Here is a 72,089-nt window from a genome sequence, read left to right as displayed (position 1 = left end):
AGGTTGTTACATTATTGTATTTAGAGACCTGCCACTTAAAGCAATATTGTGAATGCAAAATACTTGAAATTGAATTAAGCATTGTAAGCTGTGCCATAAAATTGGGTGTTGGGATGCAGCGATAATTGCCAGATTTCAGCATTGGTATATACCATTTTCTAAAACTTCAGAAGTGTTATGACTGTAGTTAAAATATAAAAAGCTGCACCAAGATGAAATTGACTCATCAAAAGAAATATACAGCAAAGAGACTACAGAATAGGCCTGGAAAATTCGCAAGCCTGGTTCTCTCTGCCTAAATCATTGTTACACGCTAATTAGCACTGTGCTCTCATTTGAGGCTTGAAATTTGTTCCTTTGAAGATTCCCTTAAAATTGTATTCAAAGGAGAGGCTCTTCCTTTTAATAAAACTGTATTAATTCTCCATTCACTTGGGAAACATCGCTTTCCAGCATTATATAGCTGAAAATCGGGAGCTGACTTCTAATAAAGGCGCTAATTATTAACATTCCAGCATCGGCCAAAGGCTGCATTCTCCAAGACCGAAATAAAATAACAGTGCACAACTATCTACTTCATCCCAATAAGTACTTGAAAAATTCAATCATGTTCATTAAATACATAAATGTGAATATTAAAAATAAAGATTTCCCCCCTGTGATTTATAATATACTGTCTGCAAAGCAAAGCTAAAAGGAGCCTTCATTATATGTCATGAAAAGGAATTCTTTGGCTGTTAATTATAATGTAAATTTATCATTATACCAGGGGAAAAGAATGACTTCATTTTTAAAACCATCAGGCATGGCTGGTCACTCAAAATATAGGTGCATTAATATCTAATAATTCACACAGTACAATATGGACAGGGATAATATAAAGTGATGAGATACCTTAAAGTGATTTAAAAGGAAATTCTAGTAATGGTCTGTTAAAATGGAAGCTTGACAGACGAAAAGAGGGTATTTTATATGTCTTCGAGAAGATAAATTAGTTCAGAGGAAAGCTTACAGAGATTCCCCTCCACACAAGTGGCAAAATACCTTATTTCCTACGGGGATTTTCTGCACGGGTCTCACAGTGGAGTGGGTGTGATCTAGGGTTGCTGCCTAAATGCAAAGTCATCAGCGCCATGTTAGAAAAGAAAAGGCCTTGAACCCGGAATTAAAATAATGAACTGGCTTAACCTGAATCCTCCGTGCGTCCTTGGGAATGAACTTGCCCTCCCTGGGGTGCGCCAGAGCTGGAGAAGCTGCCGCTCAAATGCCCAGAACGTCTACAGCTAAATCAAGGCCGCCTCTGCCTTGGAGGCGCAGCTCCTGGGTGAGAGGCCATTTCGTCTTGTTTCCAATTAAGCTGGAAATGTGTGACCCTCCTCAGAAGTGCCTTCCTTGTCTGGTTGCAGAGAAGGCATCGGTGCAGGAGATTGGGGAGAAGACGGAGCAAGAGCCAAGGCCCTCTGGATGCCGTCCTGTCCTAAGCAGGGAGGCGGCAGGCAGAGTCACAGCTCCCCTCTGAGCATGTGGCCCCACTGACCCTCGAGACAGAGACCAGGAGCCCATGGGGCCTTTCCACACCTGCCCTCTAAGTGTCCTCCTCCAGCCGCCTCCTGCAAACTCTCGTTTTCACATGCATTGGGTTGTTGGTATATGCTTTCAATATAGCATATAATTTAGGGGTTCCTTAAACCTGATATTTCTTTTAAAACTGGTTTATATGCAACTGTTGCGTTTCATTTTGAATCTCTATCACGCTTTATTGCTGTAGCTTCTCCTGTCACGCTTCTGCTGCTCGTATTTTCAATATAGTCACATGGCAAGCTTAGTCAATAAAATAATTATTTAGCAGTTATCAAATGTGTTATCCCAAGTTTACAATAAGAGGTGGGGGACTTTTATTTTCGTAATACCTTCTGTCCTAAAAATCAACACCTTGCAAGTAAGCACAGTGCTTGTAATTCATAGTAGGCTTATAACTGGTATTATGTAATCAATAATCAATGTGGAGCTTTTCAACTACTCATATGCTTTCTATTTTCTCCTTTTAATTGTAATCATAGGAACACTATTTACCATGTGGGAATGCTGAAGTTTTGAATATGACTTTTTTTCTACAATCTTCAAGATAATCACATGACAACTCCACATAAATCGGCTTTCTTAGCTCTGGAGAGATACGCGTGGGTTTCTTTATTTTGTTGATATACAGCCCGTAAGCTGTTATAAAGCTCTCTGTTTAGATGGGTCTGACTTAGTATCTTAGCTCAATGGAATGAAGGGTGTGTTATTTTTGTGAAGTTCTTAAGTTTCTCTGAAGTTCTTCTGATCTAAAACAACTCTATTCTCCTTGTTAAAACTGAAGGACAAAGGGTCGCAAAGATTGAACTCAATTGGAAAAAAAATTAAACTGACTTTAGTTTCTGCTAATATAATGTGGCATGGAGCTGGCAGCTAATTCCCATTTGTTTACAAACACCAGACAATATGGAGCTTCGCAAACCTCAGGAGGACTCTTCTTAGAGAAGAAAACATGTTGCAAGAAAGTAAGTCTCATCTTTTTCCATTTCTGTGCTCAAGCTGTGGCAGCCTACCTCATTTTATCTCATTCAACTTCTCCATGTTAAAAATTTGAAAGTAAATATTTATTGGACAAAACAGGTAATCTATAGAATTAGGAAATCAATATAGAAAACATAGCATTGATTTGCAATGATTAAAATTTGGAAATTACATGATTCATACTTATTTCCTACTTACAGTCATTTTGAAGCCCTAAGAAGAGTTCTTGGAAAAATAAAAGATGTGAAAAATAAATTCTCAACTTTATATTTATTAAAATAGCTATTAAAATATTCCCTGGGAGGATACGTTTTTATTACCAAAACTGTGGGGGTGTAGTCACCCCTGTGTTGCGATTCCAGCTGTAGAAAACACTCTCAGAGCTGAGCTCCGGCCAGGCCAGCGTGTCAACACCGCGTGGAAACGAGCGTGACTGAGCTCACACGCGTCGTGAGGCTTCACCACCCTCTTTGTATTTCACAGTCACGTCGTGATCCCTGCATTTGTGCAGCACTTTTCATTCGTAGATGGTTTTCGAGCTAAATTTACTAGAAACACTAGTGTACCCTATTTTTGATCATTGCTCCCACTTCTTGGGTGAGGAAAGTGCGTGTCCATCGTCAGTGGCTTGCTCCCCTCCACAGGGCGTGCTGGAAAGGGGGGACCCCAGACGTGGCCCCGCGGCTTCTTTCCACTGAAGTTGTTTCCTGTTGACCCACAGCCGGAGCCGTCATCGTCCAGCCTTGACCCAGCACGCGTGGCCGTCTGTGTGTGAGAGGCAGCGCACACCCACCACCGCCTGGCCCACGTGTTTCCCGTGACGGGTCATCTCCTGAGCTGCTTGGCCCCGGGCCCTGGTTCCTGAAAGGAACCCTTTGATGCTCAATAGGTCGGCAACTGCAGGACATAGGGCCAGAGGAGGAAAACGACTATGTCTTCTTAGAGTACAAATTTAATTATGGCACCACTGTTGCCCCAATAATTGATAAAATCCTGATGTTTTTTGATGAACAGGAAGCACATTTTCCTCTGAGTCCCTTTCTTAATGTTGGGAGAACAGGAGTTCAGAGGTCCAGGCAAAGGGCTCAGTCCCTTGCTCTGACCACAGGCGGGAGCCCGGCAAATGGTCCTAAGGAAAGACCAGCCCTTCAGGCCCTATCATCCAGCTGCCGGGGCCACAGCACACAGAAACCCTTTCCCAGCGAGTCCTGAACAACCTCTACCGCTCCTTTCAGTTCTGGAAGTGCAGCTTTGTGCCGTGATGCCAAGTGAGCAATTTGAGTTGACCTTCAGAGACTCTCCCCGCCCTCTGGCAGGGGCGTTCTGCCAAGTCACTAAGCCTGGAGGCACACCCGCTGCTCCTCTTTGTGACTGGGGTTGGAATACTCAACCCAGAAAGCCTCCGTGTGACTCCAGGGCCCCAGGCCAGACTCAGCTTCTTTACGGGACACTTTCCTTTAGGATCCTTGATCTATTTCATACCAGAGGATGGGCCCGTTACAGACACCTCTACCCTTTCCTAAGACTCTGGTAGAATGGATTGCCAAAGCAAATAAGCACATGAACTGCGATTTTATTCAATCAGCATCAGTAGAAGCTCCAGAATGTGTCTCCACCCCTCCTCTCTCCACCCACCAGCCCAGACCCAGACCTGTGCAGGTGACAGAGTGCATGGCTGTCCCCAAGCCACTACTATGACATGCACCGGAAACATCTGCTGACCTTACACTTGAAAAATGACGCTCCACGCTGTGTTTCTTGCCATAAAAGCAAAACTAAACCACAGCCACAAAAAGCCTTGCTCGAGCAAAGGCACAGCGGGTTCTACCACTGTCTTGTTAAGAATCCAGCATCCCCTGCTCCCGGCTCACTCCATCCAACCATTCTTGAAGGAGGTCAAGATGCCAGGTGTTAGAACAAACTCAATCCCCCCTTCAAAATACCCAATAATGTAATACCCTATTCATTTTATTATCAATTTTTTTCACACTTAAAGGAGTTTGCTAGAGGTACCCTTCTAAGTTCTCTCACAATCACAGGACTATCTGGTGGCGATCTCTGCATCCACGTGATCATCTCCTTTCCCATCCACGGGGCCTACACATTTATCCTGGCGTGTTCCAGAATGAAGTGCAGACACTTTCTCTGAAAGATGTAAGAAGGCATGTTACCAGCCTTTAATATATGCTCACCTTTCTTATGATGTAAATTGCATATAAAATGAAATGTACACACCTTAATGCACATTCACTGAGCTTTGCCCAGCCCCTACATAACACAAACCCTTAGGGACATACAGGAGTATAATCAACACCCCCCACTCCCCGCCAAACATTGTTCCTGCCTTGTTTTTGTCAGTCATTGCCACACTCCCAAGTAAGTGTCATTATTCTTGTTTTCCTCTATCTATTCAATTGGACTGATCTACAAGCAAATAAATATAGAGTGATCATGCAAATGCACATTTTTGTGTAAATGTTTTAAATTTAGTGTAATATTTTGAAATTCTTCCACATTGTTGAATGTATGGGCCGCCTATTTGCCTTTTGCTGCCGGAACAGTGAAACTGTATCATTGCATGAACAAATGTGATTTATTATTTCTCCTTTGATGAATTTTGTTATTATGGAAGATCACTATGAACATTCTTGCACAATTTTTTGCTATGTTTGCTTTTATTTCTATGGGATAGAATTATTGCACTGGCCATAGGTATACATGTATGCTTATTAAAAATTTACCGAATTATTTCCAAAGTAGTTTAGAGTTTTGAAAGCCCACCAAGATTGTAAGGAAGATCTGGTTGCTCTACACCTTGCCAATCCTTGGCGTTGTAAGTCTATTTAATTTTAGCCTGTTGGCGTGAGTGTGTTGCACTTGATCATTGCAATTTAATTTGCATTCTCTGATGAGTAATGACATTGTGCCGAGGACACTTTTTCACATGTTCCTTGGCCATGCATGTGTCTTCCTCAGTGAAGTATCTGTTCTAGGCTTTTGTCCATTTTTATTATTGGACCATTTGTCTTTTTTATTATCGAGTTTAAGATGTCTTTATAGTGTCCTGTGATACTTAGATACCAATACGTTGTTAAAAATAGGTTTTGCAAATACTTTCACTCAGGCTGTGGCTTCCTCATTTCCTTAATGTTTTCATTCTGTAAGTTTTTCATTTGCATTGAAATTTAATTTCTCATTTTTTCCTAGAGCTATTTATAGCTGTGATTTGCCTAAGAAATATTTACAATCTCCTTCAAATCAAGAACACAATAGTTTTCCTTAATAAGTCCTACGGTTTCATGCACAGATCCACGTTCTACACTAATTGAGATTTCTTTGCAGAATGAGAGGCATAGAATTATTGTTTTTACTCTTATTTATACCAGCGATTCCAGTGCCATTTGTGGGAAGGTTTTTCTTGCACTATCAGCTTGCTTTGGAACCTTAGACGAAATTTAAAAGACTGTGTAAATATGGATTATTTCTAGGTTTTCTATTCTGTCTTATCAAAGTATAGATCGTAGTCCTATGCCAAAATCACAATCACCTGATTATTGCAGCTTAAAAGTCAGGCTTGAGAACAGCCACTCTAAATCTTCCAGGTGAATTTTTCTAGATTGTTTTGACTACTCTAGGTCCTTTGCTATTCTACACACATTCTAGAATCAGGTTGTCAATTATGACAAATACTTTGTGAGATTTTGATCCGATAGTGTGTTGAATCTATAGATTGATTTGAAAAGAATGAAGACGCTGGTATGGATCTTGCAATCCATGGCAATGACTCCTTTCTCCAATTACTGAGGCCTTCAGTAAGTGTAGACAGTAGCACATATTTTGTTAAACTATTCTTGAGTTCTTTGGTTTTGAATACTCATACATACAGCGTTTTGAATATTTTTGGGGTAGTATATACAAATCTAATTGGCTTCTATATGTTAAATATTTATCTTGAGACCCTACTGAATTCAGGGGTTAGTTCCAGTAATTATACAGTAGATTCCTGATGATTTTCTTTGTAAACAAAACGTTATACTCCTTTGCTCTCAAACCCCAGCTGTAAAGCCTATGCAAACCCCTACCCCTGCAACTCAGGGCGCCCAGGGGGGATTCCCAAAAGCTCTCTTTACTTATTTATTTTGCCGATTGAAATAGCCAGTCTATGTCCGTCCTCATTGCTTGACGCTAGAGTCCTCCTCTCAGTCTCGAACCAGAGGGTCCCAGGAGCCCCTGCGGGGTGAAGCAGGGCCCTTGCTTCGTCCTGCTGATCCCCAGCCCGTGAGGCAGTGGACAGTGGTGGGTTTGCTTCAGGCTTGTCCCCTTGCACTGCTGGGGGCCAGGCCTAAGGGGACAGCACTGGGGGCCTCTGGACCCCTCCTTTGGTGCAATAACGAATCTTTCATTATTTATACTGGTAATGTGTGTTCTTGTTCTCTCTTAATCAATCCTGCTAGAAGTTCCTTAATTTTGTTGATCTTTATAGACAAACGCGTTTTCTCTGTCGAATGACTCGGCTAGTTATCTATTTTCTATTTTATTGATGTCTTCACTTATCTTCGTGATTTCCTTGGGATTCATTTTGCTGTTGCTCTTGGGACAATGTCGCACAAATACCTAAATAGGCGGTGAGTGGTGTTTGTGGCATCATTCCTACCCTCCTGCGTTTTCACTTAACCGTTCCATCATTCACTCATTAAGTTTGTGGAGTATTTCGTGGACGCCTGATTCTTTCTGTGTAGAATAACTGAATTACATCCTGACCATTGTGAATGTATTGTTGCTCCAAAAATTGTTGATGATTTTATTTCTAGGCTCCAGTGGACATTTACATTTGTCAGATTCAAAATGCAAACTCTGTCTCTTAGGCAGCGAGCAAACCCCAGCTTCTTTCTTCTTTTTCTAACTGGAGTCGGCCTCTTGCCGTGCTCGGAGACAGAATTTGGACTCTTCACTGCTTCTCCTGTCAGATTCACCTTTCATTTTCCAGCAGCTGTGGTTGCCCCAGATCTAGCTTCTGTTTTTTTCAGTCTGCACAGACTGCGCTTCCTATCGCTGTTTTCACCACCACTTTTGTGCCACCGAGAACTTCCTTAAAGCTGAGAGCCCGTGAATGAGAATAAAGCTCCTCCAAGCCCTTTCCTTCTTCCAGCGTTTGACCAGCTCCTGCGTCGGCTCGTGTTTGTTCACTCACCAGCCCCTGAGGTGTGTTTCCTCGTCGTTCCCCCCTCGGCAGGCCCGGCCAGAGCTGACTCCGCCACCCAGCAGCGACCCTCCCCGTGGGCTACCTCCTAGCCAGACGTGTGCACCTCTCTGTGTGGGGACTCTGGTTGCTTCCAGAAGCTGGGTTCTGTGTAGATCAAGGGCAAGTATAAGTGGGAGCGTATTTTCAGCGAGAGCTTCCACAGTCCACCATTCCAAGCATCAAAAGAAAAACCGACTGTATTGTTGGGCTCCTTAGGTCACGTCACTGGTGTTCTCTGTCCAGGCCTCCCCTGTCCTAGCAGTAGTTGCTCAGAGTCCTCCAAAAGCAGGAGTTGGCCAGCGATGGCCCTCCGCTAAGTCTGGTCCTTCCTACTTTTATAAATGCAGGTTCGTTTGTCCACAGCTACGCTCAGTCATTTGTGTATTTTTTTCATTCTGCCAATGAACACAGAAGTCAGAGAACCTGTGAAATCTACAATCTTTACTCTTCATAGGGAGCCAAAAATATTTACTCTTTCTACAAACTCTGTAGAAAATCTTTGCTAAACTCAGTAGAAAACACCCAGAATATAGTAGACACTTCCCAAAACTTTCTTTTCGTTGCTAACCGCATGAGTCAAGAGCATGTTCAGACTGTTGCAGCTTGTTCTGGTGCCAGAAAACTGAAGAGGTTCAGAAACCCTGGAGGACTTTATTTAACCTTATTTCCTCCCCACCCCCTACCCAGACATTGGATTGTGACTCAGAAGACTTCTATTTTGCCATCATTATTAGCCTATTTTACTGTAATGATTTCCACTTTTTACACAATAGGATTAATTGCATCTTCGGCTGCGGTAATGGTATGTGTACGGTGGCGTGGTCAAAATGTAATTTTAAGGAAATGGCAATTTATATTTTATGATATGGAACTTGCTAGCATTTGCTTTCAGTTTCATGTTTCCTATTTGCTGGCGTTTCATTATTTTATATTTAAAAGCACATTCCCTATGGATGAGGGAGTCTAGCCTTTATAGTTATAATGAATCACTACATGATGTCTAGTATTTGATTTCTCAGAGCAAAATTTTCTTTAGTCAGGTTCTAGAAGAAGTTTCTTATTTTTTGCCCAGGGGACTGTGTTGTTGAGTTGCAGAATTAGTGTATGCAGAAAAATAAAAGGGGGGCCTCCTTGGTGCCACAAGGGGTTGAGACGCAGCACTATGAAGCTATCTACAGCCACTGCAGCATGAGTTCGATCCCTGGCCGGGAAGGTGACCTACATGTCGCAGCAGACCTCTCCTGACTTGCCTGCTGCTCCCCTCAGCAGTGTATTTCAGTCAATCCGCCTTTCTGCTCCCCAATCTGTCTCTGATGAATCCTCTCACCCCCACACCTCTGGCTTGTACCCCTCTTGTTTGCATAAATAAATAAATAAATAAATAAATCTTTAGAAAAAAAAGAAGTGCAATTTTTAGGTAAATCAATAAAAAGAAAAATTAGAAATCATATATTTCCTAGATGAAATCCTGAGGAAAAGACTTGAGTGCTGGCTTTGGAGACATAAACGCTGTGACATGAGTTTCACATCTGAAATGAAACGTAGGTAGTTTTTCTTTGGACTTTTATTGAGTCTGTCTGTCTTCATTTGGGCTGGACACAAGGGATGAAATGAAGAAAGACTGCCTGTTTCCCTAATGTTCCTATTATTCATATTTTAACCCACTTTTAACCTCTAATCTTAAGATTCATGTGACTATTAGCATTTGTAAAGTTACCCTGAAATATATCTATTTCTTCCATCCAATTTCCTTTCTGAAAAATTTTAAATTACCTTTAACAGGGTCAGCTAAAAAAAAAAAAAATCACAGGATACAAAAAGCCCTTTTAATCTTCCTGTGTCCACATTTGGCCTCAATCCTTGTTCGCCTTTGGACACATAGATCCAGAATAAAATTTTATTTCATCACAGCAGAGAAACACATTCTGTGGCTTTCATGTTTAACAACTCAACAACCTTTTGCTCAAGATTAAATACTTCATTGTGTCTCGAGGTAGTTGCATATTTATTACTCCTGAGGCAGCGGTATTTGAAATAAATGGAATTGAATGACTCTGTGAAATAGTTTCTGAAATCCATATATTGTCAGTGGCTCTATCTCAAAGGGAAAGAAAACACTCCCGATCGCCTCTCTGGGAAGCTGTCCACTCCAGATGCACCAAGGCCATAAAGTGAAGACATTTTAATTCTGCTCCTTGGGACTTAGATCCTTTGTAGCCGTGGGTCTGAGTTTTTGGAGTCACCGAAAGAGTTCTTGGATTATTCAAGCTCATGTATTACAATTTACAACATCTGCTAATGATTCCTCCTTGTTTCATGGCTATTGAACCAAGTGAGTTTGGTCATCCAGCGCATATGTCTACGTGCATCAGATATATGCGATATACAATCGATCATATACATTATATGCTAAGCTAATGTGCACAAGCGTGATGTACAATCATGTAACACACATAGTCTTATGCATAATATATTAGTTTACGTGTTTATATATGTGCAACTTCGTGTCTGCATGTGACTTTCCATACTTCTTCCAAGCCTCACTGCTGTGGAACAGCCTCTCCGTCCACTGCTCAGAGATGTCTCAGGCCAAGTCCACCTGAGTCTTTTCTCCTACTGTCCCTCTACCTAGAATCCTTTGTCAAAATATATCCGCATAACCCCCCCATATCCCCCCACCAAAGTCTGTGCTCAGAACACCCCTATCCAAAGCTCACCCCTGTGCCCTGGTGACCATGGATGGGGTAGCACATCTGAAGACACGACAGCATACACTTCTGCATCGCAGACGGTGCTTACAAAGAGCGACAGCAACACACAAAGCTCCCCACGACTCCCGTGTCTTCCCCCATTGCCCCCTGTTACGTTTTCATGGTCCTGTCGACCCTGCAGGTGGTCTGCACCAGCTTGTTCCGTCGTGTGTCCTCACTGGAGTGTTACTCCGTGGCAGTGCGACTAAACATCCTAAAACATTTAATTAAGTCGTTTACTAAATTCAAAGTTTTCAAAAGTGCTGATAATTAGGAAAAAAGTAATATTCTTTATTGTAAAATAGGTATCTTTTGAATATAGCTGTTAAAGGAATTCTTCAAAAAGGAGATATCCCCTTCTGATCGTGTCGGAAGTCCCGGATCTTACAGCCCCTTGTGACCCCAACGTAACAAGCTAATATAAACATATTACTGAGATCACAACAAACATAATATAAAATGATGGCTTTAGAAAAATGTCAGAAAGTGTGAGGTAGATTTAAAAGAATAGAGTAAATGAATAAAGTAAAAGTGGATGCTTCATTGCTTAAAATGATAAATTACAGTTATACATTTTCTTGCTATAGAGGCTAATTTCTTGTGAATGGGATCATTCAGTTACTATTTTGTCTTGTTATTTAAGACTTTAAGGTAAACTGTTATCTACCATAATAACGTCTTAATTCATCAGTTGTTTTGTGTATAGAGATATTTTCTCAAAGTTTTTATGCCTCCTACATCATCAGTACTGTTATAATTAAATCTTTTTAAAGCAACATTAACAACTACAACAAAACTAATGCTTTTCATAACCATTTCTTTATTAAAAATTAGCCAGTTTTATTTCAGCAAATGGCAGTGTTATGGGAACACTGAGTCACTGAGTCTTAGAATTTGGACTGAAAGATGAATTCTGAAGCATGGCTTCTGATTCCATTTCCCTCTTCTTTTTCATTTCCACCTAAATAATTCCCACAGTCCAGGTAGATTGTGTTTGCAAATGATTATCTTTGTTACACGCTGAACTTCATATCTTTCAGCAGCTTTGCTTCCCTATTGTCCTATGTGTATTTCTTAAACAAACCACATGGTTCCTTTGCTTTGTTCTCATCAGGAAATTCATCTCTGCAAACCTCATGATTGCTCCTGAATTTATTTATCTGCATTGGAATTGATTTCATATTAACATTTCTACCCTTTGTGTTTCAAGTTAGCATGTGAAGACCTTGATATTATATATGAATATCTTTTGAGTTATTTTGCCCTAAAAAGTCATTGCATGTCTGTTCCTTTATGGAATTCTTGTGCATTGATATGAATATTGTTCTTCTTATGTGTGATTTTATAGATTTTTTTTCCTTTGGTCTTTTCTTGCCTTTCCCTATAATTTCCATGAAATGCTCTGGATTGTTTTCAGAAAATTAGAACATTGGCAAAATTGTTAAATTATTTTCCAAAGATTTTGAGATTACCCATTTTCAAACACTATGATCTTTGACGATACACTAGATGGGATCACTAGTTAGGTCAGTGATGATTGTAACATGATCATTAATATAATAACAAAATCTCATCATCTGTGTGTGAGCACATACAAGTTTAAGTGCTTATTTCTCTGACCATGTTGTATTATATATTCAAAACTTAGATTCTGGTCTCTGTAAATGTTGCAGGGTAGGGGCACCCTCAGATCCCCAAACCCAGGAAACACCCTATTACATAAATGAATGAATTTTTCCAGCAATTTGATCTATACCACTTATTTTAAATTCTACCGCCTATCATACATTCCACCCAGTATTGTCTGACTTCTTCAGTTCAAAATCCATCTGGCAGATATCACATAATGATATATCTTGAGTTGTTCAGAAAATAATTTTTGACATAGATAAAATCTTGCATACATGTTTGGTCAAGCACATGCATGGAGAAATCCTGGCTGGGAACCCTGGCTTTTAAGTCCATTACGCTTGTATTTGAATCTAATCTGCAATTTAAACAATGTGCTTTGTTAGCTCTGAAATCCCATCTGAGATTCCACTATTCCTCAATAAAACCTTAATTTGTACAGTACCTCCACATTGGAGTGTAGTGAGATATATATATATATATATTAAATGAATAATACTGTTAAAGTTTGAGCTTTGTGAATATTAATAGAGGCTAACATAATGTCAGCCATTAGCATGATGGTGATAGCTGTGACTCTGGGCTCCTGACAAGTGCTCCTCTCTGGGAAATGCATGTGAGCTGTTGACACAGTTTTATCATCTGGCATCACGATCCACGCTGTAATATACACAATTCAAATCTCTGGTACCGACCACTTCGTCAGAAGTTCCTTTCTTATAATTACTTCTTAAATCTAAGGTAAACTTTTCCTGGAACTTTGTCTGGAACTTTGTCTTCAAGCTTTTGACTCAGAACTGCAAAATACTAAAGATTTCTGTTTTCACAGAAGAAGGGAAGAAAAGTGAGAGAAGGGGGTGGGGAGAGGGAAGAGGAACAGAAGAGAGGAGGGGATGGAAGAAGTAAGAACACGTGAAGATGAGGCTTAACTCCCCAGCTGTGAGATGTGGATTTATCTCATTTCACGACTTCTCTTCCTATCCAAGTCAGTGTCATTTACCAACCACTTAAATATCTGCCTCCTTTTATGTCAAAACCGAGATTATTTGTCACCTATCAACTACTAATTCTGCAAGCAATTTTTAGATTTGAATTTATTGTTCGTATAAGCTCGTCCTACACATCCAAATGAAGATTATTTCCTAAGGATTCTAGTCTGCATTTTCTGCTTGAGTCTCTGACCCTCCGACTCCGCACTGAATATACGGCCTTATCTAAATGTGTTCCTCTTAATAGCCAAGAGCAGAGAGGGTGTTTCTAAACGTTTTCATCACTTCAGAGGAGTTAAATCGTCATCCAGAGAAAAACACAGCGAATGAAAATGGACATCTCAGCACAGCACGTCCTGAATCTCCATTACCGTCCTAAGAGTATAGTGAAGTTTATTTCATGGCGGGGGTTCAGCTCGCGCCAAGACTTGCACCGTAATTGCTCGTCAAGTTTACCAGATCTCCAATCTATACTTATCTTCTTTATTCTAATCCATTAGGGCTGTCTTTTATGATTTGTTCCCATTTTACTTAAGCCTATTTTTTTTAAACTGAGTCCCATTGGTTTACATCCTTATTAGTGTCTTGGAAATATAGGATTTCCACGACGGAAGCACCAAAGTCACTGTGCTCCCTCCCCACCCGGCCCGTGGGCCCTGGCCAGCCCCCATCTGTCTTTGGCCCTTGTTTGATTTCTCTATATTCCGCATATACTTTACACCGACCAGGATCGTTCTTTCTCTTGACTTGATTTTTACCTTATTTGTGTCTTTTTAATTTGTTACACCAGGTAATGTGGGCATTTTATGAATCTCACAGCTTCTAAACTTCTTTCAGGGAAGTAGCATCTGTCTCTCAAGATGACAGGGATGCTGATGGAGAAACCCATGGCTGCCCCGGCACCGGGCACTAGCTCCTGTGGGGACCGTCGCCCCTTCCCAGGAGTGTGGGGTGCAGCAGACCGCACGGTGTTTGACCAAGTTACAATTGCTCATAACATGCAGCTGTCAATCAGGTATTAATTTGGGGTCACTCTGTAGGGATCTAAGATTCAGGGGATGGTCCAAATGTGCTTCTAGGAAGCTTCCTAGGGGCTCAGTAAATAATGGTCTGCACTGGGTAACATAGAAAGGTCCGGATCTGCACGGCAGACAGATATAAATGAGCTAAAACTCCCAAATGTGTCCTTCTGAAAAAGTCCAGCCACTGGACCAGCCAGTCAGAGGCAGCTCTTAGTGACCCTCCCTGTGCATCCCTCACCCAGGTCGCCTCCTGTCTTCCTTTCCACAGGTGCTGATCCAAGGGAAATCCTTAATAAAATCCCTGCACAGGTACCAACCTCAGCCTGCTTGCCCAGGAACCCGCCCCCCCACCATGGGACAAGGTCTGTGTCCCATCAGCCGGCGCCTCCAACCCAATTCCGGACCGTATTCCCCATCTGCAGACCAAGGTGTACACACGGTTTCCTTCATTTTCCTTTAACTGTCCAGGGATTCAGAGGGAAGCAAGAACCAAGGAAAATGCCAAAGCAGAAACTTCATTCAGTTATTTCAAGTCAAAAATCTTTCATATTTTCATGTCTTATTCATTCCAAGTCAAACACACTCAAATTCTACATTTCTTCCTTCCCTCTCTATTTTAAGGTAAATTGAGTCGAACTTCTGAGGTCACAGGAGACTGGGCTGGTTTTGTTGTTCTCCTAGGTGTCTCTTAGCCGATGTGAGTCTGGGGGTTCACCCTCCCGCAGGAGCAGCTGACTCATCTCCAGGGTGGGGATGAGGGAGGCAGGGCTGGGACTGGAGGCCTGCAGCCCTGGTCACTGCATCTCCTGTGGCCTCTTGCTCAAGGCCTTGCTGGTATCAGGCCACAGTGATCTCCCCCTCAGGAGACCCACCCCAGATGCTACTTCTCTCCCTCAACTAGCTTGTTGGTCCTTTTCAGGCACAGGAGATGTCCCACTGCTCCGCCAGGTCTATGCCAGGCCCGGGCCTCAGGTTGACCTCACCCCCGGCCCTGCCAGCCTGCTGTCCTCTGGCCCCGAATGCACCCTCCAGAGGCCCCCTTCCAGCGGGGAGCACCGTCCTGACGGAGAGTAGCTGGCCAGACCCCTCCACAGTGAGGCGACGCGGTGCCAGGCGCGGTGTCAGGCGCCGAGGCTTTATCAAGTCTGGAAAGGGAAAATGAACTCCAGTTGCTGGGCATTCCTCTCCACTGTGGTTGACGGCATAAATATCACTTTGGCATTCAAAACCAGATTGAGTTTTCTTTCGATTTTTTGTTTCTGCACAGAGCTTCATAAAATCCAATTTGGAGCGCCAGGAGCGATGTTTCTTGGCCCTGCGGGCAGCCGGCGGCCGGGGCTGTGGGGTCGGCGGCGCAGAGGGTGCTGTGCCCCTCAGGTCACCCCTTCCTCCTGGGGGCCAGGGTGTCCTCCGCGACCTGCAGGGGCGGCTTACTACTCCCACGCCCTCAGGGTTCCTGAAGGACCCCACGGGGCGGGCAACACAGGATAAGTCTCTGTCCTGAGCCTGGGGCGCAGGTGGCCATGGCCGCTGGGGGCAGCTGCAGACCCCGCTGCTCCTGCCAGCTTCACTGCTTTGCATGGACATGCTAGCTTCTCCCCTGCAGCTAAGCTACCCCTTGGGGATCCCTCCTCCCCACCCCTTTTATAAATAATTGGTTCTTAAAATAAGGCCGGCCCTGCGTATTCTTTAAGACTGCCATGTTCTTCCAAATTGCCGGGGAAAGTTCTTGTTCTGCCTGAAGGTGAAAAGCCACCAGTGGCAGGAACTGGGGACGGGGGTGTCTGCGACTAGAGAGCGCCCCAACTCCCCCGATGCGCCTCAGGCTGCTCCTGATGCCCTCGTAGAAAGTGGAGCTCGGCGTGCAGGTAGCCACGTCTGCCAGGGCTGCGGCCTCTGGTGTGGTCCTTCTCCAGGCAGACCCCAATCTGTGAAAATACCATCTTGGCCTCAGCACCATCTTGCATTTCTTGCTCTCAGCACCGGCTACCTGGGCCCCAAGATGGTCCCCAGCCCTGGATGGATGCTCAGCTCACCCTTCTTGTACAGATGACCTCCTGGCAGCAGCCCGTGTCCTCTCCTGGGATAGCACGGGTGCAAGCCTTACTCCCTGCATCACTGACACTGACTTGTCCTGGGCTCCCCCAAACCAGTGCTTTTCTCGCTCACCCTTTCTCCCAAGAAGCCCAGCTGCCTTCCCAGGCCCGGGTCTCCCCTGCCTCTGTAGATTTCCACCCGGCCCTCACCTGTGACTGGCAGTGGTTCTCTCTGCCAACTGCTCCTTCTGGGGTTGGCATATTGTGTGACTTGTGGGTGACACTCATTGCCCACAGTCCTTTTAGAAGGAAAGTTAAGCTGTATTTGCCGATTTCACGATGCGTCTGTCTGTGTCGAGGAGGCCAGGCAAACAGACAGGATGTCATCACGGCAAAACCCTGGGGGTCCAACACCCAGCAGAGGGCGTGAGACCAAATGCTGATGTTTGAAGAACAGAGTGATCACTAGAGGTCAGAAGAGACAAAACAAAATCTGGAAGGAATCAAGACTTGTGCTGGCTCCCGCAAACGGAATGATGGGAGCTGGAAAGAAGGAAGGTGTTATTTCTGGATGATACCCATGTAGCATTGCAAAGCCCCGAGTTTTAAAATAATGAAATTGCATCATCTCTGAGAGCTGTAGCTGTAGATAAGCAAAATCATCCCTGCCAGTCCCAGCCCAGCGTGAGCTCCCCACCCTCCCGGTCACCCATCAACATTCCAAGCATCACTTTTCAGAGCTAAATTAGAATATATTATAAACACAAACTTCATTACGATTGATTTCATCCTCTTTGTGTCTCCTGTCGTCACAATGGAGTACATCATCTATTGATCTCTTACCCACATGCTTCTACCTTACTATTACTAAATGAATTTTGACTTATAAAGAATGACCCATGCAGTCAGATGTCAGCTCCTACTCAATAGAGCGCTAATTCCTGTTGCTAAAATGGTCTCCTCCTGAGCCCAGAAATGGAAAGCATAGGCTACTTATTGTAGGACTTCAATAAAATATTGATACACTAATACGTTCTCCACTTAAAGTGTATGGAGTCGAAGGTTCGTGAAGAACGGTCGTCTATTCAGAGTGTCATCGTGAGCGGATACTCGGGGTGCTGGGCTCTGGGTGGAAGGAAAGATGGGGAGAGGTCCCGACAATAGCAGGCACCCCGTGGGTCTGCTCAAACCAGGTTTGTGCGAGATTATGGCCTGAGAATGCTCTCGGTGAAGCGGGGATGTGAAGTAAATTCTGTCACAGTTCATTTGTAACAGAGGGGTCCCCAGGAAAAGGGGAGGTTCCAAGTTCCCTGCCCCACCCAAAGGAAAGTGGAGCTGAGCAGGGAGAAGAAGCTGGAGAGGGAGTTACAGGGCAGGGAGAGGGGCACCCCAGACCCCGCAAACCTGCCTGCTCGAAATGGGTTCTGCCATCCGCCACATCAACACAAAACACATGAGACTTTAATGAATCTAGTTTCTAGATCAAGCACACAAAGTGACCCGTCCCTTCGTGGGTAAAAGTCCATCCAAATGGGACTGGCCCAGAGCAAGGCCCCAAAGCCTGCCCCAGGGTTAAAGCACCTTCCAGTGGGACCCACAGAAAAGGGTCAGAAACAACCAGACAAGTCTGGAGGGAAAAGAGAAAAATCAAAAGCAAGACAAAAACTGCCACTGTCCCCTCCCCACGGGTCTCACCCACATCTGTGTCACCCCGTCCACAACCACAAGGCAAGCACAGTTTCTTCACGTGTCTCTGGGCTCCACGTGCCACCCCCAGGTCTCCCTCTGACTCCATCCTGCTTCCTTCCTTCCTCAGTCTCCTCTGCAGCTTCTCCCCCCTGCTCTGCTCCACCTTCCTTTTGGGTGGGGCAGGAAACCTGGAATCTTCCCCTTTCCTGGGGACCCCCCTGTTACAATCCCTCCTTTTAATTTTTATTCCACCATATCTGTGGTGGCTCAGATCTCAGGGTGTAGTCTCAGGAGACAGACTTTTTTCAGGGTCACAATGTCTGTAAGAGAAGCAACAATTAGTCAGCAGCCTTGTCCATGAATGTCCAGTATGACAGTTTTTCATTATTGGAAAATAGTCCATTATCTAAGCCAAAAGAAAAAAAAAAATCTTAAAATTGGTTCAACTTACATAAAAACAAATTCTCTCAACCTCGAACCCAAATTGTTTCAACAGCATAGCAAAAGTTTGCAAACTATATCCACTTTTAAATCATATTACCTATTTTTGCATAAAATCACAGGGCAGAATAACTAAACAGCAATTTTAGCTGGCTTTGTTGTAATACTCCATACAGGATCAGAGCGAACTCTTGACATCCAGCCCATGTAGGCTTCGAGAACAAAGTTGGTCTCAGACTCCACCTGGGCTTTCCTCTTCTCGAGGGTACCAGGACTATTTCATTTGCCCGTTTGTCCAGTCCTGCCCATGGAGGCAGCTTCCTCACCTTCTTTGCAGGTCTCTGGAACCCTACGAACAAAGCAACAGGTTCTTCTCTTCTTGGTTCAGCTCTGTTGCAACTTCGTGGAAGAACTCCACTCAAAGCCACACCGTGAAACTCATGTCCAATTTTTTAGTTTAAGCAGACAAAATCCCTACGGAAGTTATGCAAAAACAGACTCTGAGATAAGTAGTAAAAAAAATGACTACCGCTATTTTTATGTTGTGTTGGTATCAAGGGGAGAGAAAATGTGAACACAAGTTAGCTCTGCTGGAAAAAAAATGCAACCTTGCTGCAGATCCTGGTCACTCAAAACAAGAAAACTTTGTGGATTCAGAACAAAATGGAAAAAAAAAATTACCAACGTATGTCAAAGAAAACTTAGTAAAAATCAGGTGTATCTCCAGGTCTATTCAGTCCTTTGTAGGAAAAAAATTTTGATTTTTAAGACCCATCAAAAGTTCTATCAATAGGAATCTGTTGAGGCCTCCCCCCCCCTATTTTTTTCAGAAACAATTTCTGTAGATATCAAACAATTGAAGTATACAATATTACAAGGCGACAACAGCCATTGACAATTTACATACATGTCAGGTCAAGGTGTTACCGGTTTTCCCCAGTGACAACGCTTCCCTTCTAGTGTTACTCTACTAAGTAAACCAAATAGGACAAATTCCTCTAATGCCTTTCCCAAGAGGAAAAAGAGAAACTTTGTGGAGTGTCTCAGGAGCTCTACTGAGGTTCCACAAAATTTCCTTAGATCAACCAAATGACAGGCTACCAAATTTTTTACTTGAATTTAGATTTCTGGGAAGCTTTGCCAAAACCATCAGAAAACAAGAGTAACAATATTAAATCTCTATGAAGGCACCGGCTTAGTTCAGTGGTAACATGTTGACAATCAAACCGTAACCTTTAGTTTATTCTCATAACTGGAAATTTTTTTCCCCTTATGTCCGTAGGCACCATGTGTACCAATTTTTGAACCACTAGAGGCCAAGACAAGGACACAAGGAAAGGAATACAGACATACAATATATAGACACAAAGAGCTCTTTCGTTACCATTTATCACACGTGGGATATGTCATACAACTGCAGTTTCACTCCATAGGCTCAGACAAAAATCTCAAATTCCAAAAAAAAATGTGGAGTGTTGCTGGCAGAAATCAGTTTCCGGTTATCATCCTGTTAGGGGGAAAGGATGTCCTAAAGCTAATTCCATGCAGGCTTTGTGGACTCCACCCCCACCCCAGGCCAAAGCCATCAGGACATTGGGAAAGACAAATCCCATCACCACCAAAGGGAAGGTGGCTGGGACCTGAGGGTGGGGTTAAGCAGCCAGGTTGGGTACAAAACCAGACACGTGGGCTTTGGGGGATTCCCCATTTTTTTGGCTCTCTGCTTGCTTGCTACTCTCCGCCAGCTCTTAGAGTGCCTTAGGGTTTCCAGGTTGGTGGATCTGGTAGTGTTGTTACAGGGCAGGGAGAGGGGCAACCCAAGCCCCGCAAACCTGCCTACTCTAAATGGGTTCTGCCATCCGCCGCATCAACACAAAACATATGAGACTTTAATGGGAAGGAACTTTAATACAATTAGGAAACAACACAGGAAAGACAAAGAATCTAGTTTCTAAATCAAGCACCCAAAGTCACCCGTCCCCTCGTGGGTCAAAGTCCACTCAGGCAGGACTGGCCCAGAGCAAGACCCCAGAGCCTGCCACAAGTCCAAAGCATCCTCCAGTGGGACCCACAGAAAAGGGTCAGAAACAACCAGACAAGCCTGGAAGGAAAAGAGCAAAATCAAGATAAAAGCTGCCATGGTCACCTCCCCACGGGTCTCACCCACATCTGTGTCACCCCGTCCACGACCAAAAGACAAGCGCAGTTTCTTCACGTGTCTTTAGGCTCCATGCACCTCCTCCAGGGCTCCTTCTGGCTCCATCCTGCTTCCTTCCTTCCTCAGTCTCCTCCGCAGCTTCTTTTCTCCCTGCCCAGCTCCGCCCTCCCTTGGGTGGGGCAGGGAACCTGGAACCTCCCCCTTTCCTGGGGACAACCCTGTAAGGGTAGGATGCATTAAAGGCTTTATTTCCCTATTTTCTCCCTGAGTTGTACATTTCCTCATTTCCCTTTCCCTTGTAAATAAACCTCTTATTAACCTTTTGTGTGTGCCTGCAGTGGAGTATTCATAAGTCCCTTTCAAACATGGAGGTGAGGACCCACAGCCAGGCAACCCGTTTTTATATCAGGGCTGCTCCGTAACAATCCTACAAATCTAAGCCTTTGGAAATAGGAAAAAAAAAGTTTTATTAATCACAAGAGTTACATGACTGTGTTTATCACTTTAGGGTTTTTAGTGTTCCAGCCTTTTTATAAGAAGCCAATCCTGGGGTATCATGTACAGCAGCTGAAAGAGCAAAATCAACAGTTATCTTTTAAGCAAAAGGAGTCATCTCTTGTTAGCCACCTAGCAGGCAATCCTTGGGTTTCCTATAACAGAACCTGAAAAAGCAAAATCAAAGTATCAGCAATTAACTTTGAATTAAAAGGAGTCATCTCCTTACTTCTGTTAGTTCCTCTGGAACAGAAGCTGAAAGAGCAGATTCAACATCAAAGCACAGAGTACACCTCCCCCACACTAGGGAGGGACAGCAACAACACAGGTATGAAAACCTGGTAGGTAGTTACAGGATGCACCATAAAGAGAGCTTTCCGCTACAGACTTTCCTCAATAGGAAGCAGACAGGCAATTGCTTGTCTTACACCAGCAATTAAATCCAGAATTCAAATGGCAAACATGCCCCCCCCAAATTGTGTAGACAAAATTCACAGCAGCAAATCCTTTCAGACTCAGATAAAATCTTTTTAATTTTTTTGATCCAGACTTTGCAAAAATTCAAGTTATCTCCAAGAATCCATCAAGGCTACCAGCAATTACCAGTTACTGCTTTAGGCTACTCTGTTGTTGACATCCAGGCATACATTTGCTAATTTAAACACCACTGCTCCACAGTTGGCTTGCAAAACCCCTCAGGCAGAGGTCAGGAAATAGTAGAAGTCAAAGCAACACATCACTGAAGAATCATTATTGCCTTTAGAAATGCTAATGAGACAGCAGAGATCACAAAAAGAAAAAAGGTCCAAAGTCCTAGCAACAAGAACCTCTGAGTTTCACAAGAGCCTGCCAAGTGGCCTCAGATGCCATCTTTGATCTGGCCACATGGTCCAACATACTACCTAATCCTTTTAGTAAAAACTGTTGCACAGAACAATTTCGACAAAATGAAATCTCTTAGCAAGTCACTATAAACAAATTACACACAGACATACCAAATAGTCACAAAGCCCAAGTCAGTTTTTCAACAGCAAATTTACATATGAAACAAACACACTAGAGAAACCAAAAATCACATTTGTGCTTATGGTAGCCAGTGCCATAGGGAAGCTCAATTTCCCCATGGGGCTGACTAACCATGGATGGCTCTGTCCTAAATCACGCTGGGCACCAAATCTGTTACAGGACAGGGAGAGGGGCAGCCCAGACCCCGCAAACCTGCCTGCTCTAATTGGGTTCTGACATCCATCACATCAACACAAAACATAGGAGACTTTAATGGGAAGGAACTTTAATACAATTAGGAAACAATACAGGAAAGGCAAAGAATCTGGTTTCTAGATCAAGCACCCAAAGTGACCCATCCCCTCGTGGGTAAAAGTCCATACAAATGGGATTGGCCCAGAGCAAAGCCCCAAAGCCTGCCACAAGTCTAAAGCACCTTCCAGTGCGACCCACAGAAAAGGGTCAGAAACAACCAGACAAGTCTGAAGGGAAAAGAGAAAAATCAAAAGCAAGACAAAAACCGCCATGGTCACACCCCGCCCCCCCCAACGGGTCTCATCCACATCTGTGTCACCCCGTCCACGACCACAAGGCAAGCGCAGTTTCTTCACATGCCTCTCAGCTCCAAGTGCCTCCCCCAGGTCTCCTTCTGGCTCCATCCTGCTTCCTCCCTTCCTTAGTCTCCTCCGCAGCTTCTTCTCCCTGCACAGCTCCACCCTCCTTTTGGGTGGGGCAGGAAACTTGGAACCTCCCCCTTTCCTGGGGACCCCCCTGTTACAAGGGGACTGGAGGAGGAGGGAGCAGGATAGAGAGCAAGGAGGCACATGGAAGAGGCTGCCCTTGCTTCCTGGCCTTGGACCAGTTGAAGCAGACGTGGGTGAGAGACCCGAGGGGAGGTGACAGTGGCAGCTTTTATCTTGATTTTGATTTTGCTCTTTTCCTCCCAGACTTCCTTGGCTGTTTCTGATCCCCTTCCTATGGTCCCACTGGAAGGTGCTTTAGACTGTGGCAGCTTTCAGGCCTTGCTCTGGGCCAATCCCGTTTGGGTGGACTTTTACCCATGAAGGGACGGGTAACTTGGGGTGCTTGATTTAGAAACTATAATCTTTGTCTTTCCTGTATCGTTCACTGATTGTATTAAAGTTCCTTTTCATTGAAGGTCTTATATGTTCTGTCTTGAATGCTGCAGATGGCAGAACCGATTTAGAGCAGGCAGGTTTGGGGGTTCTGGGGTGCCCTTCTCCCTGCCCTGTAACAGATTAACTGACCAGATGGAGATGTGGAGATGTTTTAACGTGATTCTCATTTTATGCTATCGCTTTATTATTTCTTTCAGTCATTGCTTGCTTTATATTTTCAGGAATACAGCATGAGAATTATAAATCCGCTTGAGAGAGCGATTGCTAGTGAACTGACTTAGCCAACGGTAGGTGAGAATTCTATCGTGATTGCCAGCAGAGTCCCTTCACCCAAAAATCTAAGTGTCTTAACTGAACATTGTAAATTTTTATGCAAAATAATTTATTGAAATGCCCGCACTATTTGAAAGGCAAAACACATATTATATTTTTTGTGTTTTTTTAAATTATTAAGACATAAAGGGGTATCTGGTACCTTGGTAAATTTGCCTCCTTAGTGTTCTGCTGCAACAATCTGAAAGATTTATTTTCCGGGTTGTTCTTGGGGCTTCTTTCTGGAGGTGGTGCAGTTCTTTCGAGAAGATGCGAGGACTCTCTAGTGCTCGGCCTCCAGACTGGATGTCTGTCTCCGGGGTCCTAGTCTCTGCGGATGCCCTGGGTCAAAACACAGTCTTTCTCCCTCAGCATCTTTATCAATCGTCTGCTGCAGACAGCTTCGCTTCCCTGCAAAATATTCTGCAGAACGTTGGCTTCCCGTTTTACTATTTAATGGTGAGTCTGTCTCTCTTAGCCTCCGACTCTAACCCCAGTATTCTGAGCCGCTGTGATTGACGGGATTCTTCCTGCCGGCTGCATTCTTCCATCTCAACTTGGCTTTTGCTTTCTTTATGGGAGTGAAAGCAGTATTTTTAAACCTTTGGGCAGCAAGCAACTATTTCTTAGTGTAAGAGCTGAAAATAATGGTCGGTTTCTTACCTGGCCCCACAGCGGGTCTTTTCTAATCACTTAAATAACCCGTCTTCAATAATGATGTCTCTCAACCTGCTTCATCCCTCAGGACCAGCTCTGTGTCAGCCACCTCTCACCTGTACCATTTTCCTTGATCTTTATCTGATATGTTAGAAAAAGCAGGAAAAAAAAATACTTGCACACATGTAGGACACACACACACACACACACACACAATGGGTTTCTTTTTACTTGGTCGCTTTGGTCCTTATAAATTACCTTCAGGCTAAGGTGCTCTGCAACTATTGCCTTAGATGTAGACAGATACAGAGAATTTAGTCAAATTATACACTTTTAAGTATCTAAGTAGCCTTGAAAAGCAGGGTTTTGATTTGCAAGGACAAATCTTTTGGAGAGAGAACAGGTTTTGGAATTCACAAAGGCCACTTTTGCATATCAAAAGTGGTGCCCCAAAGGAATCAAGGCTTAGGGCTTCTGCCACTTAATTTATTTCTTTTTTTTCTTTCTTTCTTCTTCATCTTTTTTTTTTTTTTTTTTTCCAAAAAACAATATCATCTTTCTTTACCAAGCAAGGCTAGAAAGAAAGCCTGGGAGAGCAACGGTTTAATTGTTAATATAAAGGCATATCAGCAGAAATGGGCCGGGTCTCTGGAATACCCCTCCTTTGGCAGCAGAAAACATTAAAACAGGGCCTGGTTTGAATCAAGGATGGTGAAAGTCCCGTGTTTCACTTGCCACCGACACCTGAAACAATGATGAACCTTGTAGAGCAGTGTCAGGCCACACCTGAAGGCAGAGGTGGCTGACGGGCCAGCGAGGAGGGGCACACGGGGTCTCTGTCCGGTGCCTCCCAGGAGAGATGGTCCTTCAAGGAGAAGGTGGCCTTCTAGCACCAACACTGGGAAACTTTGCAGAGTGAAAGGGAGCATGATTGATTATTCAACCAGCAAGGCCTATTTAGTCACCTTAACAGAGGAATCTAAAAGCCTGAAGACCCCTATGAAATCACAGATTTCACAATATCATTGACTGATATTAAGTTTATACTTAACAGTCAAAACCGTTGGGCAGCAAGCAACTATTACGGGAAGCCTTGAGTCAGAACGTGGCCGAAATAGCCCCATCGAGAATTTCACTTGTCAAAAAACAGACTTATTTTTAGCTGTGTTTTGACTTAGAGGGACTTAGATGAGCTACATCCCATAAAGTAAACAGGACGGGTAGTACAGCTTCCCTTCTTCAATGGAGGAATTGAGGCTCAAAGACATTTACTCATCAGCCCAATTCTCAAATACTTTAAGGTAAGGTGCTGGGTGCTGGATCCTCATCGTCTGACTCTTTGTGCCTATTTACCCTCTCCCTCCCCCTCTTGCCTCTTCCTGCACCTGCTCCTTTTCCTCTTCCTCCCCCCATTTTTGCTAAGGCACAATTATCCCTTAACCTCTACTTCCATAAATGTATCTTCTTTTCCTGTGGTTGAGGGAGTCAGGTTTGAAGAGCAAGATGGGATTCCAGATTGGTCTGTCAGGCTGGTGCATAATGATTTTTTGCTGTTTATTTTTCTCGAGCTTAGATGTAGCTGGTAAGGGCTCCAGTTTCTGATTTTCTGTTGTTTCCTCTTGACTCTTACTGCTACTTATTAAAACCTACTTCCATTATAGCATAGCTCCCACTGGGGCTCACTTTTATATCACATGATGAAAACGTTGCTTGTATAGAGTAGACATAGTTTGTTGAGCCCATTCATGCGCCAAGAAGCAAGGGCCCTCATCGAGCATGGCCCTGGATCAAAGGGAAAGCTGACTCACTAATTTTAAGTTCGGTTTCACTGGAGTGTCCCTAAATTACCCTGCGTGCAAAGACCCGTCTTCAACAACTCAACAAGGGTTATTCTCAGACTCCATCACCACCAAAACATGCTTCCCAATCACTTGACCAGCTTGTCAAAAGTGCAGATCATCAGACTCATTATTAAAAATTCTGCTTCAGCGGATTGGGAGTAGAGCCTCTCCCCATCTACTTCATAATCATTTCATAAATGCCCTAAGGAATATGGTAAAGGCATCATTTCAATGTAAGCTTTGACTCAGCTTCCCCAATGTAAAACACACTTTGTGTCCTTGCCAACATTTCCTCTGCTATTAAGTACTGATTTTGATAAATTACGCACCTGTAGATATAGGTCACACCTATTTTGTGCTCTAATTGTAAACTATGAGCATGATGGGTTTGGGGTGGGGGACTGTAAGCTCGGGTGACTCTGTTGCAGATGTATTCCAGAGGCTGGCTGAGTAATCTGCTCGCACAAGCACTGGGCCTGGTGCCCCCAAGGGGCCTGTTTGCAGACTAAGTGGGATTATGCTTTGGAAGAAAACACGTTAAAGCTTGAAGTCTTGTCCTGTTGGTAGGCCGCCGACGAGAAATAATTGCCAGCATGTTCCTGAAATGTACTTGCTAGTGGGAAAAAAAAAAAAAAGCAAAGGGTAAAACAATGTGGGTTTTGTATAAGAAGGAAAGGACATTATAGCAATTTGCTCACTCTCAATGGGAAAAAAAATCCTTTCAGTGGTTATTTTGATGACTGAAAAAATGTTTAGTGAAAAAATAAAAGAAAAAAATGTGATTTTTATCGCACCTACAGCAACATTTACCTTGGGGCCATGGGAAATGCATGTTGACTGTATATCAAGGAAAGTAGAAATACATTAATCACAAAGTGTGTAGTTGCAAACTGTTCTGGAGGACATATACTAATGAGCTCTGAACTCTAGCTGTGGCTTGCCTTACACGTTTTAATAGCATATGGCAATGCCTCCTTCTTGGATTTAATCTATTAGGTATATAGTTTCCAAGAACATGGAACTCATTCATTAAAAACACAAACTTATGGCACAGTGAGCCTTAACCTGAATGGGTTGTTATCTGTCCTGATCCATTTATATCCATTAGCAACTTTTCACATAGATAAACCTTTTTCTTATTTTTATTCTAGTGTCCTAAAAGCACACTAATTCTCCCTGCAAAAACTCACTCTTCATTTTATTCTTGGAGAATTTTAGTGAAAATCAGGAATATGCATTGTCTGGAAAAATCACACTGGTAGAAGAAGTCTCTGAGCTTTTCTGGGGGGCAAGTTCAGACGAAGACAGTCACTACCCCATTAGGTAAGCAAGTATTTAAAAAAAATGGAATGTTCTGGGTTATAACTCTCAACCCAATAGAGATGGTCATTTGCCATCCATGGAAAAAACTCTCCAGACAGTGCTGGGTGCAGCTGAACCAGGTGAGGCCGTATTAGAGGCTGATGCATCAGGGCACCAGTCAGAGAATGACTATGCCTGACCCCACAGGGGAGTTAGGAGAAGATATTTAAAGGGCAGGTCCACCAGGCGGGCAGAGGCAGGCAGCATCATGGCTTGCTCTGCGTTGGGCCACACCTGGGCACGTGAAGAAGAGTTACATCCCCACTGGGCCTGTGGGCTCTAGGCCTCCTCCCAGAGAGTGATCCCTTCATCGGGATGTAAGGCTTGTTGCCTGTCCGGGTGCTGCATGGTCAGCGTGGTGGCTGAGTGGCTTGGACAGGGCCCACCAGTGCATACTTTAGTCCCACTGCTCTAGCAGGACTTGGGGCCACTCACCCGATCAGCTCACGAGTCCTTTCACCCCGGCTGTCTGCATTGCACATTCACATGCAGTTCCAAGAAGCCCTGTGGAGAGTGTCCATGTGCCCTCCCTTAACTGGGCCAACCCGTGTTTCCCCAGCCCTGCTCATAGTGCAGCCTGCGTCTCCCTCCTCATCGCACCCAAGGCGGGCATTTCGGAGCCCAGTGCCACCTGTGCTTTGTCTTTTTATATTGCTGCCGTTCTCATCAAAACATATGTAAAGACTATTCATTGATGGACACACACTGCTGAAGGAGTTATACCAGACAGACGCGTGCAACGCCAAGAATTACCACAAGCCAAAGTTGTGCAGTTGCCCCTGAGGACTCCCGTTTCTGTGCAAATGGTCCTACCCGAATTCCATGCTTGAATTAAATTCTTTGGGTTTTGAACTTTGCATGCAGCAGTGTGTGTGTGTGTGTGTGTGTGTGTGTGTCTTCTTTCACACCATGTGATTTTTGTGAAACTCATGTTGTTTCAACAGTTGTAGGGATTTAATTTTTTTGCTGAATCATTTTTATTTTTTATTGTCTCACATAGGACCATTGACTTGTTCCTTCTATCAATGGAAGGACATTTGAGCTTATCCTTATGGGGTTTGCTTGTTTTGTTTTCTCACTTCACTTTCTGTTGTTTATGTGTTTTTATTGAGGTGTCAGTGACATATATTATCACCCTAGCTTCGGGGGTACCCGTGCAGGTATGCACTGAGGTGGCCATCACAGCGCCTCAAGTCAACAGACAGAGTTGCAGTATTTTTTTTTTTTTCCCATGTTGAGAACCTTCAAGACCTGCTCTCTGGACAACTTCCAATTATGTACCACAGATTGGCTGTGGTTGGCCGGCTCCATTCCATTCTGATGATGCTTTTTAATTGGAAGTTTACCCACTTCTTTTTTGCCCACCTTCATTATCTTCATTGTTTATAGTCTATTTTACCACCAATTTATTATGTTTTGATGAGAATGACATCTTTATCAGTTTTATTAATTGAGTAGCACCAAAAACCTAGAATAGAGCCCAGACCGTGGTAAATAATAAATACTTGTTAACTAGAAATAAGTGAAACAATAATAGGAGATGATTCCATTGATTTACCTTGAAGTCCTTTTTTGGGAAAACAATGCAAATTCTTATATTTTGGAGTTTTTCTAAGTTTTTATTCCCATGGCTCTGGTACTTATATGACATTTACAGGTGACTGTCTGATAAAATAATGATTTTGGAATTTGCATGGACTATGCTACCAGTGTGTATAAGTAATCTGGAGAAGTAGAGGTCAAATAGCTTTTGATGACAAATATATCACACAAAATTGAAAGATACGAGTTTAATCACAATGATCAGAAGTATCTGACATTCAACTTATAAAAATAAGATTGAACTATCAAATGTCAATAACACATACTATCATATAATATTTTAAATTTACAAATATCTAGGAAATACCCTAATTCAGCACTCTAGATAAAAACAGGGAAATTCTTTTTCCTTTTCATAAGAATAGAAATCACAGGTATCAAATATTTAAATTATAAATTTAGTGTTTCTCTTATTGAATTATAAGGATTTGACAACATCCAAGAGAGGTGAATTATCAAGTTATGAATGGTTTGTATGACATGCATTTAATTAACTGAATTAATAATGAAGAGTGGCATTACAAGAGCTATTCAATTCATTTACTATATAATAATATACCAGTTAACACTTAAGAAAAGTGGCCAGTCATTATCAATGTATCATTGTGCATCGTACTAACATTAATCAGATCAAATTAATGTAGTGTTACTTTTATCTTAAGCAGGTATTAACGAATGCTTCATCTTTATAAAATATTGCCATTACATATTATCAAAATATCAGATATTAACTTAATGTTTAGCATAAAAAGGTTCATTTGATGCTCATGTTAATGAGAACTTTGTTTTTATTCCCTTTTATTGCAGGTATAATTAAGGACTGGTATTACAAAGGCTTTTTCACATTATTTAAATATATAACAGGACCACCTTCAAAGGTGTACAGGTGAGGAATAATAATACATTTAAAGCGATGGAAATTCCTTTTCACACTCCACTTTTAGCCAGTAGATCAGTTCATTTCTATTAAGAGACAGAAATATGACTTCATATTAATGATGGAATCAAAACAGATGGAGCAATCTAATGGTTCAGGCAGGAAATTGGAGCAGGAATTATAGCTTCTTACCCTCATATCAACCACTGATTCACTAAATGACCTTGGGCAAATTACTTAAGCTGCCAGGTCAAATTTTCTAAGTGTGTGTCTTCTTTTTTTATGCCCAGAGCTCATATTAACAGGAAAGGAAGCTCTAGAGATATAGAAAAAGGAAATGATATAATATACAGTGGAGGAAAAAGCCTTCGGCATGAGAGAGATTAAGTGGCTTACCTAAAGTTCCAGTGAGTGTGGGGCAATCGGGGATTCAGATTCAAATATGACTCATTGGTCTTCAATTTCTAAAACTTCAGTATCAGCATAATAATAGCTACTCTGAATATTCATTATGATCCTTTGAATTTAAGGCTTGCCTGGCAAATATAGACATTTAGTGAATACAATTGTCTTCGTCTTTCGTCTGATAGAGTACTATCAATTTTTATTCTTTTTTTAAAAAATAAGATTTATTTATTTATACGAGAACTGGGGTACAGTCAGAGGCGTGGGAGGATGAGAGAGTTCACCAGAGACAGAGTGGGGAACAGAACAGGCTGACGGACCAAAGGCCTTCTGAGGAGAGCCCACAATTTTTATTCTTGAAACAACAACTAGATGTATGTGCTCATTTAATCTCAACCCCAACCTCATCTTCCTAGTGTTTATTACTCCTCACCCAGGCACTCATTTATCCGGAAGTGTTTGCAGAGACTCCGTTGTTTCCTCACTCACTCCCAGCTTCATGCTTGTGAGTTTTATTGAAGTAACACTGTAGTATCACGTTTTATAGGTTTCAGCTGTGCATCATTACAAATCAGCATCTGTATATACCATATTAAGCACATCACTACGATTCCAATTCTACTCTTAGATATAGATGGTATTTAAGAGCACTGGGGGCCTCCCTGATTGTCTAGGGGTTATGTCTCAGCGCTGTCACAGCTGTGGCCTGAGTTCCATTCCTGGCCAGGGAGCCACATGGCGCAGCAGACCTCTCCTGTCTCCCTGCTGCTCCCCTCCACAGTGTATTTCAGTCAGTCTGCCTGTTCTGCTCCCCACTCTGTCTCTGGCTAATTCTCTCACCCCCTACACCTCTGACCTACACCCCAGTTCTTCTACACACGCACACACACACACACAAACACAGACACACATAGGAGCATTGGAATGAGTGGGGGGAGGGCAGGGCTCCTGGGACATGTGTCAGCCACACGGTGAGGAAGCCTGGGATGGAGGGCAGCACCAGGCCTCTCTCTTCTTGCCCTGTGCTGGCCACATCCATTACATCAACACCGCACAGTGATTCCACCGCTGCCTTGTGACTCAGCTCTGTCCACACATTTCCATCCAAGCTGACGTTGCTCTAATTCAAGTTTAAATTATCTCTTGAGACTTTTGACCAGCCCTCTGGGTTCTAACACCTCCTCCTCATTGTACACCCCACAACCTTTATGTCCCTGTGAACCATTAGCATCCATTTTAATCAGGTATATTAATCTCAATTACGTCTAATACCCTGTCCATAGGTAACGTCCATAGATCTTTGCTTATGCTTTCTCCTCGGCTGGAAAAGCCCGCTGTAACTTGAATTTCACCTCCAGAAAACGCTGGTGCTTTGTTCATACCAATTACTGGGGTTTTCCTCTGTATTCACTCACACCATAGGATATATCTGTACAATTTAATTTAGTCTATTGTTTTATAACGACCAGCTTCTCCCTCTGTTTTGTTTTTTTATCAAATATTGTTCCTTCCTAGATGGTGTTCGCCATAGCTCTTGAATAGTTCAAATGTCAAAGAAAAAAAATCACACCAGATAGAGTTAAACAGAGACGGAGAACTTTGTGCAAGACTACTGCAAGAAGCAAGATGGAAGTCAGCTCCGCATAAGGAAGGCAAGGGGTGAGGTTGTTTGAAGCCTGGAGGTGACTTGTTGGAAAAGCAATGGAAGATGTTAGCTGGGGAGTTGGTTATTGGATTAGGCCATTTTTTTAATTGGCATTAATTAGTGCTTATAAAATTTAGGTTCCTGCCCTCCCCAGAGACTGGGAAGTAGCAATGCTATCGTCTTTCCATTCTGTTTCAAAGGGATGACTCTAGGGTCCTTTACCAAGAAAGATATTCCTGAGTCACAAGACTGGCAAAGACTGGGAGAAGATTTGCATCTCAAAAGGAGCTGAGAAAGAAATCACAACTGCAAGCTTTCTAAAGCAAACGCTGGAAGAAAAGGTGGGTTGTGGGTCAGGGTCTCTAGCTGGGAAGAATCCTGTCTAAGGTTTAGTTTAAAGTTCAGTCAAGCTGCAGGGCGTGTAAAGGCCAGCAGTACTCAGGGTTCTGAGACAGGTCGTGCGCACTGTGTATTTTACTGCCTCTATGTCCTACGAAACCTGGCGGGACATAGTAGCGCAAACATTCACGGTCTCATTATCATCTGTGCCCCATTCAAGGACACCACTGAGCACAGCTGCTGGCAGAACGGCTATTTCTTTTTCTTGCTTTACTTCTCTTATTTGCATGCTGACAGATTTTTTCCTTATTTTCCCTTCCTTTTCTCAAGCTGCATTCTCCTTAGGTTCTGGATCCTAAGGCCTTTATTTCTGGCTCATGCCAGAAAGAACCCACCTCTTCCTGTATGCAGAGGCCACCCAAGTCCTGGGTCCATCCTGGACTGGACCCTGCATTGATTTAACTCCACACTAAGCAGAACTTCCTAATGAGAAAGAAGACACTCTGGTAACTACCACCCAGGGTCTAAATAGAGGCCATATCGTGGTAAGTGTGCACACACATGCACACATGTGTGCTCACACCTACACTGTGCCTGGAAGAGATGAGGTGGGAGAGAGTTGGCAAGGAAGAGGGAAGCTCATCATTCCACATGCATGAATGTTGAGTTAATGATAAATGGATATTGGTATTTATTTCAAAATTGATTTTAACTTTAGCATGCAAATATTACATACAGTAGAAACTTCATGTATTTAGGCATATCAGTTCAAAGCCAATATCCCGCTCTTTGGAGCGTCATGGGAAAAAAGAAAACCTAATTGTTTCTTCTCAGTGACTTTCTATGTAATTAATAAAAATTCCTGCTAGTCTTGAAAGGGCTAATCATTAAACCCCTGGTTGTATTATAAGGCAAAAGTACAGTGTGGGTTTGTGTCCTCAAAAAAGATTGTGTAAATTCACACTCAGCTTTGTGTAGTTTCCAGGAACTGTGCTGAGACAGGGCTAATAGTATGGGTGTTAAATTATGAGTGTTCATAATTTAAGATGGCAATGGGAAAATGTGAGATGTCCACAAGGTAATAAAATGTATACTTACAGGAAATCCATAAACAAAGTAAAAATTCTAAGTGTACAAATACAGAAAATAGTGTACGAAGAATTAGAAAACAAAGCTGGAAAGGAGAGTTATAATCATGTAGATTTTTTACAGAAAATGGAGCTTCTCTTATACAGAATTTCAGGATATAAGATAAAGCAAGACTGCTGGTCAGTGATGGGGAAATGCTAATAAGAGCTACAGCAGTGACACCGCCTGGATGGTCTGGGGTCTGCTGCGATCCTTCTCACTCCATTCACACATAAAGGCCATCTTGGCTACGCAACAGACCCCCATATTTCTATTACCACCCCCTCCCCTATGTTTATGAAGAGAGTCCAAGAGAGGAACAGGTAATGTTAAGTTCTTATTTTGCATCTTCTCTTGCAGAGGTATTTTCTGGTCTCCTTGTTTGTCTCAATGTTAATACTTCTGTTTAAATATAAAGAGACAAGGGCTCAGCTGTTGAACATTTTGCTGAACCACCTACCACTTGAAATAGAAAATGAAAAAGTAGATGAAAAAAACATAAATGCAAAAGTGTGTTTTTTTAAGTCAATTACTAAAATAGATAAAACACTCATAAGAGTAATAATAGAAGAATGAGCAAATATAGATAAAATTGGTTCAAGTAGAGGTAAACTAAAATAAAGAGAATTTTTAAGAGAAAACTACATGCAATTTCAAGCCACGCTTAATCAAAAATCTATAGAAAGGAATAATTTTTATCCACCTATAGTTTTAATTTTTCAATTACCAAAATTCCCCTCAGTAATGGAAAGTATGACATATCGATTGTCATAAAAACACAGCGAAGTTGAGTAAAGTTAAAAACGGTAACAAGCATGTTGATTTGTCCTTTCCAGAACATTATATTGCTGCTTCTCTATGTCATTGAACATAGCATGGAAAGTTTTCCAATTCATTATATGAAGCAAGCAATACATGATGATATCAGTTGAGGATAAAAGGCTTTTAATAAATTTCAGATACCATTTATATTGAGTATATATATATATATATATGCAGACCCTAAATTATTAAAATATATAATGGCAGACTATTTGACACAATTGAACAGCCTAAATATTATTTCAAGTGAAGAACTAAATAATTTAGTTAGAAAAATAATATACATATTCTATAAGTTAAAAAAATGGAACTAGAGGAAATATTGAAAAGAAGATATAAAATATCTTTCTGATTGTTTGCTTTTGTATCTTAAAAACACTCAAATGGGCTTCCCTGGGGGCGCAAGGGGTTAAGCACAGTACTATGAAGCTATCCACAGCCATTGCAGCACGGATTCGATTCCCGGTTGGCCAGGGAGCTACCCACATGGCACGGCAGACCTCTCCTGTCTCCCCGCCACTCCCCTCAGCAGTGGATTTCAGTCCTTCTGCCTGTTCTGCTCCCTGCTCTGTCTCTGGTGAATCCTCTCACCCCCCCGCATCTCTGGCCTACCCCAGCTCTTGTATGCATAAATACATAAATCTTAAAAAAATAAAATGGAAAAGGAAATATAAAATATTTGTCTTTATGAGCACCCGTGATTTTCTCACCCGCAGCAAGACCTGTAGGTGGCCCCATGGGGGTTAGAATGTAGGCAGCGCCTTGATCACTCTCTTCCCAGGCAGTGGCCATGGACGCACCCCATCATTTGTAGCCCTTGGTCTGTGTGTCTGAGGGCAGAACCGTATCTGACGTTTTGCACAAGAGCAGAGCTGTACCCACAGGCTGTAATGGGAGACACTTGTTTTTACTTTTCCTGGGCTTTGCATTTTTAGCATTTTCTGTTTGCTTGTCCCATGCTGAGGTGCTTCATTGTAACTAACTGTGGCTTTTTACTCAGACCTGCCCAATTGTTGTACTTCCTGCTGCTTTCCCTGTATTGTTGGAAATCTGGCATTAGCCTTACAAACCACCCGAGGGCCGGCCTTTGGCTCCATTTCTGTGGGGACGCCAGGGGGCCAGGCATTAGGCCTAACTGTGATCTAGTCCATTAGCCTCGCGTCTTTATCGGATCCTCTGAGGTTGGCCGAGTGTTCCAGGCAGACTTTAAATAAAACTAATTTATTGACTTAGTGTAGAGCTTTATTGCCTGAATCATTTTGAACTGCCTGTGGCCATCTTTGTTTGTTAATGCATTTATTCATTTTTACTCTTTACATACTGTTGATTTTGGAATATTTTATCGTCTGTGAATATTGTGTTGGGTTATGTAGTGTTCTCGCAAAATGCCACGTTAAGTTGGACTCTCAGGCACCACACGTTGTGTTTGCCATTTTCCTTCAAGGTAGAACTATGCACATTTAAGAAGCTACAGAAAACCTGCTTGTAAGCACAAAGTGAGACGCAAATGTAAAAATGATCTGTGGTGATTGAAAGGTTTTGGCGCAGTAAAGAGAGAGAGTCAGGCCCAGTTTCTGAAAGGCAGAGATTTTATTGTGCTCTTGGGTAGGTTCACCTACCCCCATGGAGGCCAGAGAAGTCTCACCCATTGGGGGAACCAGGGTAAGCTTTTATAGGGCGGGGTCTGGCCTTGCCAGGAGGTGGAGAATGTGGAGTCAAAATTGCTTTTCAAAGAATTTTTTTTTTCTCTCAGAACTGGTTGTTCTTTCATCCCTGCTTATCAGGTCCAGGTCTAGCTGGTCTCCAGGATGCTGGTGGCGGCAGTTTCAAGTTCCCCCTTTTCTGTCCCATCCCTGCCCCGGCCTAGACCTTACAGTGATATCAAGAATCCTCTAAATATTAGGCAAAAACCAGTGAAAAAACATGAAGCTGTAAATTGGTACATCACATTACTACATTGGCTTAGCAATATTAATTTGAGGAAGGTGGTGAAATTGGTCTTCAGTAAGGTAATTTTCCAAGCTTCTTAAAAAAATGATGAGTCTGTAAAATATCAATATTTCTATACAACACACAAAACCTACAAACATTTAAAAAAGTCTAGTGCTATCTTGAAGTCTATGAAAATCACCTCCAAAATAGCAAAGACACTGATTTACTTTTGTTTTGGCTGAATTGCTAAGAAAAGTTCTACGAAGGGAATTCATTGTTGATATTTCAGTGATTCATGGAATCAAGATCAATGAGAAGTACTTTGGCTGAAACATTTTCAAAGTGTGTCGGTCTCTGGCATTTTGGGATGATCTGAGTGGGTTGTCATAAACAACCCCAGGTGGCCAGTTCAATGACAAGTCCAGGTAACCTGCTAGAGGTGACATTTACTGTGGAAGGCTCCATAATATATATCCTTACAGATTATCATGCCCCAAATATGGCTGGGATTAGGTTTCCTTTCAATCAAAAAGGAATTATAATTTTAGAAGCTAAACTAATAATATTATTAATAACATTAGATAGAAAATTATGCAAGGTCAGATTTCATCTGTAATGATTCAACACTTAATAACATAAAAGGAATTTCTTTGTCTTTTAAGTTCTGTTTCATGTGCTGTGTCCCTGACTTTTCATATAATTGTCAATAACACAAATTTCTGTAAGAAATACGAGTCAAGATACTCAAATAATGAGGACATCTTTTTCCTACTTTGCCTTCATTATGTTTTGCATTATTGTTTGTACTCTGTGCTTGTTCTCCTGTTATATTTCTTCTGTTGTTATCTTTATTTTCTGTTTGAACACCCCAACTTTCATTAACAAATGGAAATTCAAGCAAACTACTCCATATGTGTATGCTGGACAAATGGAAATAAGAAGTGATTGATCTTTACTCAAGGAAAAAGAGAGAAATTGCATTGCTCTGTGGGTGGAGAAAGGCTCCTGGAGTTTGCTGATACAAAATGCTGAGGACAATTGGTTCATAAAATGTCCCCAATTTAAATTCTTTTGCTCCTGTCCTTTTCAGAATGAGACAAATCGATCTATTTATTGTTAGGAGTCATTTGCAGGGAACATGGCAAGTTTTCAGAAGCATCCTTTCAGCCGCAGGTTTTTCAGCTAACGTACTTCCATTTTCTGATGCCTCTTCAGAGCTCAGTGTCCCCCTCCGATGGCCCAGGGCTCCTGGAGTGACGGCCAGAGAGACGGTGCAGGGCCGGGCCCCGAGTCCTGGCTCTGGAACGGATCCGCTAGTATTCAGCATTAACTTGTTCAATATCTCTTGCTTTGCTTCTATCTCACAGTAGGAAAACGTGGCTGAGACTCTACATATGAAATTTTGAGATGCCGCTTGAAAGATTTCAGTGACTCCAAAGGAATTTAATTTAGAAAGAATTCATTAAGTCATCTCTTAAGATGCTGGCTGCAAGGAACGCTGTGTGGCCAGTTTTCTGTCTTCGGGTAACATGGGGACGTGCTGGCCCTTGTCCCCTCGGGCAGAGAGCTGCAAATGTGCAGAAAACAGAGAAACCATTAACATGTAGGCTGAGAGTTGGTGAGATAGTCAGGGTGACGCCATAAACAAAAAGCAGAAGCTTTGCTTCAGAGAAGTCTCTACTGCAGGGGCCAGACTGACTTTCTGAGATGGAAAGTCTGGTGTGAACCCCAGTTACGAGGATGGAAGGGGATCCCAAGGAACGCAGAACCCCCCTTTTGTATCTGGAAAGCTCTGAGGAAAACAAAATGTGAAAACCAAGCCAAGGTTCACTGACGGAACATCAAAGAAGCCAAATGGCCCCAAAAGGAACAACAAAAAGACAAACAACAAAAAAAGTTTGGGGTGTATTACCCATTGTGGAAAGGCAGGTAGGTGGCCAGGTAAGATGGTCACTCCTGGCACAAGGGGTCAAGCACCGCACTGTGAAGCTGTCCACAGCCTCTGCAGCAAGAGTTCGATTCCCGGCCAGGGAGCTACCCACATGGCACGGCAGACCTCTCCTGTCTCCCCTGTTGCTCCCCTCAGCAGTGTTTTCCGTCCATCTGCCTGTTCTGCTCCCCACTCTGTCTCTGGTGAATCCTCTCGCTGCTTCCCCCATCTCTGGCCTGCACCCCAACTCTTGTATGCATAAATAAATAAATCTTTAAAAAAAAGATGGTCAGTCCTTACAAGCCATTAATATTAATGAGGAAAGGGCAGAGGAACATGAGAACTAGGAGATATAAACAGAATAAAAATGTGTATTGTTGGGGCTTCCCATTCGCAGACTCCTGTCCTGCAGGATGCAGAGTCTCACTTCCTGCTGCCCTCACCCCCTGTTTCTGTTCTTGGGGTTTGGGCAGGAGAGGTTACTTTTCACACTGGCTTCATATTAAGTGTTTGAATAAAATTTGCTAAGAAAAAAATTGTCCTGTTTCTTTTTACAGGTATATTCTAGTTTATTCACAGCTCAACAAGGTGAGGATTCTTGAAAATGAACTGTAAAGAGGATGGAAATGAGAGAAATTATTTATGAGTATTTGTGTCCATGAGAGCCAAACTTGATGATAAATAATTAGTTGTCTTGATAAAATAAATGATGTGCAATATATACTTTATCTAATGCAATTATGGAGCTTTAAAATGTACAGGCCTCATGAAGTTGTAGTCTTAATTTATTGGAGTAATAAAAACAAAAGTAAATCAATTCATTTTTGCCTTAGGAATCACTGAAATGAAACTTCCTGCCATTTAATTACGTCTTTCAAAGGGCTAGAATTTTTTCATCGCCGCAAGCTCCCCTTCCATCCTCGTAATTGGGGTTCACACCAGACTTTCCATCTCGGAAAGTCAGCCTGGCCACTGCAGCGGAGACTTCTCTGAAGCAATGCTTCTGCTTCTTGTTTATGGCGTCACCCTGACTATCTCATCAACTCTCAGCCTACATGTTGATGGTTTCTGTTTTCTGTAATATCTTGGCCTTTCTGTTGATTTAATACAGTGTATCTGTGCACTTCATATTGTTTAAAAAGAAAATCTGTGAGTGAGTGAGGAGGACAACACATTCTTTGAGGACAGTAAACTTACATTCTGTAGAACTACTGTTTAGATGTTATTAAGATATTCAAATTAGGTTAGAAGCTCCTGGGGAGGGGGTTTGTCTGTAATAGAAGGGTTCTATAGATATGACAGGCAGGGGGACCCCTTGGTGGCCCAGGGGTTTAAGTCTCAGTGCTTTACCTCTAGGGCCTGAGATCGATCCCCCGGCAGGGAGCTACCCACATGGCGCAGCAGACCTTGCTGTCTCCCCGCTGCCCCCTCAACAGTGGATTTCAGTAGATCCGCCTGTTCTGTTCCCCGCTCTGTCTCTGAGGAATCCTCTCATCTTCCCCACCTATGGCCTGCACACCCCCCACCCCCAGTTCTTCTCTGCAAAAATAAATACATAAAAATCTTAAAAAAAAAAAAAAGAAGCAATGGCAGGCAGGGGTCGGAGAGCAGAGAAGGTGTTTGCATGAAGCTGCCACATCTTCTCTCCGGTGAGCCGCACTGAACACCCGCAGAGGAAAACGGGGCACGGGGGGCTGTCTCCCTTGCACACGCTACAGCAAGCACCATTCTGTTTCCAGAATACTGAGGCTTCAGGGATTCTCCAAAATCTCCTCCCAGTTGGACAGACACAGGCAGATACTTAAGAGCTAAGGTGGTGGAGAGCCTCATGGCTGTTTGGGAGCGTCCGCCTCTCAGAAGCTTGACGTGCAATAAAGTAAGAAAGTGACACAGAGAAATGACTGAGTCACAGACGCCGGCCCTCTCGCCTGCAACTCAGCACAGCTTTCTACCTTGGAGATAGTGACGTGCGCCACCGATGCAACACCTGAGTTTAACCTGCACTTCGTTTCCATCTGCTTCTCTTAGTTGAACTAGTTTCAAACTTAATGGTTCTCAGTTTACTCATCTGCATTAAGGAAATCTGCATAATCACCTATATGTACATGGGTGTGTAGGCATCTGTGTGTGTCATCAGTTTTTGATACCATGTACAAGTTAAATGAATTAATATCAATTAATATTGTCATTACTATGCTAACTCTAGGGATAAACTCACCATTATGATAAGAAAATGATATCAAATAGAGATAATCAGCCTCCTAAAGGCCTTCCTCTTTTCTGCTCACAATTGACCCAGCTAAGACAGCATGCATATGGTTTTACTTGCCAAAATTAAATGCACCAAAAAAAAAAAAAATTAAATGCATATAACAAGGAATATTTGATTGCTTTGGTCTTAAGTAAATTTGGAGTCAGTGTGTGGCTAATTTCTTCCATTCGAAGTATAAGTCACCATAACATTTGTAAAACTGCCTGCGATGACTCTTAAGTTTTTTTGGTATAATTGAGATTTCATTTATATTTTTTTAGAACTACATTTTAAAAAATATTGTCATTAGCTACATTTTCCTTCTAATAAATTAAAACATATTAACCAAAACTAAGTCTCATTGACCTTCCACTTTTCTCCTCTCAAAGGATAGCCACTATTAATCAGTGGACTTCTTCCTTCAATATTTTTGCTATGCATTAACATTTTATCTGTACGTCGCGGAGTGTTTCTCTGCTTAAAAGGCATCCGATTCCTTGAATCATCTGCTATTTTTCATTTTGCTTCGTAATCTATTTCAGGGATATTTGTATGTACCTATAAATCTGCCACCTTGGAAAGGTGCTGATTTTCCTTAATCCAGTATTTCTTGATGTGCAGGAGAATGTGATATGAGTTTCTTTCTGATTCTAAATTGCCCAATCCTGTTAAAAGTTATTCTTAGACAAAAAAATAAAAAATAAAAAAATAAGAATGCTGTTATGCAATGTTCAGGTTGGTTTTACGACATCACTTGCCCAAGTTTTCTCCTCCTCAGAGCAATTCTCAGGAAGCACAGGCTGGAGACTTGGTGGCTTGAGGGAAGCTGCGGCTCTTATGAGCCCGGGCGATGGGAAGAACCAGGGTCTCTGGCCCCACGTTTTCTGTCTCTGGTCTTTAGCTCGTTGCTTCTCCATGGGGTATGGTGAGTGTGGGAGACGCTGAGGGGGCACAGAACATGCCCCCTCAAATGTGCCATGTGACATAACACTCCATTGGAACCACAGGCAACTGAGAAACAGCGTTGTCCCCCTGAGAGCAGGAGACAAATCTCCCATCTAAAGCACCACAGAGCAGAAGGTGTCCTTGGCCCCCAAATCAAGGACTGTAGGGCTCAGTCCAAATACCACGTGTTGCTCATGAACTAATTTACTATCCCAGGCACAAACCCCTTTGTTCTGTCAATTCTTCACAAATTTAGTGCTTTTGTGTCTAAAAGGCGGAGACCGCCTGCCTTGGTCACCCAAGTCACAATGTTCCTGACTGAGCTTCCACCGCCTTATAACCACAAACGTGCAGCACTGAGAGCTGACAATTCTCTTACGCACAGTCTCCGCTAAAAGTCCAGTTCTCACTCATGTGTGGTCGACAGGAAAAACAATCAGATGAACTAAGTAAAATGAAAGTAAAATTTAAGAATAGAACTGAGTCTCATTTTGGGGAAAGATTTATTTATTTATGCATACAGGACCTGGGGTTCAGGCCAGAGGTGCAGGGGGTGAGAGGATTCACCAGAGGCAGAGTGGGAAACAGAACAGGCAGATCTACAGAAACACACTGCTGCGGGGAGCAGCGGGAGACAGGAGAGGTCTGCTGCGCCCTGTGGGTAGCTCCCTGACCGGGGATCGAACTTGTGCTGCGGAAGCTGCAGACAGCTTCTCAGTGATGTGCTTAACCCCTTGCACCACCAGGGAGGCCCAGAACTGAGCCTCATATTTTTATGGGACTCCTATTTCTATGAAATCAAGTTTGATTCCTGTTAATCTGTCTTATGCCAAATTAATTTTATGGCCAAAGACTCTAGAAAGGCGGAAAGGCAATGTTTTCGCCCGAGGCACTCTACATGAATGCTCAGGAGGACGAGACTTTCCGTGTGTTTATTCTCAGACCGTAGCACGTGGTCGTGTCTGCCCCACGCAGTGCAGCCCCGGTGCCTGCAGCTTCATCCTCCAGCAGCTTGGCCCTGGTGCCAGGGCTGCTCTCTCTGCGGGCTCGGCGCTGCCAGCGGCAGCGGGCACCCTGACAGGTCCATTTCCTCTCAATTTAATGTCCGTGATGCAAATGGATTGAGGGGGACATAAGAGAGTGACCCTGAAGGCCCTTCCCTGACAGCCTTGGCCACACAGCTGGTGGGCGCGTCCCCTGGACCCAGGATTCAAACACTGAGACCCTCGGACAAGTGAGGGGCAGAGGAGAGGCGGGGAGGCCCTCTTGCAGCCTCTTGTCCCTCACTTTCCCTTCATCTTTAGGCCAAAGCCCCGAGAAAAAAGTTCTGTTGAGATTCCTCTTGCCATTTCACCTCTCCAGCGCTGCCCTTGTGTCGTTTTCTGAGCTTTTCATTATCCAGGAAGGAAGCAGCTGCGCAGCCACTGCCCTCAGTCATCCGCTGACAGAACCTCGGCCCGACACGTTTGTCTTCCACCTGGGAGGCTCCTCAGACTGGCTTCTCCGAACCTTGCCTCAGCAAGGAGGGAAGACAGGGAGCTGGAATATTTCACTCCCCCACACGCTGTTCTCGCTAGATCTCTTGTTCTCCCATCCCAGAAACTAGTTCGTCTTTTATCTTAGCTGCTTAAATTATATTTTAAATCTTTTCAAACAGACGAGAGCTTTGGATGGACTAGGCAAGAGGCAGGAAACGAAAAAGATGAACGTGGTTATTCAAAACAACAAGCACTTTCATTTACCACTTGTTACTATTTTTACTTTTTTTTTTTTTGATGAGCCAATTTTTTTATTTGCTCATTTCTTGCATTTGAAGTACTCCTCGATGACATCCTGGGCCTGAGACTCTTTGCCATAGTCCTTAACTACCACACAAGGGCAGCCAACCACTTTACGGGGCTTCCCCTCTCTGTCTTACCCTTTTCGCCCAGGTTTTTGTTGTCATCAACCTTAATTAAGATGATCTGGTGTTCAGCACAAAGGGTCTCCACCAACTTGACGTACTTGGGTTCATCACAGTTGGATGCAAGCACACAAAGATGGGCTTGGTGCTTGTCTAAGGCTTTTGTCAGCTTTGCGAATTCCACGTGTTAGGCCATCGTGAAGGAGGGCGGTCTTCAGCACCTCTTGCAAAGCAGTATCAGCGTCCATGATGCCTCCAGCAGCAATGCCTTCCTCGGCCACGGCGGTGGATGACGGGTGGAGCCGAATCTTGAATGCACCTGAGCCTCCGCCTCTGCGCTACTCGGGTGGCAGGGAAAGAGTATTTTTACTTTTTTCTTGTTAAAATATAGTTGGGGCCTCCCTGGGGGCACGAGGGGTTAAGTCTCAGCACTCTGAAGCTGTCTGCAGTCTCTGCAGCACGGGTTCGATTCCTGGCTGGCCAGGGAGATACCCACATGGCACAGCAGACCTCTCCTGTCTCATCCGCTGCTCCCCTCAGCAGTGGATTTCAGTGGAGCCGCCTGTTCTGTTCCCTGCTCTATCTCTGGTGAATCCTCTCACCCCCCACACCTCTGGCCTGTACCCCAGTTCTTATATGCATGAATAAAAAAAATCTTTTAAAAATAATAAAATAAAATACAGATGGGATGAATAGACATTGACGTCTCCTGTGGATAGATGACACCTTCTTTAAGGCCGCAGTGCGGAACAGGGCGGCAGGGTCTGCGTCCATTTACATGCTCGACCTGCAGAAAACCTTCCCACCAGGACGGCTGCTCTCTGCAGGCCAGTGCGGCCTCCCACTTCCGCCACGTTGATCTCATCACACACAAGAGAGCCATGATATTATTAACAAGTTAGCATGTGGATATGTTTTCTGCTTTATTTCCGGTAGAATGTGTTTGGATGCAAGTCGCAAGCATTAATTCTACCAGCTCAGCGTTAAGGAAGATTCACTTAACGAGATTTCCAAAGCATGGCGGCCCCAGGTGTGGCCCAGCCGGGCTCTCCTCCCTGCGTGTCCTCCCCACTGCCCTGGCCGCACCTGTGCTGGGTCCTCGGGCGAGGTCTCACTCTGGCCACTTAATGGTGAGGGCGATTTCAATTTTCACGCCCAGCACAAAAGTGTCCTGAGGCATAAACGAGCCATTTCTCCCTCATGGACTTGTTAAGAGCAGAAAAGTTCCCAAAATCCCAGAAGTCACTCCTTGCCCCAACAATTTCTCAAAAAGTATTGACAAAAATAGCCTGATACCTGAGCTAGTCACTGACACGCAATCAGTCCACACTATATAGATACTTTGATTGGTTTTTACTCAGCACCAAACCGGTTCTGGAGCAGGAGAAGTGGCAGGGAGCAGAGGAGAGAGTGGAGCTGGGCAGTGAACCCTGCTGTGGGAGGCCTCCAAGGACCCTGGGGTCAGTGCTGTGGAGGCCATGGGGCTTCTGCTACAATTTTGCAGGAAGAAAAGGGAAAAGCCTTCTCAAAGGAAAGATAAAATGCATTCAGACGGAAAATAAAAATGTAACAAGTGTATAAAGACAATCAAACACACCTGAAGGTAGAACCCGAGGAAAGCCCTGATCCAGAAATTCTATTTAAAAATATTAGTGTGTTTCTAAAATTCACAGTTGTCAGGTCACTAATGTATTGATAATTTATGGAAATATGTAAGTTCACACAGATTAATGCTTTTAAATTTCAATGCTCTAATTTTAGTGCTTTAAAATGTCAACAGGTGGGTCTTAAAATGTACATTATCCCTACAAGCCTATTATTAAAGTATGTATTTCAGTAAAATAAAACAATGAGCACCAGTGCCCAGTCATGAGCAACAGAATGGCACCTTCAGTGAGCTTAGTCCTGTTCCTTTTACTGCTGAAAACACAGCTGAAGGCTAACAAGATGCCTTGCAGGACAGTAAATAAACAGGCAACTAATACCTAGCAGCTGAAAGGTGACATTAAGGAGAGGGAGAAAGGGGTGGGGCTACCCCCCAACATAAGGACAGGGAGTTATTATCTTACCTGCCGGGATCTGCTAGGGTCTCCCTGAGAGACTGCCAGTTGACCAGAAGGAGGAAGCAGACACAGAGTCTGCAGATAGCAGGGCATGGTGCACTCAGGTCAAGAGAAGAGCAAAAAATGGGCCTTCTTGGAGGCACAAAGGGTCAAGTCTCAGCACTGTGAAGCTATCAGCAGCCACTGCAGCACCAGTTCGAGCCCTGGCCAGGGAGCTACCCACATGGCGCAGCAGACCTCTCCTGTCTCGCCCGCTGCTCCCCTCAGCAGTGGATTTCAGCGGATCTGCCTGCTCTGCTCCCCACTCTGCCACTGGTGAATGCTCTCACACCCCTCCCCTATCTTTGGCCCACACCCCAGCTCTTGCATGCTTGCATAAATAAATATTTAAAGAAAAAAGAGAAGAGCAAAAAATTAGGGGAAAAATTGTGTCATTTTCTCAACAGGATTTTTTTTTAAGGCTGCCACCACAGTAAAATTGTTCATTTTGCAAATGTTATTCTTACTTTTTCTTAAATTTTTTACAGTCAAGACCTAGTTGTGGAAACAGGAAAATTTCATTATGTATTGAAACTTACAGCAACATTCCTACTAGGATATTATCACCAAAGGAAAAATAATAGTTCATCGGATGGTTGCTTCCATTAAAGAAGGTTTCTTTCTGTGTTAGAACCCAAACTGCTGGCACTTCTTAGGCACATCCCGGGCTTATTACAAACCGCACCATTTTCCATGACAGGATAGAACATTGAAATAAAGAGAAATGGATAAAAATGTGTCAGACTTGTAAAACATTCTCTGAGGGAAAGACATGGTGTGTCTGTCAAAAAGGAGTCACTGGCAACACAGATCCTACAGTGGGCAGAGATAATTATCCAAGAGCTGGTGTAACAGCTTCAGTGTCGCGCTCAAGCGACTCTGTTTCCTTTGAATTATCCAAAAGGCTGACAGGAAGATAATGCATATCATGCTTCTAAAATATGGTATATTTTTTATCAAAGATTCCTGCTTTTATTGATATCTATTATCACATTCCATGCCCAACATGCATTTGTGAAATTAGTAGAATCTCCTCCTCCTGTAGAAGGAGGTCTTGAGAATTTGCCTGTTTCTGATAACTGTATCTGGGGGGTGTGTCCATCTGCCTGTTTACCGCCCTGTGCGTTACATTCTGCTATCAATCTTATTACAAAGAAGAGGCTGAGACCATTTTTTGATGTTTATACACAATTTTAAAACATCAACCTTCCCCGTTTCTCTTTGCTGAAAATGTCCAGAGGAACGCAGCGGGGTTCTTGCCTTTGGTGTAGAAAGGAGTTCAAATTAGTCAGGTCCCTTCCTGCGCCTTGTAACCCTCGCCCAACCCTGCAGCCAACCCACATAAACACCCCGACCAGCCCACTTGCCCTGCTCTCCTAAGGCATCTTTTTGGCCAGTGTGGAAATCACCTGCTTTCCCCAGAAAGCCTCACGCCATGGGTCCTCGGCTCTGACATGATGGCCACTGTTGCTGGAAATCCATCTTCTGATTGCAGAGGCCACAGCACATCTCTCTGTTCTTGCAAGTTACTTATTTTGTTACTAATTTTGTGCTCAAAATGCTTTTCTTGAAAGAGAACACACACAGGTATAATCTACATTGAGGTCTTGCTTCTAACTGGTGCATAGTAGTCACTTTTTACTTCTTTGTGTCCCCACTGTGCTGCCATCAGTCCTCTGCCCCTGCAGAGGATACAGGGGTGATCTACGCACACTCCTCTCGGGAACGCAAACGATGACACTCCACGTATGTAGCCAGGTCTGACGTTGTGTTTGCTTATCCTTTGTGTGTTTTCTGTTTTTGTTCCTTGATTTGCAAAAATAGTTGGCCTATGTTAAATATTATGTCCCAAATGTGCAGTTCACAAATAGCTTCCTCAGACAGTCACCTTTCTGCTAACCCGAGCTGGCTGATCCGTTGTGCAAAGGTAATCTTAACTGAATACAGGCAGGCCCTCAGCTTCTTATCATTCCTGCCTCCTGGTCCTGCTTAAGAAGCGCTGCTCCCCGTGCCGGTAACCAAGACAGTCTCCATGCTAGGGGTCCATTGTTTCATGGAGTGCAAGATAAGGATCTAGTTTATTTTTCTTCTAAGCAGTGATTCGGTTTTGCCGAGATCGTATGTGAAACTTACATCCTTTGCTGATTGATTTTGGTGACCTCTTTATCTTCTATCAGTGACCATATTAACACATTCCCATTTCGTGGCTTCTTATGTGCTAGTAGCATGAGACTTATCACCATTTTTTTCTTTTTTCAAACATTGTCTATTTAATCATCTCTATTTTTTAAATAAAATTTGATTGCCATTGTATTGGGTCACTAGTCTAATTTGAGGAGCAAATATCAGCCATTTCATCCATTAATATGTTAAATCATTTTTATTTATTCAGCTCATATTTAAATGAGGGTGATCACATTTATTTAAACAGTTAATAGTTGTAAAATTTCCCCAATAATGCTGAGCCTTTCTTGTTTGATTCTTTCCTAAGATGTAGCACCATTTACTTCTTTATATTTTATGTCATCCTGTAATATATTGGGCTTAAAAGTGCGATGTGAATGCCTTTAAGCAGGGCCGATGATGACAAAGTTAGCAAGGTCATATCATTGTCAGTAAAGTTTCTAGAACACAGAAGCATTAATTGCTTGGGTGGATATAAAAATAAAGTGATTTATTTGGCTTTCAATTTCCTACCTGTGTGCAACTCAGTTATTAGCAGGTGTGGCATATTGTCCTCTAATCAAATTTCTCAAGCCATCTCTATTAAGAAGTCAGTAAAACAAAGTATTGAAATGCAGATTGCATTGATTTGCTCCAAGTTATTGCAAGGTAAGAGGAAACAGTTATCTTAGGTAAATCAATATAATCTACATTAAAGCACATTGTCTCTGAGATGCCAGGAAATATTCAGTGATCTCCATTATAAAAGTGGCCGATGTGACCACCTTGCACTGTCAGTCCTTAAATTTATGACCCTGGCACCTCAAGGGAAGCCAGATTTGTAAACTTTTCACAACCTAAATTTAGTCTCCACTGAGTTTCCTCTCAGTGCTTCTAGCTTATGAACAGAAAGGAAATCAGTGTCTGGATAATTTCATCCTAACCCAATATGATTACCTGATAATATTATATCCTCAAAGTATCCATATATTCGTGTCACTACTATCCCCCGAATTTAAAGGTTTTGGTTATTTTGGTTATGATGATGTCACAGTTCTGTTAAATATTAGCATTCTCAAAAATCTATGGCTTTGCTGTGATTTTTCTCTCTACAAAGTAATTTCTAGTGGTACTGGTGACCCTTGACCTACTCGCTAAAAGAATCTTTTAGTCGTTCCCCAGGTAATAAATATTTCTTTGTTTGAACAAGATGTGAGCTTTATAAATGTTTGCGAAGAAAGCGTAAAACAGCAAAGTTGTTTCTATGCACAGAAAACTGATCCTTTTGAATTGTAGCTAGACAGGAAGAGAACAAAATGTCGGAATGCTAGGATGCTCTTTAATCTCTTCATTATCATATCGCATAAGACTGTCCACAAAATCTCTCTAGGTTCTGAAGAATAAAGGAGTAAACACATTTCCAGGTCACAAAAAGATGTTGCTGAGCCTCAGGAGGGAGATGTGAAGAGCAAGGTCTCTGAGGGCACCATTGCTCTTGGTTGCCAAGTCATTTTTGTCTGCCTGTCCTGAAAATGGGGATGGAGAGGAAGAATTGTGGGTCTTCTGGAATATTTGAAACAGTCCAAAATAGGGTAATTATTTATCTTTATATATTTTATTTATTTATATTTTATGCTTTTATTTTTCATAGGGCCTTACGAATGTAGCTGTCCCTGGCTGGATCACATGGTTGGTTTAAGTTTCTTTTTTCAAAGAAAATGGCCAATTTTCCAAATTGAATGTATCGTTTTACATTCCCAACGGCAGTAGATGAGTTTTATTTCCCCCATGTCTTCAATAGCACTTTGGGATGATCAATCTTTGCGATTTTAGCCAATGGAATTGTTGTGGAGGGATGTTTTACTGTGGCTTTTATTTGCATTTCTCCAACAAATAATGATTCTAAGTAGCTTTTTGTATTTGTTGGCCATTTTTAAAGTTCTTTTGTGAATTGTTTATTAAATTTTCTGTCTGTTTTTCAACTGAAACAATTTTTTATTATTGACATATAGGAGTTCTCAGTGCAAGTTCTCTGTCAGATACGCAGGCAGTGACCACTGTGTCCTGGTCTGTGGCTTTTTTTGTTTTATTTTCTCGTTAGTGACTGGTGAAAAGCCAAATAATTTAATTCTGATGAAGTTCAATTTATCAAAATTTGCATTGACATTTTGTATTTGTGTTCTCTTTAAGAAAATTCTGCCTACTCCGAGGTCATAAAAATTTTTGCATATATCTCCATCTAGAAGTTTTAAGATTTTATGCTTTTTAATAATCACATGTTTTTATTCTTTCATAGATACAAATATTAATGCGAAGAGTTATTGCTATCATTTAAAAAATATGACAATTTTACTTTATTAATTTTCAGGGATAACAAAGATGATGAAAATAGTTAAATGACAATGAAGCACTTACCATGATCCAGAACCTGTCTACTGGAAAATGTCACATCTAGGCTAAGAAAGACACTAGAAGGCACATTCCAACAATTCCCAAAACAAACTGCACTGAAGGAAGTCACGCGTAGGCTCACTCATGAAACTAATTGTACATTTGGAATCTGCAAACAGCTCAGTTTCATCAGCAAACTCCATTTCTCTGAACATATTATCTTATTGTATAATGTGCACTGTGCATTTTGGGTTTTGCTTTTGCTTTTGTTTGTCAGGAGAGAAGCCTTGCTATTTGTAGTCAAAGCTTGTCATTTCCTTATTGAATTAGTCTTTCTGGGGTGGAAACTATGCAAAAGTGTAAATATATGAATTCAAGTAATCTATTTTAAGATACGTTCTTTTGTAAATTCCCCAAAGATATATTTAATATTTAAAACAGTTCACTTGTCTGTCTTTCTTTGTGGAACAAATGTCACACACGTAAGTGTAAATCCACACCATCAGCAGAATTATATATACTCAGTCATTACACATTCAGTTCTTCTAATCCACTTGACAGTTCACACTCGTTATGGGTTTTCCATTCATTTAAGTGAATTTACATTTAGTTTTCCATTATTAGTGGACATATGTCTATATATCGAAGACAAAGATGGATGGAAGTAAAGTAAATGGCTAAGATACATGTCAAATAGACCCGGGATTATTTTTATAGTGACATTTTATACTTAAAAATAAGTTTTAAAACTTTTCTAGAAATTTAGGGAAGATGCTATAAATATTTGGAAAGTACTGAATGAAAAATAAATAACTGAAATAACTTTCAGTACCGATCAATTTGAGAATGGGTAATAAGTTGAAATCACCATGTTTGTGTGTTATTTTGATTACAAGGGTGGGCTCTCCTTCCAGCTGTACCACTTTTTGATTGATTAGGGCAAGTCTCACAGCTCTGCCCCTCTGCTGCCTGTTCTATAAACAGCGACTGGGTGTCAGGTCACTCCCTGGGATCTTACCTGACTCACCATGCTGACCAGTACCTGACACTATTAAAGGGTAATAAAATGTAGGATGTTGTTATTATCACAGATTTTGCATGTCTTCATTGTATAGAAAGCCCCGTGGCTCTCTAGTTAATATATTAACAGTGTGTAGGCATTTGTATGATCATTTTCAATATATTTTTTAAAATACATTCTCTTGCATATACTTACATTCAAAAAAAAAGAGAGAGAGCGAAAAAACAACACATTTAAAGTCTTCCTATCTCCTAAAATTTTGTGTCCCAAATCAGTAACTTTTTCTGTCTGTCTGTCTATCTATCATCTAATATCTCTCACTCTGTGCATAAATTATTATTCTTTTCCACCAATGTTTTTCTAAAAATAGTGCTCAAACCACCTGGTCTTTATTAAATTATTCCAGAGTCACTCTGAAACATGAGAGCAAATTGTCTAGGAATTTCATCTTTAACACTTGTTCATGTTCCTTATGACACAAAAGTTTGACATTTAATTTTTTGGAAAACTATTCACTATTAACTGTACGTTCCTCCTCGGTAGATGAGTGTTCTCTCCGTGGATAAATAGCTCCAGCTCATCAGCAAGCTCCATTTGTTCACTCTCCAAAGTCTCCCGTGCTTGCATTAGATTATTTAAATGCGCGTCCATTCCTATTTCATTCACATTCATCCTTCAGTTTTGAACCACAATTTATCACTTTCATACCTACCACAGCTTCTTCAAATCTCATATGAAAAACACCACTAAATCCTCTATTACATGTTATACTTCTTTCTCTTCATTCTAACTCACAGTAGGTTGACAGGGAGCAGAGTGGGAAGTACAGATGTGATGGTGAGAGAAGGGATGGACAAAATAAAATACGCATGAAAACCGAAGTGGGGTTACTGGAGGTGAAGAGGGTGGGAACAGGGGTGAAGAGGATATAATAGGTGGTGGCTGGTGTTTGTTTTGTTTTCTTTAAAATAATAAAAATAGTGTATAAATTGTTTGTTTTCATATGAGTTGCATGTAAAGCAACTAAGCACTCTGTTGCTCAGTTTAGCTATTGTGACACCCCCTGCTTCCCGCAGATACCTCCTAGCTCAGACCTGCGCCTCGGTGAGTGCAGGAGCAAGTGACTGGTGGAGGCTGCACCAGTCCAGGATCCTGCCATTAATTTTCAAAATGGCATTTGGGATGGGCTTAGGGTGACAGCATGACTCTGAAGGGGTGTGACCCGATGCTTCTGAATCAGATGCAGTGTTGCAAACCAGTGCTACTTCAATAAGTATAAAATGAAGTAAAAAGGAAACATGCTGGCTTGTCTAATAATAAAAATGCATAATTATTGATAGTCTCTGTTCTTTCTACTCAGTGAAGTCTGCATACTTTTTAAAAATGATTGAGGCACACATAAATTTTAATACACAAAGTTTTGCATTAAATACATGAATAAATTTACATGTATTTATAAGGAAATGTGTAAATAAAATGCCCTTATCCCAAGCGTCCAGCGCTGCCAAGCTGCTGGTGGGCACATGGTTTGAAAATTACTTGCAAGCTACTAGAAGAGATCATTTCCCTGCAGAATACTGACATAATTTTTTCTCTCACTTTTTTGTTTTGGAAGGACCAGAAACTCCATAAAACTTGTGTCTTATTATGGGCAATATTTTCCTTTGTTTCTAATGATTTTCAATAACAAAGCAGTTGTTAGAAAAAATTTTAGCCAAATGTTGTTCTTTAAATCTGCGCCAAAAAGCGATATTATTATGTTTCCACACACTTGTGTAAGAAAAATCAAAGGGAAGAGCTAACAGCTACATCACAGACCTAATTCTAGGTCTATTGCTAGGAATGCTCAGAGAAATAAATAAAAATTGTGCCTCAAAGTACTTGGAAAGATTCTAAAACAATTTTCAGATTTGCCTAGTTAATCTATTTGTATTGCTTTTAACAAATTTAACAGGCAGAAAACTTATTGTCTGTAACACACTTAACCAACCAACAATTAAACCTATTAATGCATTTGATGCATACTTATTTTTTGTGCTTCTTACTTGCATCTCTGCAAAGTATTGTTACAAACAATAAAGAATGCTGAGTCTCTGAGCAATGGAGAAACCAAGTTAAGATTAGATGGTTTCAATAGCTAGTTTATAATTAGACATAATATACCCAATTAATAAAGATACCCAAAGCAAGCAAGAAGTAAGTTTGGTTCTTTTTTCTTTATTTTATCCTATTTTTTTTATGGCTTATAAGCAACAGTGTAGATGGAAGATTCCACTAATTTCAAAGGAAGGGAGAAGGCACTCGCAGTGGGTGGGTGTGTTCACACTCCAGGAGAGCTCTGGAGATCTGGGCACAGAGCCAGAAATTAAGGATGCTCTAGAAAAACACCCTAATTTTATAGAAAAGGAAATAAATTCAGTATTTTTTCCATGGACACAGGGAACCAATTATGCTGATTCTCCAAGGATAATGAGAGAGTTTGAATACAGTGTACTAAGTTAAAAACATCCACGGCAATGAAAACTGTCATATTTTCACATGATGTGTCTGAAGATAAAATGTATACACTTACTTGAAATGGGTTCAATTAAAAAACAATAAATAAAAATAATCAGTTCAACTAAAGCTGAAATGTGTCCACTTCAGCTTCTCTTGGTCATTCTCTTTTTATTACAAAATATGTTTCGAACAAAAGCTAAGATTTTATCCTCTGGTGGTTTTTCTATTTTAGGGGAAATAATAAAAAATGCGGAGCACAATTAAGAACATTGCTCCAGTGTCACTGCAAGGATTCAGAAACTATGGTAAGTGATTTCCGAGTTGTATCTGAAAAAAACTTCAGGATTTGAAAAAGTATTAAGTCACTGAGTTATATTAAAAGATATCAAACATATGAAAAATAATGTATGTTTATTATGAAAAAGGTGAATATTCAGCATAAAAAGGGCCAGCTGTGTATGCGGAACCTAATTAATTCTTCTTGAGCGTAACTGTGAATCAGGATGTGAGTGCCTGTGATACTCTTATTAATAGAATTTTTTTTTCACAATTGATTTTGAGTGTCACTACCACATTAATTCACACATATTATGTAAAAGAGAAAAAAGTAAAATATGCTTGATATACAGATTATCTCTTTTTGGCTTATTTTGTAATTTTGTTTACAGATAAATATTTTGACGAATTCAAATATTTTATAGATATTTTTAGTGGGAATCTAAAATTCCTACTTTTTATAAACTTTTGGGCTTTTAATAACAATAACCTGTTGTAAAAATCAGGAACCATGTTTTCTACAGAAAGCATGTTTTCTCATCTTAGTGTGTTAAGAATTTGAAACAACTTATTTTTTAAGGAACTGTATATACTCAACTGTGTGACATGCTTGACTCATTTTCATTTTTTATGCTAAATTCAAGGAAGTATTCCTTGTATGAGGTTTCCACTGTCAAAATTTCAAGTTAGATTATATATCTTTGGCGCAAACCATTTGCTATTCTGAATTTTAAAAATGAGTTTAGCTGTATAACTTTTCAGGATAGATTGTTGGGGCAAAACAATTTTTATTTGCTATTAAAAATATAGTCAACATTTTAACTTTATACAAAAACGGTTCTCAACATCACGGAAGATTTTCTTGGAATTCTAGAGTCAAATAAGATTGTTAATTCCTAACCTTTCAGCCTGACCCAGCTATACCCAGGTTTATTCTAGATGATGGGTTGTGAAATGATTGGCTTTCAAAAACTCATTTTTTAATTTTGTTTTAATTGACATGAATCTTTTATGTCTGCCTTGTCAGCAGTAAAAGACTTTTCATTTTAATTGGAAACTTTTGATTTGCTGTGGGCTTGGAAACTAGATTACAGTGATAAAAACTTTCGTTAAATGAGTGAAATAAAAGTTGAGGGGGACCCCAAAGATATCCTTTGATAGCAACGATTCCCCAGTCTCTCGAAGCCATCGGTATTTCATAGCAGGCATTTAGAAAACCTAAATAAGAGACCAGGAAAAGGACTAATTATAATATAGCAAAAATCAAAATCAACAGCAACTATAAACCAGAGACCCATTGGGGTGGGGAGGCAAGAAGGGAATAGGGTCAAAACAAGGGGGGTGGGAATTGCACGGGGAATATAATCATGATGGAAACGCGTCCATTGTGCAAAAATGAAAAATGATGTAAAAATAAAATTAAATTAAATAAAAAAATGTTTTCAGGGCATCTTAGTTCAGGGATTTGCGAAGCTGACCCTGAACCACAAACCTGAGAGGCAATTACTTTACCTGTCAGCGCTCCCCAGAACAGCCAGTCCTGGGAGGACAGTCAAGGACAGAGGCCGCCCTGGGGGCCGCTGATTCGTGGGGCGCGGCCGTGGGCAGCTGGGGCGCTGCCGTGGGGTGCGGCACCGGCGTGCAGGCTTCAGACGCTTCCACCTGCAGGGGCAGGTGCCTGACACCTGCCCGCACCAGCCCTAGGTGGGTGACCTGGCCGGGGAGGCGGCGCTGGGGGGCGGACTGGCCCCAATGTCCCCTCCTCAGACACCCCGGCCTGGGGCGCTACCTGCAGGGGGTCAGACTCCCTCCCGTGGGCGAGAAAAGGCAAACCCCACCAACAGGTGCCTCGCAGAGGATGAAGACAACAGGGAGGCTCCGGGGTGAGCTGCAGACAGACCCTGCTCTTCAGGGAGCTGCGCAGCCCGAGCTGCCGTCGAGGGGCGCGGATGCTCCCCGAAGTGTCGCTGCTCCCGAGCATGTGGCCGCGGGTGCGCTCCGAGGGGGCGGCCGGGGTGCCCGCCCGAGGTGCTGGTGACGCCGGGGGAGCTGCGAGCCCGCGGGGCTGCTGGACCCCAGCATGCCCGGCCCCGGGCCCGCGACCAGGTGAGTGTGCCAAGCCCGCCCACCTGCGCCCGCGTCGCCCCCACCCGGGCAGGCTCAGGACCCCGCGGAGCGCGCGCTCGGGGGGCGCGTGGAGCTGCGGGAGCGGCTTGGAGAGCCTGCGAGGCGCCGCTGGGCCGGCGTGTTTGCACAATGAACATTCAAAGTGGCACAAGGGTAATGACTGGGAGGTGCCGGGGAAATGTTTGCATTATTTAAAGTGACGAATGTTCATTTAGGGGACGCGCAATCTGTCACCTGCGTGGGCAGCTGCGGGAGCAGAGCGAGCCCGGCGGGCTGCAGCCCCCGCGGAAGCACCTGGCCCGGACAAAAGGATAAATTGCTTTTATTCTGCGCTTATGTGTATATTATTTGAAATGTGTGGATCGTTTGCCACAGATTTGGCGAGAGCGAGAAGACGCGCAGAGCCCACAGCTGCTGTGACCCCCGAGGACCCGCGGAGGCTGGCAGGGGGGCCCGCGCGGCAGGCATCGGAGGAAAAGCACCTTCTTGGAGGCCTGCTGGGGCCGGGCCAGCCGACAGCCTGCGTTTCACCTCAGGGTGGGAAATGCACCATGAGAGGAGAGGTCCTCTGCCTCTGGGCGCTGTGGGTTTTAGTGAAAATTTACTTTTTTAATAAGAACCACACAAAGACATTGGATACACGAAAGGAGGTCTGCTGCGCTCATTTTCCCCAGACTGTGGGGAAATCCACTGCTGGGACGCAGGGCAGCTCTCCAGTGTTCCAGCTTAATCAGCAGAGTGTCATTCTTAGCCAACATCAAAAGTTTAATATGTCAAAATTTATTTTCCTTTTTTTTTACATAATCTAAGAGGTCTGTGGTTTCTCACAGGGCTTCTTAGAAAGGCACAGGTTTTTAATTGCTCTATATTATGATAATGATAATAAACACAACTTAATAATCCCCTGGAGAGAAAGTTATGAAGCTTCCAAACATATCGTTTGATGGAATTCGGAGCCGCAGGGATCCAGCTCAGAACGTAGGTGTTTCCCAACTGTGGCTTAAAAGTAAGAATCATATTTCACAGTTGTTATTCAAGTAACCCTTTTCTGAAGATAGGATCAAATAGGAAGTTATTATCTGACGTGCAGACTAGCTGCAACGAACACACACAAGCGAACAACACGCATACATGGATAATCTCGACCCAGCTTCTAATCTACAACTTGTATGACTCTTCTTTGACCTTCACAATGAATGGAATATCTTGGGAAATTACCTCATAAAATGTATTATAATTCAACTATTTCATGCATATCAATACAAACAAGCATATTAATCCTGCTTCTAGAAAATGTTACCTTTTGCATGAGAACCAACTTGAAGGTCAGAGTAAAGAGAGAAAAAAATATGTTTAAAGAAACCTAAGATAACCCAACATGACAATAAAGGGTCAATGGCAATAGAATAGCAAATATTGCAGATGGGAAGTTTTTATTGCTATATTTTAGATTGTTTAGTTTACGAGGCTGAATCTTCCATGCAACTGAGCAGACTAGTCTTTTCTCTCTCTAATTAAAATGTTTAAAAACTGTGCAAAGTAAACAAAACTAAACCATCATTTGAATGTTAAAGCCACTAATGATTTCTAAAATGATGTCTCCACCTGCAATTTGCCTTCTGAGTCCTGGCCTGTCACAACCAGGCAGTGACACTAGTCCTGAAACTAACTAGCAGCTTCCAGTTTTGTCTTTTACCTGTGATCAAGTCTGGTCAATTTTACCCCCTACTTACATTTTCAGTCCTTAAGCTGGGGTTCTCCATCATGTCTTAGGTAGGCTGGCATGACTGGGTCAGCAGTGGGCTCCCCAAATCTGACTACATTCTAGCATCCATGTAAAGGTCGGATGTCTGAAGATGCTCCTCCGTGTGGATGACACATCATCCGATATCTCTTCAGATCTATGATCCTCTTTCTTACCATGGCTCGCTCCTATGGTATATACCCAGAAGATACTGAGCTACTGTGCCCTGATCACCGATTCTTCCAGACGCTCTGCACCTGTGTTATTGATCTCGTCATGTCAGTCTGGTTATTGTTGAGTTTCGTTGCAGTGTAAAACCCCAAGAGCTGGATTGTGTCCCACTGGCTTATGTTTCACCCTTACATTCTGTCATACAAAATAAATTTTGGAAAATTAAAGAAATGTGTATTTTCAGTATTAATTATATTTTCGTTCCAATTTTGGCTACTTCAAAAGTTCCCAATGAAAAACTGCTTAATGATAAAATTTTTGTCAGGAATCTTTATCAGGTAGTAATCTTTAATCCTTATTAAAACTGCTCTGTACATAACAACACAATCTATGAAGTTTTGTCTGTCTAGCACAATGGAAGTATTTGTTTCAACTTCAGGAAACTAGCAACCATATGACTATGGGAAAGAAGAAAGAATGGGTGAATTTCAATGAAGAGAACAGTCTAATTCTGTGTTGCAATGCAGGTTCCATGTCAGCCTTCTAATCTGTGAATTTTATTCACGTTGAGTTATGCCCGTGGAGCATAAACCATGTGTCATCTACATCACTCCAAAATTCATAAAAACTTTCAAGGCAGAAATCATTCCATCAGTCTTTTTGTGGAGGGAATTGGCTTTCATGGGAGGCTGGTTAATTTAACCAATGTCATAAAGTAAGGCTCGAAGACAGATTGCGAACTCAATTCCTTTGAACTCCAAACCACTGCGCCATTTTGTCCCTGTGATCAATGCAGGCTCTTCTCAAAAAGCAAACATAACACTATTAAACCAAGTTAATTTATTTGTGTCTCTCAAACACAAACAGAACCTTCCATCTCTAAGAAAACTTTGTTTTATTGCCCTTCTCATCCATAGTATACATCAAAATGAAAAAGTAGCTAGGGAGATTTCTTTTTTCCCCCTTTATGATTCCAAAGAACTGCACAGGAACATAATCTTATAATTTTCCAACAAATAAAACAACCACATCAAATGACAGCTTCAGAAATAATATCCATAAGGGATTAAAAAAAGAAATGTTTCTTTATTTACACGTTCTAATCTTCATGAACGTAAAGAGTAATTGTTGCAAGACACAGACTATACTTGATGACAACAGCATCCTTGGAAGAAGATGGGCAGCAAAACCTTTGTAAACTAGGAAAGATGACAACTGATTGAGATGAAAATGATGGTCAGAAAAGCTGTCGTAGCAACTGTCATTGAATCAAACACTTACAACTAAACTAACAATTGTACTCCTAGCTCACATACATTTTTATTTCTATGATAAAACTATTGCCATAGACCATTTCCCCGACCCTCTGGCAGACTAGTAGGAGGAAAAGACCAAACTGAATAACAAACTTTATGGAGAATGTACGTGGCTGTAAATTCTAAAGTAAATTGGACAAACCAGGGGTATGTCCTTCATTAAGGTGTCAGGGGCATCCAGGCCAGAGGAGGCATCTCATTGACAAAGAGGATGACTTCATATGATAAAACCTTGCCTCTAGCTATTTGTGCCTCTGCTGTCTGTCATTCTAGGAGGAACCCAACTTTCTTGTGGCTTTCTCCCCTTCTTGTTTCATTCATTTGTGTTTTGTTTATAATCAAAAAAAAATCTTATTTTCTTTAATTTAGCATATAGTCATCATTGCATTATTTACTAAATTTGGCCATCATGTATTTATTCCCCATATATTCATGGCATAGGCTGTCCCTGTCTTCAGAGATCAATTTTTTCTCATTATGTTAGAAAAATGATGTATTTCCATCTGGCAAGTTTAGATTTTTTTTTTCTTTTTTGATTGGTATCCATTCTTCTCCAGCATACTATATTACTTTCTTAAAATCAATTATTCAAATAAATTAAAGCACAGCATGGATAAACAAATAACAATGCACTTACACAAAGGGAAAATTAGTATTTTTGAAAAAGTAAGATCATTTACACAATTTAGCTCTTTTATTTTCTATATTCTGAAGGATTACAGGCATTAACTTTGCATTAGTAGAGAGAAGAAAGAACAGTGGTATATCTGAAAAGCTGGTGTGGAAAGGTAGCAAATATATTCCTTTGATCTAAATAAATGGCAGAACTAAATTTGCCGATGGCATGCTAATATGAGGCATGTCTGCACTGACCTATATTACTTGGAATGCAGGTTCCATATTTTTCAGTTTGATGAGGCAATTCGGTGTAAAGCATAAATGAAATTAAGTTATGGACATAATATCTATAATAGAATTTGCTCCATTCACTCTTGCAGGTGTGGGTTAATATTTTATTTGCATACATCCTCAAGTCTGTCCTGCTCCTTGCTGGATTTATCACTAGTCTGCAGACATGGCTTGCTGCTGAAAATGGATGTGAACAATTAAATTTTCAGTCTGAATTACAGTGAAAGATTCCACTCCAGCTGCATTTGCTAAGCCCTTTGGTAGCTGTACTGATAAGGCAAAAAGAAGTTTGAGAAGGAGAAATCTCAAGTGGAGATAAAGATCGCTTGTGCCCTCGCTATACTGTTATCTGAGAATGTGCTCATCCCGGCTGGCCAGAACTTTACTAGGAGAACCAAACAAAACAGAGAAAGAGTTATGGTTCTTCTTTTTAAGCTACAACATCTCCATGTTTTATTACATGTTCACAATGGACAAATAATTTCATTGATGTGTATTTAAAGTGGTTTTGTTTCATAAATTGCTAAACACATAGACTTTAAAAATACTCTCCAAAAAAGTTCTTGTTGCTCTACACACACACACACACACACACACACACACACACACAAATTACGCGTGCGTGCATGAGCCATTGATTCTTAAATGATGTCAGATCACATCTAATCAATCTTGTCTAATAAGTTGGTTGAATCAGGGCCTCCCCTGTTGGCACAGCGTTTGAGGGCTGGGCTGCAAAGCTGCCCACAGCCTCTGCAGTGCCAGGTTCGATCCCCGGCCACCGGGCGAGGGTCCCACATGGTGTGCAGACCTCTCCTGCCGCTCCCACTGCTCCAAGCAGCAGTGTACTTCGTCAGAGTGCCTGTTCTGTTCCCCGCTCTGGCTCTGGTGAATCCCTCCCTCGCTTCTGACTATACCCAGTGCTTGTATAAATAAATAAATAAATCTTTAAAAAAATAGTAAGTTGGTTGAATCAATTTTGGTTTCTATTTTGAAAAAAAAAGCAAAGCTGTTTTTTAATATTTCTGTGATATTTAGAACTGATTGTTTTTAATTTCCATGTCTAAGGATGCATGCCCTGGAACTGGTGTCATCAAAAGTTCATTAATACACATGGAAAATCTTGGAGAGTGTTTTCTGCCAATCTACCACCTGCATCCCAATAGAAAGTTTTCCAGATAGCTGTACACAGTTGCTTTAATATGACTAGACAGTTTTCTCCTTGGTGAATTTGAATCCAACAATAATTTCACTTGGTAACATGCTGGTATATCTAGGGCTAACACAGGCAGCTGGAAACATTAAAATATCAGGACTATTATTTTTAACTTCGACCTTTCTGACTTGAAAAGGGACAGCAAGAAAGCTGAGTGATTTCATTTTGGGGTTCAGTTTTTTTATTTGGGTTCAGCTCCACTTCTCAGTGGTGCAAATATGCAATACAGGTAAAGAGAACTACAGATGAAATACTCAAATCCCACAACCTGCCTCTGGAATTTTCAGGAAGAACCCAAATAATACATCCTAACTCTGAACCGGCTTTGGTGAATAGAGCACTCACAGATTCATTGCTATTTACAAATTAGCCTGAAACTGAGTTGCGAAATTATGGACACAATATACTAAAGAAATAGGTGCTTCCTTCATAATTTGAGTAATTTTTCAAGTCAGTACTCAGTTTTTCAAAACTAAATTGGAGTTAATACTTTCTTAGATCTCTGGCTGTTGTTTGTTTGAAAAGCAGTAATTTAAATGCAAAATGACTAATTAGAAATGCAATTGGTTTAATGTTACACAACATGCAACATGATGCATATTATTTAACCTACAGGAAAAAATAAAATAGCAAATTCACTACCTGAAAGATTTGTCTTTACCTTTGTAACCACGCTCTGAGTGCCTACTCTTGTTTTCTGGAGACTGGAACGCCCAGAGGATCTTCTGAGGTTACCAGGTTTGTTTTCCCTTATTACATTTCCAGGAGTTGCCATCATCTTCACACATGCTTGCCTATTTGAAAGATTGAAAATAAAGTGTTCTTTTCATGGAAATTGTGCTCTTTTAGCATTCTTAACTTCAATTAAATCTGCCTGCTTAGTAGAGAATTACAACTAGTTTCAGCTTTCAAAACAGTTGACAATTGCTCCAAATACTTGTTTCTATGGGTAACCACAATTTCTAAGAAAATTTCCATCCTCTTTATCACATCACTCTGAAGGTGGGGAAAAAACAAGACAAAGGAGCATCACTAAATATTGAGACAACGTGAGTCAGAAGATGCAGCAGAACTCGAGGGAAGGAGGTGTGTGAGAAGAGCATAGATCGTGGACAGCACTGCCTAGAACTCTGCGTGTGTTTTAATGTGAAACCCAGAATGTCTCTGGTTCATTTTGCAGGCGGGAGGAAGGGAGGGGGATCAACACAGGGGTGGGAAGGACACAAGGGACTATGGTGATGGTCACGGGTGAATGGGGGGTGGGAATTTCACAGGGACTATAACTGAGATGAGAACGCACACATTGTACAAAAATGAAAATGTAAAAATTATATAAAAATAAAATTTAAAAAAATGTGTAACATAGAACTCATAACCCTCCCCCACAATTGGACAAATAGCCAGAGTATTGTAGTTCTGTTCTCTCAACCCTTTACAGCACAAGCACAGTGACATGTTTAATGCAATTTTCCTCTAGATACAATTACTAAGCAGTAAATGCATAGATTGTTATAACTTTAGTCTGCGAAACATATGTTGAAACTATTTCTAATAAAATTGTGCATGTTTTTATGTGCCTTCTTTTTTCAATCCACAGATCCCAAGTAATGTGGAGGACCTGGCAGAGACAAGGCAACTATTTTATAAATACCCTTTAGGATCATCTAAGTGACTGCAAGGATCATCTAAGTGACTGCAAGATTATGGCATACCCTACAAAGGGGAAGATGACTAGGTGGAGAATATGTTTTGTGGCTTGAATTTTAGAATTGCATTATCTTCAGGTAACGGATAGAACAGGGGCCTCCCCGGTGGTGCTGGCGGTTGAGCGCTGGGCTGCCCGCGGCCTCTGCAGCACCGGTTCAATCCCCAGCCACCGGTGAGGGTCCCACATGGTACACAGACCTCTCCTGCCGTGCCCGCTGCTCCCCTCAGCAGTGTATTTCATCAGTCTGCCTGTTCTGCTCCTCACTCTGGCTCTGGTGAGTCCTCTCACCCTCCTGCGCTTCTGACAGTACCCAGTGCATGTATAAACAAATAAATAAATCTTAAAAAAAAATAAAAGATAGAACAATTTGCGGTGACCACAGGCAATGGGGGAGGACAGAGGGGTATGTTGGGCAAGGGATAGCAGTTTGATGAAGGGCAAGACTGGACTCAGCAGGGACTGAATGTGCTGGGTCCCTGTGATGCTCTATCATCTGCAGGCACTAATAATGTCATTCAGGTGTTACCTCTGTTGTGGTAACTAAGGTGGGAAGTGAAGCAAGTGCTTTCAACTACCCCATCAGCCACTGCGGTGCACACCCAGATCCTGTGTCTCCCTACCTTACACCATCCCTTCTCTACTGGGTGCTCAGTTTGCTTATCACCCTGCAAAGCTTCCTTTGAGAGCTGAACCTTTCTTTGTCATCTGAGCACTGGTGATGCAGAACTTAAAATTTGCTGAAGTGGTATATGTTTCTGAGAAATATTTTAGCCAAAAATTAAAGCTATAGCTATATATCTACATTTGTATATAGATGTATGCAATGAATTTAGAGGAACTGCAATTTGGATCTCTGGAATTATTTAGATTTAACTTTCCATAGAAGCGTAGTCACATTTTATCAGAAAAATAGCAATCAAGTCTTTAGAAGGCAAAGACTATACTACTTAGCTAAGGTAATTTCATGACTAAATACTCAAGAGAAATCAACTTTGATATTCAAACAGAATAAATTCGAACAAATGTTGCTGAATTTTCATGTGCTAGCTAGACTGTTGGAATAATAACATTTTTATTTGAGACCCTTAGAATGCACATAAAAACTCTCTGGACTCAAAAGACCATGCTTTGAATGACAGAATATTCTCAGCAATAGCTCTCAGTGATTCCCAGCCAATATGTTGTTGCATTTTCATGCTCCACATTTCTGGTGATTATTTAACTCCGTCTTCTAAGGCTTTAGTTATGTGAGGATGGGAAAAGAGGAAGAATTCTTCAATTTTAGTTTAATATTGAAGCAGTGATTAGTACTGACATGCTATGTGAACAAGGTCTATTATCTACTTGATTTTTAATTACCTTTTTAAAAAACATATATGTCCTGGGATTTCACTTTCTTTCATTATACCTGCTAGATTTCTGAACTTCTAATTTCAGACTATTAATTACTACAATATCCCCAGGTCATTTCCTACCCTCTGTTTCTGCAAGATTAATATCATCCTAAACATTTACTTTAGGCCTCTTTTCCTGTCTCCCTGGATGACGCACTCCCTTCCCTCACACCGAATTCCACACCTTTTTGTTGCTGCCATAACAAATTTCAATTTCTCCCCTTCATAATATCCTTCTTACTGCTAACAATGTTTCCTACTTTATCACTAAATTTTATTGGCAGGAAGACTCTGCTGTAGAAATTCAATTGTCTGTAAATCTGAGGACCAGCAAAGCCGTTAAAATCTTTGTGAGTCTTATTTAACTGTCTGGCACATAAATCAGGTAGATTTCATTTGATTTCAGTGGGATGTTTTCTGAGACCTTAGCGCCCTCACACACACTGATATTAAGTAACCACACATGCAAGTGTATATTCTTGCTTCAAATGGGGAGGATTCGCCCAGAAGGACCACCTCCATCGCCACAGGGCAGTCATCAGGCAGGGGTGACCTCAGCAGAGCAGGGGTGACCTCCGCAGAGCAGGGGAGACCCAGAGGGGGCGGGTGGCCATGCCCCTCAGCCTCATCACTACTCCCTGTGACGGGGAACTCCTTCCGTGCTCAGCAGATCAGACCCTGTTGTACAGCACCCCGATAATTACTCTTTGAGCATGAAAATATTTTAGGGTGTTCAGATGTTTATAATTTTATACTTTATGGGAACTTAGTGCTGTTGGCATGCTTTTACAAGCGTTCATCTCATTGTGCTCCTTAAGTCTGCTAACAGTCATGGCTAGTAAGTATTCCTACCGTTATTTTCGTTTAGACTCAAGAACCCTGAGATTTATAATGCAAATATTTTTTTCATAGTAGAAAAATTTTTATAGACAAGAACATATACAGTAGACCTACGTTCAAATTTTGGTTTTGGCCTACAGTTACCAAGCCTGATTCTTTAAAAAAAGTGAATACATGCATGCATACATATAAATTTTAGTATACATAGATACATAGGTAGAGATATATAAGCATATGTAGTATGTGTGTATCTGCCTGCATGTCTGTATATACACACATAAGTAAATGTATGCATGTACATATACATATTCAAGAACATTGTATAAAATTATTAATGGAAAATGCAAATAATAGGTACATATAAGAGAATTTAACATAACAACGTCATCAGTTAAAGACAGAGATGGCAAAGCAAATTGACCAATCCAAGTTGATTTCATTAGAAAAAGATGATGCATTAAATGCTACAACTCAGATGAACAGCAAGTCAACATTCCCTCTTGCTGTTGTTGATTACCTTAGAATCTTTTTTGACAGATAATTTCAAGGACCGTGAAGGTCATTGTCCTTGATTTTATGAAGCATTTTTTAAGGAAGCTAAATTTCACCCACACTAATCACAATTAGTCTCCGGAGGCATGTAGGGGTGTCTAATTCTGGTTTAAATTGCAGTCATACTGAAGAAGCTGAATAATAGAACTGAATTAGTTCTTTATGTTTGCTTTTTAAAGAATTGCTTATAATGGCAATTTGTTTCTATTTACATGTCCATGCACATGCTAATTTTGAAAAGGCAAGGTTCTCCTGAAGAGGATGACAGGAAGGAAGTAAGGTGACACCGCCTGGACCCCACCAGGTTAGACTGTCAGTGCTACAACAAGTTCATAGCGAGAAACATACTCAAGGAAACATATTAAAAAGTTGCATTTTTCTATGAAGTGTAATTCCAGGCAGAGCTGAAGTCAGTGGGAAAGCAAATTTCTACACAACTGTAAGAAATAAATTTTAAAAGACAGACACTCAGGAATTTGCATATCACAGTTCATAATGTCAAGATGAACAATTCAGAAAATCACGATGAGACATCACCACAAAACTTAAAATATTGATCCTTTAAAATGCTGCATATAAAGTGAGGATATTTCAAATCTCTAAAGATAAAAAAGGGAGCTGCAAGCAGAACAAGAACCAAGAGATTTTCCAAATTTAATAGAAACATGAAAAAGGATTAAGCAATATTTTAAACACATAAAGAACAGTCTTTGGGATTAAAAATTCAAGGATTGAATGAGGCTCATTGAGCAGCTGGGTGACATTGCACCAGCTTGTCCCTAACACAGCATGGAGCCGAAGAGAGAGTACAGAAGGAATTCATGAAAGAAGGAACTAGAAAATAGTGTTTTTAATACTTCTAATCAGTAGTGACTGAAGGACCTAGAAAACACACAAAAAAGGAAAACAATGATTTAAGAAATAAGTAGAATAAATGGAAAAAATATGTGGCGTCACTGAAGACCTGGTGCCGACATAAGGAGTCCAGTGCAATTGTTAGGGGGAAAAGGATGTCCTGAGCTAATCCCATGTAGGCTTTGTGGACCCCACCCCACCCCCCACTCAGACCAAAGCCGTCAGGACACTGGGAGAGACACATCCCATCCCCACCAAAGGGAAGGTGGCTGGGACCTGAGGGTGGGGTTCAGCAGCCAGGTTTGATATAAAACCAAACACGTGGGCTTTGGGGGGTCCTTTTCTGGCTCCCCGCCATCTCACAGCGCTTGGCCAGCTCTGGGAGTGCCTTTGGGTTTCCAGGTCGGCAGATAGGGTAGGACACATTAAAGACTTTATTTCCCTATTTTCTACCTGAGTTGTACATTTCCTCATTTCCCTTTCTCTTGTAAATAAACCTTTTATTAATCTTTCGTGTGTGCCTGCCGTGGAGTATTCATAAGTCCCTTGTAAGCGCGTCGGTGAGGACCCACAGCCAGGCAACCTGTTTTATATCGGGGCTGTTCGGTAACACAATCAGGAGAAAATATATACGATATACCAACTAGCCTTAGGGGACATCAACTGCATTTCCATAACAAGGGCTTATTTTAAATTTTTTAAATTATTATTATTTTTTAAATTTCCTACATCCTTCTTCATTTTTGCACAATATTTGATTGCTTCCTCATGGTCATCCCTATAATGCTCCCATCTCCATACCCTCCCCACCCCGTGACCATCGCCAAATTTCTATAACAAGGGGTTTAAACAGATGTACAATAGGCTCCTTACACACACACACATACACACTCGTCCACACACTGCACAGACATGAATGTGACAGAATAAAACCCATTTGAAATAGCAACAGAAAATATAAAACACTCGGAGATAAGCGGAACATACATGCAAATATATTTCTTTGCTATTATGAACTTTAAAAACTCTATTGCAAAATAATATATCTATGAAAAAAGATTGTTCTCAGGTAGGAAGCATTAGCGTAAAATTGTTGATCATCCTCAGACTGATTTTTAAATTCAGTGATTTTTAAATCACATAAATCTGACGTGCTGTGGACTGTGAGGTGGGAAATCTGTGCTCTAAGCTCCCCCAGGTTTGGGCTGGCGGCTCCAGGAGCTGAGCTCTGAGAAACGGTGCCTCCTGTCTCAGGAAGGAAGGTGCCTCTGTCACCAGTCTCCCAGACATCACCAAGAGGTCCCTTACCTTTTGCTGCCGATGAATTTATATGCTTGGATGGATCATTGCAATGTAGATCTCCCCGATACAGTCTCATTGTGGTTCTGTGCAATTGTCTTGAGTCTGCAGTGAAACTTTTCGATTCCCTGGAAGTCAGCCCTCTAGCTTTCCTGGCTAAAGCAAGGGTGTCAATTCTCGAAGTTACAGGTGGAGAGGCCCTACCCCTATCCCATCTCCTGAAGGTGAGCCTGTAAGTATTGAGGTCAGAGGAGGAAACTAGGCTGTGAATGATTTGCATATAATTGAGCAAAGCAGGCTGAATTCTTTAGAGATCAAGATAAAGGAAGAGGTCATCAGCTGGGCCAAAGGAATGCCAATAGCACAATGAGGGGGCCACCCTGGCGCCAGGGTGGTGTCTCAGTGCTATGAAGCTATCTGCAGCACAAGTTCGATCCCTGGCTAGGGAGAAGAACCACAAGGCCCAGAAGACCCCTGCTGCTCCCCTGAGCAGTGTATTTCAGTGATCTGCCTGCCCTGCTCCCCGCTCTGTCTCTGGTGAACCCTCTCACTCCCTGCACCCCAGTTCTTGTGTTCATAAATAAAAATGAATCTTAAAAAAAGCACAATGGAAGAACAGCCTTTGGGGGGCTCTGTGTAAAAAGGGAGTGACTAGAAGACAGGGTTTGACCTTTTTTCCAGGAAACACACAAAAACTTTCCACAAGAAAACGGCAACTCAGTATCACCTTTACTTCATTACTAGAGGTTAAACCGAGTCACTTACAACACAGTTAGATACCTTAAATGTACCTTTTATCATTCAGAGCCTGGTTTCTACCTTAGGAGTTCAGTTAATGTTGTTATAAAACTGAATTGTGATCTCATCTCTGTCTTCATCCATGTCTGTGTTTTAAATCCATATTAATATTGTCTAGTTTTTCATTGCTTCTCTAGAAAAGAGGTTTTATATTGATGTGTGGAAAACATAAATTAAGTCTAAGGAGTGTTTAAAAAGGCATCCAATTTTTGATCAAATGATGTGAGTGCTGTTTTTCATTAAAAAGTAAAATACAGTGTTTGATATATATATATTTTGTGGCTCAACTTTCATGTATATATTTTCCTTGTTTAACTTTTATTCATATTTTATGTTAATATTGTAATTGCAGCAAGATGGGTTTATCATGCTGTGCCCTTGTGTGTGTGTGTGTGTGTGTGTGTGTGTGAGACAGAGAGAGAGAGATTTAGGGTTACGGGTTACAGGTTACGGGGTCACCCCACACACCACGCCCACCACCGAGCACCCACAGTCTTCACTACAGTCTACTCAGCCCCTTCCACACACTGGTCTCACTGCCAAGGGCTGCTCTATTTCCACCCCAAGTTGGTCCTCTGAATTATTTTCAGATTATCCTCCTGGCAATAAAGCGAGGGACATCTTTTTCTGTTCCTGGTATTTTTCTATTAAGTCTCTTCCAAGTAGTATGTATACATATGAATGTGTATATAACTTAGCTCATATCAAATAATCAAGGAGATAATAAGAGACATTTATATTCATGTTCCTCCCTAAGTTGACAGAGTATACACAGGCTATTCATTTTCAAGGAAAAATAACTAGAAAAATTCAGGGAAAATATGTGTCTAATAATCAATCAGGAAATAATCTGGCATAAAATGAATATGTGAGAAGCATTATGTGAGAGTGATAGCGTTCAATAATATATTTTCACTTTGCTGAAATGTATGAGTAAACTAAAAGTGATCATTATTTTTCAAATTAACCTGCTTGAATGCCCATCAAACACATAGGTGGTCAATGAAATGTTTGGAGAGAAGGGAAATGAGAGAAATCCACAGAATACAAACTCTTAGTGTTTAGAAATGTACCCTGAACAGCCAATAATTTTGTTACAAATTTAGACACCCCACTTTATCCTCACAGTGATTTATGCTTTCACAAACAAAAGAAATAATGGAAATATGACTAGCAAATTGGATGTTTAAAGATATGGTTCGATAGACTCTTCCGATATCATTTTATAAGTGATGTTCTTAATTTCAGAAAGTCTGAGGTTCAGCTTTGCACATTATCGATTTATTTGGTATTCATTGCATTTCAATAGAATTTACTCTGCAAAATTATGAGTTATACAAAAACACCCAGCACCATCAACAAAACATTTCCTCCATGCTTAGCTCATCTTTCTTTCATCCTACGTGAGTGTCTACACTAACCATGGCCACAAACCCCGCTTCACTGTTCTTTCCCCGAGTGAGACGAACGGTGTCCATGCAGACAACAAAACTGAGCAGGGACAGAAGCCGAGCGCCCCTTGGACCCCAGCAGAGCGACGTGACCGCCAACTGTGTAAAATCAATGATGCTAAATTTCAATCTTGTCAAAAAATGTCCATGGCACAAAAGGTATACCTACCACTTCCCTTCTCTTGACAACTGCAGCAATGGGATGATAGAACAGACCAGCCTACGGGCTGCCAGTCCCAATGAGCTATGGATTCTTCATATTTTTTTCCTAAAATAGTCATAACCAAGCAACCTTCCAGACCTGCCCCCCTGCAACATTTTATAGTTTTGATTCTCTTGCCTCGTATGCTTGCAGTTCAAGGGAGACTTCTGCACCGCACCACGCTCGGCTCTGGGATAGTGAGAAGCAGCTCCTGCTGCGTTGCAGTAGGTGTAACTGGACCGGGGTGTGGGGCAGGGTCTGAAATTAACTGTGATAAGAGACATTTAAGAATGGGACGTTTTTAGAATTCTTCATAATCACCATAGGGCTTGCTCAATGATTCTTCTGTTTTGTTTGAAGATATTCTTACCAAACTTGACCCCTTTATATAATTCACCCCTATATATAATTTACCTCTCTAGATATAAATATACATAAATGATATATGCATTTCCTTTCCTGAAGACCATCAGCACATGCATGCTTTCAAGTTATGAACATTAACGTGTGAATTTATAAATGAAAAGACCACCTACAGTTTAAAAATTGCTCGTACGTTGTCTGTAGCTTAATTTTTTGACAATGGAGATAATACCGGTTAAAAATAAAACCAAATCCATTTATGGATGTCATTTCAAGCTCTATGAGTAATACACAGACTTTCAAACTTTAGAGAACGTGCTCCTCCTTGACAGCGTCCGAGGTGTGGAAACGGACCACACCTCATGAAAGAAAGGGAATGCAGTGAGTGAGGTGGGGCTGGGACCTGCAGCGTTTGAATAATCGAGCAAATTATTATGATTTTGAAAGGCTGGTTGAGACACGTGCACCGATTTGAAATGTACCCATCAATTCATGTTTAAATAGGCATATACTGTATGCCGAGTATAGTAAACTGAACGGGAAGGGTCAGATGGTGTCAGGGTCCATCGTATAAAATCACCACTTTGGCAATAAGGCCGAGCCCTTCTCCATTTCAGACCTTGTCTTTGCCGCCACCGTCCCCCAGAGTGGTCTCCTGAAAAACTGGCCTCCCGAGAAACAGATCCCCCAGAGCTCAACCCCACGGCCCCCAGCTGATTGGTCCTGAGGCGCCCGCTGGTGTCCCAGCAAACTCACAGGGGCACTGACACAGAAATTAATTTCTTGAGTTTAATTTATAGTAACATCTGCCAGACACCACAGACTAGCAAGGTTAATATTTTGGCCCTAATTAATAAACAAAATTACTAGTTATTACTTTTGGCCTTGGGGTGCCTGAACCAGGAGTGTTTGGAAACCTCTCTCATGAGCTCACTGAAGGAGCTCACTGCTCAATTCCCAAGCATGTTTAAATAAGTTTATGATTTAATCTATGAATTATAAATGCATATAAATATTTATGTACATTAAAATATTTATATAATTTAATATAAAATTTTATCTCCCCCACTATGTCCGTTTCAATCCTTATTATAACCTCGTGGCTAAGAGACCGTCTTGCCCAGAAAAGGCCTTGCACACATTTATTTACTTACTTAATCTACTGAAGGGGTGAGTGGGTGAACGAATGCATGAATACTTAGTGAAGGAGCCTGAAGCAATAAAACAATAATTTTTATGACATCACAGGTTCTTACTACGGAAGAAGTCAGCTCTAACATGCATGAAAACGGACAGCACAGGAGTTAGGAAAGGCAGGGACGAGGGCGAACACAGGGGCGGGTCATAGATGCCAACGATGGCCCATGACAGCAGCAAGAGCGGGTGTGGGGAGTGAGGGAGAGCAAACGTCCTCCAGCATTTATCGACTGTCGCCATAGCTGAGCCATTTCTGTGTCCCCTCCCTCCTCCATCAGCTCCTAAAGGGGGGCTGCTGCCCTTCTCTGCAAATGGGTGTGATCAAGCCACAGAGGGTAGGGGAGGGGCGTGGAGGGCAGCTGTGGTCTCTTAGTTTTTTATTTTTAAGCT

The 72,089-nt window shown here is 41.8% G+C and overlaps 1 pseudogene; it reads right to left on the bottom strand.

Annotated features, from left to right (window-relative positions):
* Positions 1-42,986: 42,986 nt before the first annotated feature.
* Positions 42,987-45,261, bottom strand: LOC119234776 (40S ribosomal protein S12-like; annotated as a pseudogene).
* Positions 45,262-72,089: the final 26,828 nt, after the last annotated feature.

The sequence above is a fragment of the Talpa occidentalis genome, unplaced genomic scaffold (assembly GCF_014898055.3).
Source record: "Talpa occidentalis isolate TD23 unplaced genomic scaffold, MPIMG_talOcc4v2.1 talOcc4.8, whole genome shotgun sequence".
Lineage (NCBI taxonomy): Eukaryota > Metazoa > Chordata > Mammalia > Eulipotyphla > Talpidae > Talpa > Talpa occidentalis.
This window is presented reverse-complemented; position numbering and strand designations above follow the sequence as displayed.